Genomic DNA, 72,089 nt, shown 5'->3' on the forward strand with positions numbered 1-72,089 from the left:
CATATTTAATGAGAGTATTGACAAAACTGATTGTCTCTTGAAACTCCTCATGATTGAGAAAAAGAAAACAAACGGAAAAGCTCTGTCTTCTTACCTAAATATGATGATTTACATAACCAAATAAAATGGGCCTTAACAGGTTTCAGGGTAAGGAATGTGTGTGTGTGTGTGTGTGTGTGTGTGTGTGTGTAGAAAAAGGGAGAAAGAGGGGGTGATAACCCATCTAAACAGTTCAAAACTAACTGTAAGAAATAACAGCAGTAATCATACATGTACAGAGTCTCTCCGTGTTGATCATACTTTTTATTTATCTCTCCAGATCCCCTAATTTTAACTTCTTGAATGTCTCATGAATCAGATATGAATCAGAAAATTATATGTTAATTCAATGAAAGACAATTGTTTGAAGTGTAGACAAATAACTAGCTTGCTAGATGAAAACTAGTTGATCTTCCTTGATCCATGACTGCATATTATAGATGTCATCCTATTTTATTAGTGAATTTGACAATGATTATGATTTCCAAGAGCCTCACTTTTCCATCTGCATATTTCAAAGTTTAATTTTAATTTTTAAGGTAAGGATTTTAAAAAAATTCAATCTTTTCTAGGGTTTCAAAGATCTTCATTCAAAGTATTTTAACATGATCATTCTTATACATAAGATTTGCATATTTCTTTATTAGATATAAAATAATTTAAATTTAACTTGGCTTAAAATAAAGACTTAGGTTACTTAGGCTTTGGGTTAGTTCTCTTTTATACATGAAGCTACTTTTATAACCAAAATGACAGGTCAGGGAGGTGCTTAGAAGGCTGCCTTTTGGCTGACAAGTAATAAATAACCTTCTCCTAAAGCCAGTGAACTAACTCCTCTGAGCTTCCCCAATCACGTGCTCTTGAATATACTGTTTCTACTTGATCAGTTTGCTTTCCTGATCTTTTCCCTCTCTAATTTGAATGTTTCACTGAAATTATCCAAAGCTAATCATTTTTTCTGGTCTCAGAAATATCTGATGTCCTTTACTAGTGAGAGTTCTATAAGCACCAAGTAAAGAAAATTACCAGGTGTCCTTCAAGTGGGCAATAAGGAAGAGGAGTTGAATCCAAATCTCAGGGAGTCTCTTTTGGTTAGTAGTACTTAATTTCCTGTAGCACTAATTATATTGCATTTTAGTGAAGACACTATAATGTCTTGTCAACAGTCCCAACAGGGCAGCCACACCCTTTGTAAATCTTTTAATGCTTGTCACTGCATTATTTGTGAATAGGGACCAGAAGTGTTTTTTAAATGGGAAATGTGATTTTGCCAACACTGAGAAGATCCATCAGTCTTGACTTCCTGTCTTGTAGAGGTAAAACTAAGGGATAATAATTGATTTCATACTATGGGAAATGTCCCTGGTTTCTCTAGACCATGTAATTCCCCAAAATTTTATAAACCAGGCTAGGGTTTGAATTTTACCTGTGTTTTTCAGTCAACCTCTATTTGTCTTATAGTCACTGAGATCCTCACCTACTTCTGTGCTTCTTCCTTGTGGAGGCAGTTACCATGGTATCATTAATGTAGTGCACTACCTTGCACTTAATGATATTACAAACACATGGCATCTATTCCAATTAAGTAACAACAGTGTAAGCACTGACTATTGTCTTGGCACCATAGCAGCACTACAATCTCCAAGCATCTATACTACATTTTCTTCATACTCTAGCCGAAAAAGAACTTTGATCATGCATCAATCCATAATGATCTTACTCTTTACTAAATTCCCATCTCCTCTGCCTCTACCAGCCATTTCAGCAGATACATTTTGAGGATCAGAATTCTGTCTCCCCAGTTAGATGCAGGCTCATCGAGGAAGGAAGCCTTTTCCTACTCTTCTTTTATGGTTGAAGCACTGACTGATATATGAGGAATTTTACCCATCAGATATAACCATTTATTTAGAAATTCTGTCAGGCTCCTTCCGAAGAGTGGTGCAAGCATAAGTCAGAGAAAAAAGGATCAGACAAGAAAACAGAATCACTAATGGACTCTACATATCAAAAATATGACAAATCTTCCATCTAGAAAAATAAATACATATTTATAATTATTATGCTGGCTATTTTATAATCTTCAAAATAGCTAATGATTGGTCACTGGAAGAGAGACTGCCAGCTCATCATCAAACCTATTTCCTCTTTTTCCTTGGGATACAGCTAAATGATGTTTCCCAACATCCCTTGTAATAGCGTGGAGGCAAACGACTAGTTTCTAGCCAATGGAATTTTGTAGGAAGTGACGAAAGCTACTTTCAAGTCTGGCCTATAAAGAAATCTTCCTTATAATTTATAATCCATATTCCTTCCCTCTTCACTATATTGATGCAAATATGCATGGTGATCTTTGAAACCATGTGGTAAAGATATAAGATTCACAAAATGGAAGTAATATAAATTCTCTCACTTGAAGAAGAGCCACTCTGATTAGAAACATCCACCTACCCTTCACATGAAAAGGAAATTAACAATTATGATAAGCTATGTGTCTGAGCCTACTTAACTGTAAGTAGAGTTAAAAATATAAAGTCAGTCATCCTTCCTTTTTGCAAAAGGTATCATATTGAAAGAAGAGGAGGAAGAAATGTCACTACCCAGCCTCTAACCTCACCTCACCCGTGACACCAGATTGGTGGACCACAGAAGTTATAGGGCTCTCTCATGTCATTACGTAAGGTGTATCTCAGAAATAAGACTCCATGCCATTATACATGCACATCAAATTAGATATAGAGACTAAATTCCAAACTGATAAAGCAGTCACTTCCACAAATTATATATACACACACACACACATACATATATACACACATATACATATATACTATCATATATTACATAACATATCTCTATATAGGTACATAATATATTTAACTATATTTTCTATAATGTATATCTATACATTTAACTATCATTAATAATATAGTTTATAAATTAAAATTACATCTCATACATTAAATTTTGTCAAGTAGTTAATAAGAAAAAAATGGTTTAGTACTCATTCTGTATTAATTGACACTTTCTTTACTATAGAAGGTTTATGGCTTCTTAAATATTTCTTTTGCTAGAACAATCTATCACTAATTCCTATGCTTTATATTATGGATATTATAATAGAAGTTCTAGTAGAAATTGTCAATATTATTGATCAATTATATAGGCTTGATATTTTGCTCATTTCTACATAATTCCAAAATATGGTTTAAAAAGTAAGAAGTGAGCCAATATGCTCATTACACACATACTTAACTATTTCAGAAGCACTTGGAGTATAATGGCTATACTACCCCGTTGTTTTCAGAACGTCAGTCTTGTTTCAGCCCCTGGCACACAGCAGATGCTAAATACGAGGATATAGTCATGATGATACCATAAAGATATGTTTAAAAGTTGTAAAATAATGGAAACTTTATCTTTTACAAATATTATAGTGCAGCCATAATCTTTGGAAATGAGCACAATAATTTTAACTACACAACAAATGCACTACTTAATTCACTCTCAAAACAAGTATTTTTGATTATTTTGACTTTCAACACCTAACACACATGTATTTAAAAATTTCTTATGGGGAACTCTTACAAGGTCATTTGTACAAGCAGAATAGAAATCATCAGTAAAAGAAACAGTTTAAATGCTTTAATCTTAACTTAGAAAGAGAGAATTTCACTAAACAGAAATTAAATTATTGTTAATTGGCCCTACACCAGTATTTGCAATATTGTGTTGAATTTAGAAAACTCAGTGAAGAAATTAATGGCACATTTTATCAGAAACTACATTGTTTGAGATGTCGACTTGAAATATTCTGCCCTAAAATAGCAATGTTATGTTTGACTGAATCTCTACTCAGTGACACAAAAACACAGCCCTAACATTATTCTTCTTTGCTTTCACAGAGTTTAAGCTTCTCCATGAGGCAAAAACACATGACTGGCCTAACAGATGACTTTGAGTTGCCTTAATGCCTTTGGAATTCTAGCTATTAATCTAAGCTTGCTATAACTAACCATATAATTTAATAAAATGTAATTCAACTGGACAATGAATATATTCAATATCATTTGCCACAAGTGATCACTAAATAATATTAATATTCATCAACAATTTTTCTGGAAAAATAAAGATGCTCCTGAAACTCTTATTCTCCTCAATTTAACCTGAACTCCTGGTCTTTATCATTTAGCTTTTTGACTACATCTTTTATAAATGACTATCATAGGACTTCAAAGGAAAAACGAGAATGAGATATGAGCTTCACATCAGCTTTGGATATATAACATGCACATTAATGGTGATTACTAATAAGTCTTAATATGCTGCCCATGTGTGTATTTCTGAACAGCCCAATTCTTTTTTTTTCTTTTCCATTATGGTTTATTACAGGATACTGAATATAGTTCTGTGTGCTATACAGTAGGACCTTGCTGTTTATCCCTTCTATATATAATAGTTTGCATCTGCTAACCCCGTAAGGCAAAATTACTGTGTAAAATTTAATTTCCATCAAAGAAATCCTAGAAATAATTTCTGTAGGGGGCCAAGGAGTGTTGCACATGTATTTTGACACTGATTCCTGACTTATGCTGTGAACAACTTTGTTAGAGTATGGCATTTTAACCATTCCACAATGTTTGATCAAAGAGCAAAGACAAATATGTTTTTCTTTTTACACTTTGCACCCGACTCCTACATTAGAAAACACCTACAAGCTGAGGAATGATGCCAATATGTGCGGTAGAATATACTACTGGTGGTCTATTGCTAGGCTTTCACAACAAGAGATTGCCATTTCAGCTTTTCCTCTTTCTTCAGTGCTTGGAATCCTTGTTTCACAGGATTACTCATAAAACTGATTGGACACTTGGTAATAATGAAGGCATGGTGTAAATTGTGTCCCAGTCTACTAAGATAGATTATGAATAAGATATTAATTTCAGTATTTTTCATCTACTTTAAGATTTCTATCTTTGATTCATTTATTTATTAAACTAGCATTGATAGTCTGGACTCTCCTGGTTATATATGTTTGTTATACATATTTTATAGATGAGGGATTGAGACTCAGACAAATAAAGGCACCTGCTCACTGAGGCAAAGCTGGTATATTTTATGACTCAAAATACAACACTCTCTCCATTCTCCAGCCTTCTTTTTTAGAATGTGAGCAGTACTTAAAAAATACATACATTCTGGAACCAAATTAATTTGACTTCAAAACCTGAAATTGCCACCTACAAGCTACATAATTTTTTAAAGTTTTGAATCTCCATAAGCCTGTGTTTCCTCATCCTGAAGAAGAGGAATAAAAGTAATACTCTAATAATATTTTTCAAGAATGAGAGCAAATATATGCATGGCACTAAGGGAAATAACAGGTGCTCACGAATAGTAGCTAATGAAAATACTGGAGGTAGGTTATATTTATTCACTTTAGTGGCAATACTGACGAATTACTAGACTGAGAGTAAATAAGTCAGATGTCCAGTCCTACTTCATTTAAAAAACAGCTAAATGGCTCTCCAGAAATCTCTCAGGTCAGTATTGGAAGAAAGACAAAAACTTGTCTTCTGATAAGTGAGACAAACAATAAACAAGTAAAAAATGAGTAAGTAATAAAAATTTCAGGCAATGTTTAGTACTATGAAGAAGATTTAGTCTTAAAAAAGAGAGTAATGAATGATGGGTTTACGGATAGAAAGGTCTATTTTAGGTGGGGTTTTTAGGCAAGCCCTCTCCGAAGTGGCAACATCGGAACAGAGACCTGAAAGACATGGCACAGCAAGTCACACAAACACCTGGGGAAATGGCAGAGGGAATAGTAAGTGTAAGAAACAAAGTAGTGAATAAAAGAGTGTACCAGGGAGGGCAGTGAGAGTGAAGGTTGTCAGAGATTGGAGGGGCCAGATCATGAAGGTTTCTGTATGCACTTGGGTTTTATTCTAGGCATGTTTGGAAATCACTGACAGATTTTGTTTTCATCAGGTTATCAGTAATAAAAAGCTCTCTCAGGCTGCTGAGTGAAAAATAAATTCTCGTGTGGAAAATAAACTCCTGTGACGTTAAGTATGGCGGGTGAGGGGATAAATTAGGTTTTTGCCACAGGGCAGGTTAAATTTTTCCCTTTGCCTATAAATTGTAACCTGGATAAAATACGTGCTTCCTAAACTTATAGGAAAGTAGAAAAATCCCATCGTATTTTTCCAAAATCTAATGATTCATACCTTAAAGCGATCTAGTATGGCCAACTGGCAGTTAAGACATCATTAGCTCAGTCCAGTATACTCAGCATTGGCTGTAACCAGTTCTCTGCCTGCTGGTCTATTAAAATGTGATGAAAATTATGTACTGTAAGGCACCAGGACTTTTCAGTTCCGACATTCTAGGTATAATAGGTTATTTTCTTAATAACTCTTCCTTTCCCGAAGGACCTCTTCCTTTTCCCATTTACCTGTTGCACAACTTCTTACTTACTTATTTGATAAAGTGATAAAAAGCAAAAATTGGTGCTATCTGTTAATCTGGCTCAACTGCCAAACATAGTTTTGGATATTTACCTGGTGACTTTTGAGGTAACTTGACTTATTCTTTTATTTTTGTTCCTACAACTGTGCAGTAACAGAAAAACAACACAAATTATTAATATAAACATTGAGCCTGGTGATTTAAGATCAAATTTTATGGTGAGAGAACTGCCTGTTAAATATATTGGTATGTTCTTAGTCTATAACCTCCTGGAGTAGAGTCATTTTATAATATAATAATAAAATCCCCAGCTTGTGTTTTGTGATTCTAACACATTCAGGCTTTGGTTGCTGACTCAAAGAGTATGGGAATTATTTTCTTTATGTATTTTAATATAATTTTAATGATAAAACCAATTTCCACGTGATTTTAGATAGTTCCAACTGATATGACAATATTTAAAATTACGCAACAACTTATGGGTATCTTCTAATAGAAACCATTAACTCTGCCAATTTATACAAAATAAAAAGATAGGTTAAGAGATATGAAGTACAGAATGAGAACATATGCCTAATCATAGGCCCAGAAGAAGTAAACAGAGTACGGAGATGAGGCAAAATTGGAAGAGAAAAATTACTAAAATATTTCCAGAACGGACAAATTCATGAATCTACAAATATGTAAAGCAAAATGTAGACTAAGTAGAATAAATAAAAATAGATCCATTTCTATACACAACCTATGAAAGCAGAGACAAAAAGAAGATCTTAAAAGAAGTCAGAGAAAGAGAAGACAGATAACTTACAAAGAAACACCGTAAGAATGATAGCAGACTTCTGAGGAACCTCAGTGTCAATGAGAAAACAGCACAGGAACATCTTCAAAATTATCACTCAGGAACTAAAGTGAAATAAGCCATTTGGAGATAGACAACAAGGTCCTACTGTATAGCAAAGGAACTATATTCAATATCCTATAATAAACCATAATGGAAAAGAATATGAAAGAGAATATGTATATATATGTATAACTGAATCACTTTGCTGTACACCAGAAATTAACACAACATTGTAAATCAACTATACTTCAATTAAAAAAAAGATTTTTAAAAAAGAATACATAACATTGACACAGGGATAGTCCAATTCACCAGCAGAACAGAAGAGCAATGCCAGAAATAAATCCATTCATACGTGAAAACCTGAAAGGGTGATACCGCAGATGACTAGAGAAAGGATGCCTCCAGCTATAAATGGTGCTCAGAAAAATTGGGTTTTGATGTGGAACAAAAAGTTGAACTGAGGTTCCTATTCACATCAAGCACAAGACCTAATTCCACATGCATTTAAAGAGTGAAATGTGAAAGGCAATATTTAAAGCTTTTTATGTTGGAGACAACATGAAAAAATAGCTCATTACTTGTGGAATGGTAAGGATTTCTTAAACAAGACATGGAAGCTACTAACAATAAAATAAAAGATTGATACCATGACATTAAAATTAAGAACTACTAATCCTCAGAAAACTGTGTCAAGAATGTAAAACTTAAGCCATAAATTAGAATAAGAGATTTTCAATATATTTATCTAACAGAAGATTAGAAGACAGAATACATAAAGAAGTCCTATGTAGCAAAAAGACAAAAAACCTAATTAAAAAAATTGGCAATATGCATGAAAAAACGTACAATAAAAGAAACAGATGGGATAAAAGCACAAGAACAGTACTAAAACATATTAGTTATTAACATGAATGAAATATCTATCTCTATAATGTTAATTAAGTCTATTATTACCAAGTGTTACCAAGTTTGTGAACCAGTAAGAAATCTTAAGCACTACTGGTGGGAATATAAATTGATACAACCACTTTGGAAAACAATTTAAAACTAACTTATAAATATTCACAAATCCTATGACTAGCAATCCATTTCCTAGGTATTTACCACAAGAAATTCTTATATATGTTTAAAAAGAAACATTTACAATCCTCTTTACAGCAGTATTGTTCATAAGACAAAAAATTAAATTAAAAATCCTGGAAAATAACCCAAATGTTCACTAACAGGAGAATGGATAGAGTATATTCTTACGATGATATATCAAACTGACATTAAAAAAATAAAATAGAATACTGTTACGTACAACAACTTGAATACATAGTATTAGTGGGGGAAAAAGTTTGGTCACTGAAGCCTACTTAAATAGTAATGATGAGAGATAGCATTTCTGTGATTCTAGTACCCGAGATCCAAGGCAAAAAAGAAAAAGGGACTTTTGGCCTCTATGCATGCGACAGATCATAACCAGGATTGCTATGTTTCTTAAAACATTTTAGGAAATATCCTAACATGTATTCACATTAGTAGATTGTTTTATACACAACAGACCAAAATATAAAACTAAATTTAAAAAGAATAACACTAGATTTATAGACACAAATCTTAGTAACCATGGCTTGATATGGTTGTAATAAATCATGTTGATGGCCTGGACACGGGGCCGTGTATAGGAAATGCTTCTTATTCTTTTTATCTTAATTTGTAGACATAGCCTTGGTTGGCTTTTTGTTGGTAACCATATACCCAAGGCCTTTATATAGGTTTCTGGACAATTTTATGGCTGAGAGTCAAATAGGACAGCTAACCCTGATCGCAAATTCTGATCACTTTTGCACAGCAATTATGTACTCCAAACTAAAGATTAACTTGGAAAATTGATTTCATATGTATGGGTCTCAACTCCAGAGGAAAACTCCTTTTGAAATTCAGGAATCTATTACCCTTAGTGCCATTAACTTAAGACTGCTTGCAGAGAAGGTAGGAAAGAATAAACTATTTAGTGGTCATTTTCTAAACAGTAGACATAGCAGTGACCCTGAGATCCTTTGCCACAGAGACGAACACCACCCCAATGAAGGTAAGGGAGTTGGAGTACCCAACTGTCAATACCAGCAGGCACCTTGATAGCCAATGTCATATGAGTTGGTGTAATTATATCTGATGCCTTTTCTACTACAATTATTCTCTCTGGAAATTTTAAGAATGGCAGCATCTGTTTTCAAGACGGAACACAATCAAAAGCTACCATCAGGTGCAGGCACTAGCCCAGCCCTTTATCACTAAGAAAAGGTAAGTAATCTCATTTATCCTCTAAAGATATATTTTCAAAGGAAAAAATAAAATTCTCTGCAATGAAAACAAAAGCTCTCCAGTTTCTCTGACTTGTTGTATTCCAAATTCGTGGCTCTGACCTTTTCTTAAAACTTTAAACATCACAAGGAAATCAGTGGGAAGGCAATCATGTGCTAACCAAATACTTAAAGGGCAGAAAAATTCACTGAAGTGAAAAGAGATTAGTAAAGGGTGGAAAAGAGGACCAGCCCCTCCCAGTTTGGGCGAACAGATTTGGGATGAGTTACCAGGCAGAAACCCACAAGCAATTAACAGCTCTGACATCAGGGCACAAGCAAATATAAAACACTCAGTTCTAAGAAAAGCGCAGCAGAGGATCCCCTCAGGAGTTCAAGGTACTGGAGAGAAACTCTATGGGGAGTGGGTGGATTCCCGCCAAAACTCCATTAGGATAAAGGGGACTTTAAATCCTGGATATTAACTTGCTAGAAATCTGCCCCCCATTTCTTCCTTCAGCTCCATGGATAAATGTAATTAACGACAGTGACCCGATAATGAGTGCTTTTGATAAATGACATCCAGGATAAGTATTTTTTTATATAAATAGAAATTTAAAATGAAGAAAATTAAATGACGAGGACAGGGGATTTAATTATGTAGGTATTATACATGTCAAATTTTTAAAGGTAAATTACTATTTTGATTAGTTTTTGAAATGTCATTTTACAGATATGAAAAGCATTTTGAAGGTGGGTTGGGAAGGGTCTCATGCCATTTATAACAGTACAAAACAACTTGCATAATTTCATCTTGCTTTTTCCTTTTCAGCTTGATTTTTATCTATGTGCCTCGGGCTCTACACAAAGGGCTGAAAACCAGAGCCTGTACTGCATTCTTGCTTCAAGCAGAAATGAAAGCTCCCAAACTCCTCTCTCTGGGCTATACCTTCTTGGCCCTGCTTTTTTTCCAGCAGGCCTGGGCTCAATTCCCAAGACAGTGTGTCACCATCGAGGCTTTGAGAAATGGCGTGTGTTGCCCAGACCTGTTCCCACTGTCTGGGCCTGGGACTGACCGCTGTGGTTCCTCATCGGGAAGGGGCAGGTGTGAAGTGGTGACAGCTGACTCCCGACCCCACGGCCCCCAGTACCCACATGATGGCAGAGATGACCGAGAGGGCTGGCCCACGCGCTTCTTCAACAGGACATGCCACTGCATTGGCAATTTCTCAGGATACAACTGTGGAACCTGCCGTCCTGGATGGAGAGGAGCTGCCTGTGACCAGAGGGTTCTCATAGGTAAGTGGGGTGTGAATGGATGCACAGTTCTGCGTGGAACTCAACACACTTACAGAATCCTGAACCAGTTGAACTTTCAGAACTCCTAGAAATCATAAAGCTCAAGACTTACTTTTCACAGCTGAGGAAACTGAGGCTTAGAGAGGCTGAGAAATGTATTTGATTTAAGGAGTTGAAGGTGAACCTCAAGTCTTCTAATAACATTTCCTTTCAAAAGATTTGTTGAGCAACTCCTTTATACTAGGAACTGTGCTAGGTGTTTATGACTGGACCTTTCAGTAACTTTGCAAGATAGTTATGTTAATTGTGAGGTTCTGAAAGGTCAAGTCCATGTAGCTGGTATGTGGTAAACGTGGAATTCACACTGAGATGTGTCCAGCTCTAATCGATGAGCTTCTTCCACTACCCTTGCTGACCACAAGGATGGTTCCTGCTCTGATGATCAAGTTCAGCCATTTTACAAGATGAGCCTGGCCTGCAGCCTAAATGACAATAAATGAGAAAGCTTTAAATAGTAACAGTTGGCAATACTGCATTGTTTTCCTTGTGCCAAACATGGGACCAAGAGTTTCAGGGGACGTTTACTGAGCCTTCTTTTTTTTTTTTTTTTTTTTTTTTTTTTGCGGTACGCAGGCCTCTCACTGTTGTGGCCTCTCCCGTTGCGGAGCACAGGCTCCGGACGCGCAGGCTCAGCGGCCATGGCTCACGGGCCCAGCCGCTCCGCGGCATGTGGAATCCTCCCGGACCGGGGCACGAGCCCGTGTCCCCTGCATCGGCAGGCGGACTCTCAAACACTGCGCCACCAGGGAAGCCCCTTTTTTTTTTTAATTGAAGTATAGCTGATTTACAATGTTGTGGCTACAGCAAAGTGATTCAGTTATACATATGTATCTATTTTTTCAGATTTTTTTCCCTTATGGGTTATCACAAAATATTGAGTATGGTTCCCTGTGCTACAGAGTACATCTTTGTTTGTTATTTATTTTATATACAGTTGTATGTACATGTTAATCCCAAACTCCTAATTTATCCCTCCCCCCCTTTCCCTTTGGTAGCCATAAGTTTGTTCTCTATGTCTGTGGGTGAGTCTTTATTCTGAGCCAGGCTCTGGTCTAAGTGCTTTTTATGTGTGTCCTCTTAGTCTTTACAGCTTTATAAAGCGGATATTTTTACACACACTTTACAGATGAAAAACTGATGCTTAGAGAAATGTGTGCAGTCATAGAATGAGGCCCTGGTCTTAACCACTATACTATACCACATACCGTGTTTTTGCAAAATTTATGATATTAAAAAGGTAGAAAATTCCAAGAAATATGCCAATAGTGAGCAGAAATCAATATAACAGGATCAGAGAATCATAAAGTCCATGGTAAGATTAAGGAAAGCTCATAGGAATCCTAGAGTAAGTTGGAGAGAGAAAGAGAGGGAGGGGAAGAGAGAGACAAAAAGCAGGCCTGAAGAAGGGATTTTAGCAAGGGGTATTTTTAAAAGTATAAAATGATGTGAGCACACATGTAAATTATCATTCACGGGTAAATGGGACGTGGTGTCACAAGATGATTGTGTGCATTGTCTACCCATGCCCACACTGCAGATGTTTTCACGTTTGAATTTTGTACCCTTAAAGTCAGGAGAAACCTACTGGACTTAAGTACAGAAGAAAAGAACCGCTTTGTCCGGGCCCTGGATATGGCAAAGCGTACAATTCACCCTCAGTTTGTCATTGCCACCAGGAGATCAGAAGAAATATTGGGGCCAGATGGCAACACCCCACAATTTGAGAACATTTCCATTTATAACTACTTTGTTTGGACGCACTACTACTCAGTCAAAAAGACTTTTCTGGGGGCAGGACAGGAAAGCTTTGGTGAAGTGGATTTCTCTCATGAGGGACCAGCGTTTCTCACATGGCATAGGTACCACCTGCTGCAGCTGGAGAGAGACATGCAGGTATGCACGAGGCATGGCCATGTTCATATCCTTTACAGAGGAGGTGACTTGTTTTTAAGTTGTTGATCCACTGTGTTCTGAATGATCAAAACAGGCAATGACAAAGCGATTGCACATTATTACTCTGCCTTCGGCATTCTGTTAAGTTTCTCCCTATGCTAATTACTTCCTTATTAATTAATCTTTACCCTTTGTGAAGTGAAAAGAAAGTCATATCAGTGATGAGGAAGCCAATTGAGATATTTGTAGGTGTGAATTAAAGCACTGGACATATTCTACAGCTCTGTCATTGAAAAAATAACCCTCATATAGTTTGCAATGAAGGACTCTCACTTGATATGTCTCCCTTTTCAAATGTAAACCAATACCTCCTCCTGGTTTGGATGAGGCAGGTGTGTATAACTTCTCAGTCTTCCAAGTCCCAAATGTATGGCTCACTTTATAAGTTGATGATTCGTTCTGATATGATACAGGGTTTAAATTATGAAAAAAATTACTTTTCATTTATATTGTCATATTTTAACTGAACTCCATTTTTTCCATGCCCCCTACCACTTTGAGGCTTATAGAAGACACCTACTAACAACATCCCATAGGTCAGACATCATTTTAATTTAAAAGGCATTGACTTTTTTGGCATACAGTGAAGCTCAAAACAAAGTTATTTCCTGCTTATTTTTAATCAGATAAGCTAAAGCCACATTAAAGTATCTGTTAACATAAATACTTTCATATTGTTTATTTTACTAATTGCTCTATATTTTAAGAAAAGTATTATTTTTAAATGAAGTTTTTAAAAAGAAATTTTGTTATTGACGTACAGTTGATTTACAATGTTGTGTTAATTTCTGCTGTACAGCAAAGTGATTCAGTTATACATATCTATACATTCTTTTTTTATATTCTGTTCCATGATGGTATTCATAGGATATGCAATATAGTTCTCTGTGCTATACAGTAGCACCCTGTTGTTTATCAATTCTGTATATAACAGCTTACATCTGCTAACCCCAACCTAACCCCTAACCCCTTTAAAATTCTTAGATCTCAATTAGGAAATCCACAAACTGAACCTGTTTTCTAGATGAAATAACAGCAATGAATCCCTCCCCACAAATTAAAATCTAAAAATTAATCTAAAAATATCCGAGGGCAGATTCCCATATTGATTCGCAGTATGCTTGCGCCCAGCATTATCCAAGAAAATAAATGGTTAGAAGGGAGAGATTTAATGCACTAAAATACAGAACAAAATATTCACATGTAAGTAGTCCATCCATATGCAATTTGAGAGTGATTAAATGAATTCATCTGATACTCTGAACTTCATAGTTTATAGCTCTGATTTCAAGGCATTTTTCAGATTATGAGTAGATAAATCTGTCATTTGTAATCGACTCGAGCTCTTCTTGCCTTCAAGTCATTTTCCCACAGGTACACCAAAATGAAAGGGCAGGTGGAAAGTATCTAAAAGCTTCAATTTTGCCTGCGTAAGCTTCAACCTCTATGACTTACGTTTTTAAAACCCAACAGCACAAGGGATCCAACAAATCACAATCTAAATGTAACGCACAGTTGAAATGCCACATGAATCTGCTCCAGCTCCCAGATGCCAGTTGCTGAACCACAAACTGACTCTTAATGATCCCTTAGAAGCTGTCACTAATTTTTGTGAACCAGAACAATGGCTTCTAAATAAGGACTCTAAAGCTCTGGAGATCAATAACTGGGGAATACCTTGGAAAGTTCTGACCCTCTAAGATACCCCGAGGACAAGGAAATGCTTCCTAGAAAGGGTTTAAAAGTAAAAAAGTACATATGTACTAAATACTTGTGAGATAAAACAATGGCAATCCCTACATTTATATCCCACACTCTAAATAGAGCTCACTAAAGGCTTAAAGGAATGAGAAATAACAAGTACAATAAATACATGTTTAAAGGAACCCAGTAAAATAAGCATGTGATCTTGAGTCCAGCATTTTTAAAATTGTTGAGATCAGCTTTAAATGGAAACTAGGTCTCTGGTCTAAATAACAGTGTGCACAGAGAAATAGTCTGCTTAAGTTTAGCATTTCCTGTCTGTATTAGTTTCTAGCAGAAGCCTGAGTCTTCATAGTTTAGATTCTGAAGCAGGGGTCTCTAAGTAAAACACCTTCAGTGCCCCGGCAGATAAGGCAAGTGTGAAAGAGCCTCTGTAGTCTGTGGCCAAACCAGAATCTAAACGCCTGAAGTCGTTCTGGTTAAATTACAAAACAGAAACAAAATAAAAGGCACTGCTTCACATAATATATCTCAAGGCTGAGTCTGGCGCCAGACCAGGAGTTAGTCATGCTTGAACTAAAGATAAGAAAATGGAAGGAAGTGGAAATGTCAAAGTGTAGAAGTGATTATTGATAATTTTTAGTAAAACCAACAGAAATGTAACTACTTGCCTAAAAAAGAAAAGGGAGACACCTCCCCAAAGCATTTGCAGAAACTTCTGTATAACAAGTTGAGTTTCATTCCCTCTAGTGCCCAAGTGACTTCTTGTAGTAAATTTGAGGCTTTGTTAAATAAGGTATTTAAGTCCTCTAGCCCTTCAGACACCACTGACACACTAACTGGTTCCTAAGTGGCTGAAGAGAACTAATAGAAACAGAATGCCGGGGAGTAAACCAAGCAAAGGGAGAATTTTAAACAAAAGCAGAGAATGCTAACAGAGTTTCTGTGATCTAGGAAATGTTGCAGGATACTTCTTTCTCCCTTCCTTACTGGAATTTTGCCACTGGGAAGAACACCTGTGACATTTGCACCGATGACTTGATGGGATCAAGAAGCAACTTTGATTCCACTCTTATAAGCCCGAACTCCGTCTTTTCTCAATGGCGAGTGGTCTGCGAATCCTTGGAAGATTATGATACCCTGGGAACCCTTTGTAACAGTAAGTTCCAAATGACAACTAGGATTCAGAATTGCCTGTTATGTAAAGTGATTAAATGTGCTGCCTGAAGGCTCTTCATTCTACTAAGGACTTCAGACTAAAATCCACGTTTATTATGGAGAGTTGATGTACAAATATTCACTAAGTACCTAGGACAGTCAAGGCAATCTGGGGTGCTCCAGGGGAAAAATAAAGTGCCTATACATTTTTCCATTGCTTTCCTTGAACAACTTGGTCAGTGCATTGCTCACTTTCTTATTTTGGAAATGTCTATTTTGTATTAATTAATCCTCTTAGTAAGCTCAGCACTGCTTAGTAGTCATGTGTCTTGTGTTGGAATTTCACAGAAAATGTTTCCCTAGGAAATGTGAAATATGCAGAAAGAGTTGGAAGTGCCCTGGGAGTAAAAAATACATATAATAATAATTACTATTATTATTGTATAATGATTATTACTATTATTTTATGTTATTATAATATATTATTTTTACTATTATGTTAATCTGGTCAGAAGGTTAAAAAACCGAAAGGTGACATGGAGGATGCCTTTAATAAAAGAAAGATACTGTACAGAAGATGTCTGCCAACTAGCTCTTTCCAGCTCTCCCAAAGTGAATACAAAAAGAGAATGATTAACCAGTTTTCCTAGCATCCTTTCTCCAGTGGTCTGAATGCCATCTCTGCCACACGTCACGTTTCTGTCCTATGTGGATCAGCTTCTGTGAAGCTTTCTGTTCTCTTCCTTAGATCCTATTTTTTACCGTCTCTCTTGCTGCTAACAGAAGGTCTTAATTATCAGAGTCTTTTTATCCCATCTTATTTTTCTTATTCAGGCATGTCTGGCTATTTTGAACTTTTGTTCTTCCATATAAAAACTAGAATTATTGGAATTTATTTTTTATTTTATTATTATACTAATAACATTTATTCTGCACATATTCCTTTAGGCACTAAATATTAAATTACTTTGTAACTTAAATAGAGGATATTTTAAATAGAGCAAAGAAATTAAGTAGATTTTTCACCATTAGAAAATTATTTAGCCATATATAGGAATAAGAGAAGTAAATGTATATAAAATTTTATTCTGTAGAAGTTTAAAAATTAAAATAAAACTTTGTTTGGCATGCTGAATGAGATAAAATTGAGGAGCAGTATGTCTTTAGATACCAAAACATTCACCTCTCTCTGACTGTGATTTTTTTTTTAATTTGTTTGCACATGGACAACTTCTGCCATTGCACCTATTAACATCCTATGGATTGGAGTCCTGTGGGATTTCCATGCAGGAATGAATGAAAAGTTCAGAGTGTCTGAAGTAGAAAGCAAATTTAAGAAGTATAGTGAAGAAAGAGCATGTTTTTCATGTGATGAATTAAAGGTGATATTTTAGTGGCTGGAAGAATGTTAGATGTCAATAATTAACTCTTTCAGTATACCGAATTTGGTGCATTTATGGAATACTGCAAAGATACTGTCCAGAAAGCATATGAGGACATAAGCATGCAATGTCTAAGGAAGGTTTGATCTAAAGCTGTACAGGTATGGGTGTCTTGTAAAAGATGACCAGTGAAACCACAGGAATGGATAATTTCATCCAAGAAGAAAAGTAGAGAGAGGCAAGAATTACCGTGAGGATTAAATCAGATATCTTATTAAAGTATGTGATACCATATCAGACACATTAATATGTGTTCAATAAAATGTTATTTTCCTTTTTTCTTTCACTGGCCTAATAAATAAAACAGTTCTTGTCTAGCTTCCTATCCTTCCCGCCATCCACTACACCCTTACATTGCCACATACCCTAGGCAAACTGTTCACCTAACAGGCCCTCTTGTACAATCAACCTGATCTTTTCATAAACCAACATACACCAAACAACTGTTTAGCTTTAATTATATGCCAGTGCTGGATCAAGACTGGAGGACACACTGGTGATCAAGAAAAGAGTTTGTGCTCCGATGGGGCTTATATGATGCATAGAAGAAAGCTTATCTCTTTTATTATTACCTCTGCTTAAAACGTTTGACTTGAAAAATCTGTCTTATTTCACCTCTGGCAATTTTCCTCAGTCCTTCAGGGCTCTTTGCAAATCTCTCTACCTAATGAAGGCTTCCTGAAGCCACCCAATTGGGAAGAATTGATCCTCTCACTTACGCTCTCCCCCCTTCCCACCCCCACCTTCCCTCCCTTCCCTATTTCTCCTTCTCTCCCTCCCTGTCTCCCCAAAGGCATCTCTGTATCTCTAGGGGTACCTATTATCCCTAGTACAGCAGCTCTTTGTTTACCTGTTTATCTTACTGACCTTAAAATGTTTCAATTATTTTCCACGTTAATTGCTGAAAAATATGTGGTGATTGCAATACAGACCGCTTCCCAAAGAGATTTAAGGTTGTTTTAACTTTATTTCTCTGAAGGCTTGAAAGAGCATTCAAGTACAAAATTTCATATGTGTATGAAATATGGATTTCAGTGTAGAGTTCTGATTTATGAGATTATGTTGGTAGGGTTTAATTTTCCATGGAATTTTCATTTTAATGTGTTCTCTTGAAAAAAGCATATGTTGATTTAACAAATACAAGGACCTCTATCTGTTATTGTGATCATCTTTTTTCTCAGGTGATTTTGTGTATCACATATTTTCCCTATTCACAGAAGTTGGACATGATAACTTATTTCCTCACTTTAATGCCACTAAATATGCACTTTAAAAATTTCCTCTTCTACCAAGGAAACCCTGTTTTTCAGTGTTCGTGCTATGTATACAAATTTGAAAAGCAAAGCTAAGATCTCTAAATGTTCTATACATGTTCACCGTTTCCCATCTTTTCCCCAGGCACTGAGGGTAGGCCAATTAGGAGAAATCCAGCTGGAAATGTGGCTAGACCAATGGTGCAACGTCTTCCTGAACCACAGGATGTCACTCAGTGCTTGGAAGTTGGTTTATTTGACACACCTCCTTTTTATTCCACTTCTACAAACAGTTTCCGAAACACAGTGGAAGGCAAGTAAAAATCGGTGCTCTGAATTGACCTAGTTGTTACACGGAAAACTATTCAAATTCAAATCTCTTTGAAAAAACCCTTTGAATGCCATATGGATCCTGTAAGTTTATGTGAATAGGGCCACCTATTATGATATAATCACAATTCTCTGCTCAAAAAAAGAACTTTCTTAAAGAAAAGTGTGAGACCCTGAAACTTTTTATCATAGGAGAAGCCCTTGGAAATGATTCTGTTAAAATACCTAAAAGGTATTAAACTCAAATTTCTGTTAGGTAGCTGGCCAATATGTGTATAACTATATCAAATTCTAGTATAGGTAAATAATATTCAAGACTTGGAGAGATTATTAATTTTTTTCTTAAAAAATATAATTAAAAATCCTGAACATAAGTTGCCATCTACTAAAGCCTGGTTTGGACACCTGTTTTATTTAGGTATCATCCTGCAACTTTTATTAAGATCTATAAAAATTAGAACTTGCATCTAGAGATATTTAATTTGGTTTTCCTTGCTTAATTCAAAGTATTTTAAAGCTGAGAAACTGAGGTCCAAAGAAGTGAAATTAATTTCCAAAGATATCCAGCTAGTTAGTAACAGAGCACAGATTCAAATCCAAATTTTCTAAGTCCTCTAAAATAAATTATATTTCATTTATAATTATTTTATAAAATAATTTACTTTATAAAATAAATTTTGATACCTCTAAATTATTCATGATACATATTTAAAGTTTTAAAAGAGTAGAATCACATTTAACTTTATTATAAACTTGTTATTGTCAAATTTTACCTTAAATACAGCATTGCACATGTTAGACCGCCCTCCCCCCAACCAATAAAAGGGAATAGATCTCTCTTTCCCATAATCTGAGATCCCTGATGTATAGATCCGATAATTATTTTCAATTATCTCCCCCTTTATCATCAAAATTATCTGCCATTCTTTCCTATCTTTATGTTAATTTTCATAACTACAATGATACACTGACTTGGAGATGACTCAATAAATAATAACCGTATTTTGACTAAGCTGGTATTTATAAACTAAGACTATAAGTAGTGATTTCATAAAGAATTTGCAGATTGTGCCTTACTGATGCTCAATCAAAAGACAAATTGTACTGATTTCCTGACAGAATGCATGAAAAGATTAGTGCTTAACCACCTGCTGTGTACATTACAGACAATCTTTAAACGTTTTATGAGTCAAAAAATAATGGAATAAACATATAAAAATGAGTAAATGAATAACTATAATTATATAACTGAGTTAATGTATTTCAAATTCTAATTTTGCTTTATAATATACAGCCCTTCCCTGCTATCCACGCTCTGGTCCTTCAAGCTAACTACACACACTTGTAACTCCATCCCACATCAGAGACCATCTATTTTTGTTTGTGATCTATCCTTGTCTTCTCTCTAATATGTATTCATGAACAATATATATATATGTGAGTATATATGGGAAATAGATATGTTATATATAATATGGGAAATGTATATATTATATATAATAGATATATAATATGTGGATTATATATAAAATGGGAATATATATATGATCCACATGTGAAATCCATATAATATGGAAATGTATTTGGAGAAGATATATATATAGAATACAGATCATTCTCAAAAGTTCTATAAACGTTTTGACAGCAGTCTTTTCAGATATTTAAAACTAGCACAGAGATGGTAAGAAAGCTCTGAGAAACTGTAACTTCTCCACAAAAATAATTTTCTAAAAATAAACATGCTGACAGTCATTCAAAAGGAATAAGGTAGGAGACTAAAGTAAAATCTGGCAATTTAAGCTCCAGGACAATCAGAGTGGTGTTCTCCCAATTGTATCAGCAGTTTTTGTAGAAGCTAGAGCTTTCCACTATCTTTATTTCCATGTAGACCAATGTTACCCTTGTCAAAATAGAGTGTTCTATATATTTTGACTGGTAGTCTTTGCAGGTCATTATTTTTAACCTAGAGGCTACATTTAGAATGCCATGCCACTAGCTTCAAACTAACCCAGCTCTCGGTACAGCAAACACATGTCACCAACCATAGGTACAGAGAAGCAGTGCTATTACACTAAGGTAAAAATTGGCCTGACAAGCTTAGGAAAAATTGTTTCCCAATATAATCACTGCTTTGGACTTGAAAAGTTAGATATGTGTAATGGTTTTTACTATTCTCATCCTTGTTTTTGTATCTAGGTTACAGTGATCCCACAGGAAGGTATGACCCTACTGTGCGAAGCCTTCACAATTTGGCTCATCTATTCCTGAATGGAACCGGGGGGCAAACTCATTTATCTCCCAATGATCCTATTTTTGTCCTCCTACATACTTTCACTGATGCAGTCTTTGATGAATGGCTGAGGAGATATACTGCTGGTAAAACTCTTTCATATGCTTTTTGCAGGCTCAGCAAAGGAGATTGTTCAGATGGCATAGTTACCACTTTAGGCTAAGCATCTGGCACATTTAAACTACACTTAACAATAGGATAAAATAGCTCTAATATCTAGCCATTTCCAACTATTCTAAACCACTTGGAAAAGGCAGATGAGAAGTCTCTCAGAATAGTAATTGTAAGATGATACTTATTAACATTCAATAGGACTAAAAAGGTCATCCCTTCTCCTTTTTACCATGTAAAGATGACTACCATGTTTCCCCAATTTTTCTTTCTCATATCTTCCAATGAACATCCTCATTGTTTTTTAATATGAATGCAAAAACCTTAAAGAGCTCTTCTTTGATACCCCAAAAGACAGAAAAAATACACTCATAATCCACAGTTCTGATTCTTATTACTTTACGGCCTCTCACAAATGGAAATTTTATTCAACTTGAAAAGTTAATGTTAGTTTTTATATCACATTGTAGAAAATCTCTTTTAAGTTCATTGTAATGCATTTTTAAAATATTATTTAAAGGCTACTTTCTCTTCACTCAGCTGAGAGGGTTGTATTACTATTCAAACAATGAATGTGCTTTTACTGGTTAAAACATTATAAATTTTCACATTTTAAAAGTGTTCTAAGTTTTGTCTTATGTGCCTTTACTTCATCATGCACATAAACATAATATTGGAGATTAACTATCTACTGATTCATTTATTCATTCAGCCATCTCTTACTTCTGTGCTGTGTGTGTATGTGTGTGTGTGTGTATGTGTGTGTGTGTGTGTGTGAGAGAGAGAGAGAGAGAGAGAGAGAATACAATAGAAACCGCTAATCTAACCTGATTTGGACCATTAATTGATGAGTTGGTCAAAATAGTTTGTTTCATCTGAAAACAATTTAAGAAATAAATAGCTTAAATACAAATATTTATTCACTTATCAATCTTCTATGAATTCACTGATTGGAGTTCCATCTGATTTTTCATGTGTATTTATATACATACATACAACCATAATGAATTGTCTATAATTTACAGTGTCTGTTTCTTTAAAGTGAAACAAGAAATTAACAACCCTTGTGATGCAATCTGAGTACAGTATTACTCTAAATTTTCATAATGCTCCCCTAACCCTTAAAAATCATAGTTGCTCATTCCTAATTCTATAGCAACGTTGCAGCCACTTATTCTTAATAAATCTTTCCAAAGCATTCCATTTATTTATTATAAAAACAACATCCTCCTCTTTTTACAATCATAATTATCGATTTACGTGTGTTTTGTTATATTACTTTTATTTCAATAACAAATAACTAGAATTAGTAGGTTTAGAAATGAACATAACAAACTTTTGTTAAACATACACTGCTGGAAACTAGACAGCAATGTATAAACTGACAATAAGCATATGTAAATAAATATAGAGTATGTTATATGGGGGAAAGTCTTTGTAGACAAGTAAAATCAGGAAAGGGGATAGGCAGCACTGCGTAAGTATATGGAGAAAAATGCTCCCAAGACAAAGGAACAAAGGAGCCACTGTGGCTGGAGCAGAGTGGGGAGTGGGGAGAAAACGGAGGGAGATGACAAGGTCAGAGAGAAAACAGGGGGCAGATCCTTAAAGACATTGGGTTTAACTCTAAGACAGAAGGGGAGCCATTGAAGGGTCTGACACAGGGAAGCAACATTGCAATCCAATTGCTATTGTTATTTTTATTCTTCTTCTTTTCCTCCACTTATTTTAATGGACACAACTTTTTTATGCAGCTGTAACTGGACTAGGTTGAGGCCAATTCAGTAAAGATGAAGTGGGAAGTTTAAAAATGATCTAAGTTATTAGCTTTAACATCTAACTTTAACAAATAATTAACAGGAGTAGTGCCTTGAGGCCAGGAACCTTGTCTTTTGTTTAATGCTATACCCCATGCGCCTAGATAAGTGCCTGGCATTAGCAGGAGCTCAATAGATTTCAGTGGATAAATATTTAATTAGCATTAATTCATAGTACATTTAAAATCACTAGATTTTAAATTTAAAGTTACAAAAATATAAACACTACCTGCCATTTCTATGATCAATTTTTCTTCAGAGTAGATGCTAAAATACTCTCCTGTGCTTCACAGGATCACAGTGACTGTCCAGGTAATATACTTCTTGCGAACAGAAAACCTAATATTTCACTAGCCTTCTCACATATTCCAGCTCTTTTAAATGTATTTCCACTAATGTCCTACCCAAACCCACTTCCAACTCTGGTTTTGTGACATTCCATTTGGCATTTCATTGTACCAATATAAATATAAACAACAACAACAACAAAAAGGAATGATCTTTTGTCACAAAGAGTATATCACTCCTTTTATCTGTGATAACAGAAACTTACTAATAATATAAATGCCTATGATTTTTATTTAAGTAGAAAGATGAAAGGCGGCAGGAAGCAAATAGGATTCTAGGACCTTGATTCAAAGTGTTAAGTGCTTTTTGTTAACAGAGTAAAACCCAGGGAATAAGTTAATATTTATTTCTCTAATTAAACAGAAAAATGAAAAATACTAAACAGAAATAGTCATAGTCAAGGACAAACCTCACTAGCTACAGTGTCTCTCATATTTAAATCATAGATGATACTACAGCAAATTACAAGTCCAATCTTTTCTTTAGCTTTGAAAAGTAAGTTTAATGAATTTTATTCAAATTAGTTTCTGTAATATAAAAGTAAAACAACTAATGATCATCACAGATAAGAAAAGACTAAAATTTCCTTATTTTTAAACTCTCTTTTTGTATTGGATGACATGTTAGTGCTGTACTCAAAGCATCTGAGCTCTGTTTTATGCAATTCCCTGTTCTGCTGTAGTGAAACATTTTTATGTCTTTACTCAGTGTAAAATATGAAAGAATTTTTAAAGTTACCCTTGAATACTTTGGGTCACCTTCAGAACATAATAATAATGTATTAATATTAGCTTGAGTTTGTCTATTAACAAGGTGTCTTTGACATATTTTAGATATATCCACATATCCATTGGAAAATGCCCCTATTGGACATAACAGACAATACAATATGGTACCATTTTGGCCTCCAATTACCAACATAGAAATGTTTGTTACTGCTCCAGACAACCTGGGATACACTTATGAAGTTCAATGGTCAAGTGAGTACTGAAAGTGTATTTTTACTGTGGAAATTTCCGAAAGCAAATTTGTCACCCTTAAAGTAATCACATTTTTCTGAGATAAAGTAATCCACAGTTTTCCACTTGGATTTAGAAGCTTTCATTTGAATTTTTATTTGTGGATAAAGAGACTGAATTTAACATTTGTTGAGAGCCCACTCTGACCTGGTATTGAGCTGATTACATACCACACTATTTCATTTAATCCTTACAACCCTCTGAGGCAAGCATTAAAATCCTCATTTTACAAATAAGGAAGACGAGGCTTAGAGGGAGTAATTGTCAAGGATCACCTTTCTAGTGAGCATAGAGAATGAGTCTTGAGCTTAGCCCTGTGTAATATGCCCTTATTTTTCTACTACATAATGTTGCTTCTGTTTATTTAGCCTAAAAAAAAAAAAGAGATGGAGATATTCTGAGCTGTTTTTTCTGAGGTTTTGAAATTCAAAACTTTCTGATTTAATTTTAAATACCTTTCTTAACAAAGGCAGTGGGGTACAGTGGAAGAGCACAGGATCTGGATCCTGAAAGACCTGGGCTCCAAAACCAACTCTACTGCATACTAACCAAACGACCTTGGGCAAGTGACTCAAACTCGGAGCCATCATTTCCTTTAGAATGAATATAATAACTATCCCGGTAGGGCTCACTATGAGAAATCGGAAAGTGCTTTGAAGATGCCAGGTGCTATAACAGGCGATGTAGCCAATAAAAATTAAATATGAGGACTTTGTAAAGTGCCTGGAACAGTGCCTCTGTTAGGGTATCCAATTTTGGGTGGCGACTGTTTTATTATTTATTTTTTGCTCTCGTTTTCTTTTTCACATAGGTCGGAATTTTAGTATTTCTGAGATTGTTACCATAGCGGTAATTGCTGCTTTATTACTGGTTGCAGTCATTTTTGTGGGTGCTTCTTGTCTGATTCGTGCCAGAAGAAAAATGGATGAAGCAAATCAGTCTCTCCTTACTGATCAGTATCAACACTATGTTGAAGAATATGAAAAAATCCAGAATCCTAATCAGTCTGTGGTGTAATTACAAGTGGTATATTCTCTTATGCATTACTATCATAAAACCATATGGTTGAAAAATAACAGGTTGAGTTAGTAACTGTATTTTCTTTCATTCTGTTACTTCCGTCCTTGTGCATGCACATGCTGGAATTCAAAGCACCAGATACTATTGTCCAGAACTGGGGAAAGTCACAATATTTTCAATGTTTTCTATTTTTCAGTTCTATTTATAATGGTAGGTTGCACCCATTCTATGGTATTTAAGTAGATAGTATGAAGATTTGGGGCATGTTTTGAAGGTCAACTACAGGACAATATAAATAAGTTGTTGTACTTTGTTCATATCGTAAAGAAAAATCATGATTGATCGTAAACCCCTGATTAAAATACATGAGTAGGATGCAAATGAACTTATTTACGAAGCAGAAACAGACTCACAGACATAGAAAACAAACTTTCAGTTACCAGCTGGGAAAGGGGGTGGGGGAGGGATACAGAAGGAGTTGTGATTAGCAGATACAAACTACTATATATAAAATAGATAAACAACAAGGTCCTACTGTATAGCACAGGGAACTATATTCAATATCCTATAATAAACCATAATGGAAAAGAATATGTATATACATGTATAACTGAACCACTTTGCTGTACACCAGAAACTAACACAACATTGTAAATCAACTACACTTCAATAAAAAATTAAAAAAAAAAAAAAGAGTAGACATTTCTACAATGTCAAGATGTAAATACATTTCCATTCATTGACACTGGCCAACAGATATAAAGGAGCTACATTTGTAGTTTAAATTAATTATATGACATTATAAATGGGATCCCAATTAACTTTTTCAAACTGATCTTCCCCTTTGATCATCAGCCTATATTATTTAGTTTAAGGTTCAAGGCCACAACAAAATCACAATCTTTGTCACACTTTGGAGAGGTAAAAGCTTTACTTTGTTTAAAAGACTGTCAATAGTGCCTATGCTTGCAGCGGTGTTTTCCAACCTCAATTCACTGAAAAAAGAACTACCCATCCATGCATTTCACCTCCCACTTCCTCTTCTAGTTTCTTAGAGGTCCACAAGGAAGGCATAAATGTAGAGAATATGTGTCAGAGTGCTCTACAAATAGCATCAGTTCATGGTGTTTAATTCAAACACCATTTTCTTGTCATTTATCAACCTTTTATATATTTTCAAAATAAAATATTAAAATATTATTTCATCAGTCCCCCTTTTCTGTACAATTCTGCGAGAACGTCATTCTTTAATTTCTTCCTATCTTTTAACAAAATATTTTTTCTCTTTTTGATCTTGTATTACAGAAACAATATTCCCAATGAAGAACTCTTATAGGCTGGTTATATGAACAAACATTTTAATGAAAATTGGTTAAAAAGAAATAATATCAGTAATAATTATACACTATAGAAAATGGGTAGTCTCATATTCCCAACTCAATAAACAGAAACAAGATTAAAGTTATATACACCTGATTGGTTACTGGGTTTCCTGCTATTAAGCAATCTTCAGGCTATGTACACAAGATAAACAGACGAAACGTGTTAGTGAAAGAGAATGTATATAACAACAATATTGTTTTAACTTTCAAAGAGGATTACTCAGTTGGTTCTCTCGAATACATTTTGATTTATTAAAATCTTATGTACTCAAAGCTTTTCAGATAAATTATTGTATAATGTAAGGTTTATTTTTATATAAACATCAATGAAACTGAGTTCCTTACTTCATATTTTTGGAGATTTACTAAGTACTCATTTCATAAACATGTATCAAGCACACACTATGGATTTGGGGAGGGGAAAGTCAGGAACATAAAATTAAGGTGACATTTGACTTGGGCCTTAAGGAATACCATTGAATTTACCAAATATAAGAGTAGAGAATGAGATTCCATGCAGAAGTGACAGCATGAGCAAAGTCACAGAAGTTTGAAAGAGCATGGAACATTCAAAACTATAAAGCAGGTCAGCGTGGTTAGAGCACAGTTTTCATGGAGGGGAGAAGAAATATAAATTGGGAATAAAATCAGTGTCCTATGCGCAATCCTCAGAAATTTGGAATTCATTCTATTTGAATTCCAAATTTGGAATGAGAGAACAGGGGACAGTCACAAAGTATGTCTGAGAAAGATAACGGTGGAGGTAATATTTTTAAATAATGATGATTAAGAATGATTTGGGGGCTTCCCTGGTGGCGCAGTGGTTGAGAGTCCGCCTCCGCCTGCCGATGCGGGGCACACGGGTTCGTGCCCCGGTCCGGGAAGATCCCACATGCCACGGAGTGGCTGGGCCTGTGAGCCATGGCCGCTAAGCCTGCGCATCCGGAGCCTGTGCTCCGCAACGGGAGAGGCCACAACAGTGAGAGGCCCGCGTACCGCAAAAAAAAAAAAAAAAAAAAAAAAAAAGAATGATTTGGAATGGCCAGAGTACAAACGAAGAGACTAGTAAATATCAAATAGTTCATGGGAGAGAGGAGGAGAGCCTGTCCCGAAACATGAGCATTAATTCTAAGAAATCCTAACTCTAATAGAGAGCTACACCCATTACCTTATAAATATAGCTTTGATAATTTCTCCCTAAATGTGCTGCTTTATTTTTCTTTTACTCAAGGACTTCTTTCTATTTATTTTACAGCTCTGTAAGATCTTAAGACTTATCTTGATCAGGTAACCATTCCTCCCCCTATAATATGCTACATTATTCATTGTAAATAATACTCTTCTGCAATCTTGGAGATTTTTCACTGGTTCTCAGTCCTCCAGCCCTCTTATAAAACACAGTAAATGAAATTATTATGTACTCACTGGAAAGCACACTGCATACCACTTAAACCCACTCTTTCCTGTTGCATAAGTATACATTGCATGCCAATACCACAAACTGAGCTGAGCTTTATAGTCTAAACAGAGGTAAAAATGCCTGATTGGACCTTCCTACATAATCAAGAATGAAAAGCTATTACTTTTGTATCCCTCTGAAGTTATATCCTGTCTTCTTTCCTATAAGCAGATTTCAGAGATGGTGCTCACTTACAGCTCCATGTAATCTTTAAAACTGGATGCAGGGAGAAAGAAGATTTGTCTATTAAAATAACTGTTCCAAGATTTGTTATGAGACACTTGTTCTGAGCTCAGTCCATGAAGGCCCAGTAACATCATGCATTTTGTTCTTCGCCATTTCCTAGTCAAAATCATTACACAAGCAACCAATCAATGGAAGATCAAGTTGGGCACAGAGAGCTAATATGAAACAGAAAAAAGAAAAAAAATTTAAATATGTTAACAAACCAAAAACAGAGCTTGATATGAAAGAACTGAAATGTAAAAGGAAAAATGCAAAATCTCCCACTTTGAAAGCACAATTGAAAAATTAAAGGGTATGGGCTTCCCTGGTGGCGCAGTGGTTGAGAGTCTGCCTGCCAATGCAGGGGACACGGGTTCGAGCCCTGGTCTGGGAAGGTCCCACATGCCGCGGAGCGACTAGGCCCGTGAGCCGCAACTACTGAGCCTGCGTGTCTGGAGCTTGTGCTCCGCAACAAGAGAGGCCGTGACAGTGAGAGGCCCGCGCACCGCGATGAAGAGTGGCCCCCGCTCGCCGCAACTAGAGAAAGCCCACGCACAGAAAAGACCCAGCACAGCCAAAAATAAATAAATAAATGAAATTTAAAAAAAAAAAAAAATTAAAGGGTAGAACAAGACAGAAGCTAGCAAGAGATTTTAGTGAATTACAAGGCCAGTATAAGGCAATAGTGCAATGCAACCAATAAAGTGGGGGGAGGAATGCTATGTGATTGATAAAGAGGAAAGAAATACTATGGAAGTGCTAAGGTATTATGCGTCACTAACACAGGAACAGAAATCTGTGGTGTCTGAGTCACACCTGGAGTATTTATTTGACTTAAAGGTCACGGTTTAAGAGAAACATTAACAAACTGGAACATGCCTCTCCATCTTTTAAGTGATACAATTACTAGCCCAAGAGAGAAACTTGGAAGTCACCCTTGAATTCTACCATTTCTCTCAATCCTCACATCCAATTAATTAATCATCTTGATAATACTATTGGTCAGTATCTCCTGGGCACTGAACCCATCATCTAAGACAATGCTTCTCAGTTGGAGAGCAATTTACCCCCAGGAGACATCTGGGGGTGGGGCATTCTATGGGCATCTAATGGGCACAGGCCAGGGGTGCTACTGAACATCCAACAATGCACAAAACAGCCCTCCAGATCAAAAAATAATCCAGCCCAAAATGTCAATAGTGCTGAGGTTAAGAAAACCTGATCTAAGGCCACAAGTATAAACAAGGTTCATAGTGCTTGTGGCCTCACAGAGCTTGAAAGAGAATGAAAAGAGATGAAAGAGAATGGCAAAGCCAATGCACTGTATTAGGAATGCATTATTTTCTCACAAACTAGGAAGTCTGAAAGGCAGAGCCCAAGGGAAGTAAGACAGCACAATGATGCCTTCAAGAGTACAGGCTCTTTATAACTTTTCTCCAGCACCTTTAGTGCGTGGTTTTTACCTTTTTATTTATACTCTCAGTGCTGTGAAATGGCTGCCACATCTCTAGACTTTATATCTATCCCACATAGAAATTTTCTTTTTATTTGGAAATAGATATCCTCCCAAATTCTGCCTATATTGCATTAGAAGTCTATCCCATGGCAGGAGAGTATAAAAAATTGAGGGAGTTTTTTGTTGGTGGTGGTTTGTTGTTTGGCTGGTTACTATCCTGAATAAAATCAGAATCCTAATCGTAAGGGATAAGAAAGAAAGAATCTGGAATTGTGGCAGCTGGGAGTGCTGCCACAGCAATAAACAAGCAAAAACAATCAAGATATGTAATAATTATAGCAGAATGAAAGAAACACACAGTGTGCTTTTCTTTAAAAGAAAAAACAATCTGGTGGTGGAGGGTGGCATCTAATTGATAGATAGATGATTAAGGAAAATCAGCTAAAGAACTGAAAATTAAGCTGAAACCTAGAGGATGAGAAAATTGCTGGAAAAGTACACTGAACAGGTCTATGATAAAAGCTGAATCCCCACTGTCCTCAATAGAATGTTAAAACATGCTACCACTAATTTTTTTTAAGGTAATAAATATACTGTTTCTGTTTAGAAATAAAGAGGTAAAATCCAAACAATCAACTTGAAGTGTGAATTGTATGTGGGGAAGATTGGAGCAGAGGCCATTTGTAGTTGTTCATGAACCCTGACTTTTTGAAAGGAAGTTTTAAAGAAAAGAGTGACTTTTTTTGAAATCTCAGTAAAGAATGATTGATTTCAAAATTTATGTCACTAAGCAGAAGTTTATTCTTAATTTTTCCACCTATGAAATAGGAAACTTTAGACTTTGAATTGGGGGACGAAGGAAAGAAAGGACAATGAATAAAATCTGTCGTGGCTCTCAAATAGAAATGAGTAAAACTGGTCATCAATCAGTTAGATTAAGTAAATCCCATGTAGAAATACACTCTTGTATTTTTTTATGTAGGCTTCAAAACAGACCTTCTGACATGCTGTAAAATGTATTTCTGCAATGTTCTTCTAATCTTTGGATTTAGTCAGCCTTTTATTAATATATCTGCTAAAAGGTGAATAGAATCTGACCACGAGATGGCAGCTTTGAACACATTTCAAAATGTTGATTATGAACATCAAATGTCTCCAACTGAAACGAACAGTGAAGACATCTGCTCTTCCTCTTCTGGTTTAAAAAAATGTTCATGTGATCCTTGAAAGCAGAAGAAATGCAGTTTTTCATTTTGTTAGAAAAATGGTCTGTGAGATTAATAATCTCCACACGGCTGAAATTCCCAACTGAATAATAATGACAAAAATGTGTCTTCTTATTGACTAGAACTCTCTTGTATACATTATCCTCCTTTATCACGATCACTTATCATCAGGCCACAAAATGAAGAGTGAGGGGCAGATCACCCAGATGGGTTTCACATACAATAGATGATTACGTCAGCACCAAAGACACTGATAACTTGTGACAAGGGTGAAAGGGCTAGTCAGCTGTGGGAATCAGCTCTACTCAGCCCCTGAGACTACACATAATGAAAGTCATGGCTAACTTTGCAAATGTATGCCTAAAGCTGTCAAAGAAAAACTGGCCTAATAGAAGGCTAAAGAGAATATCAATTCATTTTAACTTACTTTGAAAAAATCCAACCTAGGCAATAGATGCAAGAATACAACCAACTCCTGCACAGTCTCCTAAATTTACCAATTGTCAACATTTTGCACATTTCCTTTGTCACTCTATTTTCACATTACCTGTGTACATATCATGATTAATATTTTTCCTGAACAAGACTGAAAGTAAGTAGCAGGTATTGTGACTTTTTAATCCCTATTTCTGTGTGTCCCCTGAGAAGAATGGTAATGGCATCCTCTTACACAATCCAATTGTCAAATTCAGGAAATTTAACATGGTTACAATATTATTTTCTAATATACAGTCCATATGAAATTGTTCCAATTGTTGAGTCTTTTACAGTATTTTTTTTAAATAACCAATTTAATACTTTAAAGAAGAAATAAACAAATAGCATGATATAAAAATGTCAAAGACGTAAGAAAAACTTATTTAACTCAAGTTGAGTAAACCCAAAGAGTAGAAAAAGGGGGGACCTTCTATTAAATTCCTTTTTAAAAAAGTACTCAACATCTGATTGAAATAGGCAAATTATAGGACAACTCTAAACCCAGACAGCCCTAGTTTGGCTTCATGTCTATTCTACTTATTAGCAATGTGTCACTGAGCAAGTTGCATTACTTCTCTATGCCTCAGTTTTCTTATCTGTAACAGAAAGGCAGTTCTTTCAAAACAGAAATTTTTAGAACATTAAAAATGACTTTATATGGTAAGTACATCTCCCAATGCCTGGAATGCAGTAGGTGCTTACTAAATTCTATCTTTCATTCCTAGAATCTTGAAAACTTAACTCTTCCCGACAACTTCCTTAAAAACTAGTTTGGCAAAAAAGAATTCATGCTCCAAAGTTAAATCTCGTGGTTCATGAAGCCACGTTGCACACTGGTTTCCAACTGAACGCTCTCATCCCACTGCCATCGAGGGCATGTCACAGCTAATTATCTGTCATCACGCCCTGTTGCATAGGCAGTACCTTGCCTGCTGCTGCTGGGACCTCGCTGCTGTCTGTTGATTCATTTGCATTGCCTCCTGAGTGTCTCTGCTGTGTATGGATCACACAGAATGAAGCCCAGGGGCCAACTGGCAGGCCCATCTGAATTGTGGAACATATCTAAAGCCCCTCCTCATTACTTAGTGAGTAATGCGGGGGATGTTCGCTGGTTCACACACCCTGGCAACGTAAACGGTCATCTGCTGCCTCATCTGCTTTTCCGCGTCTGGGGTGCAGGACCAGATCGGCTGAGGAACTTTGCTAGCACTTATGCAAATAGCTATGGGAGTTCCTGGGTTTGGCAACGTTTCCTTTCAGTAGCCTCATTTGTGGCTGCACCGTCTGCCTCTTTTGTGCTTCCACAGCTTTGTAAGGCGACCTCAAAATAGATCTCTCCCATACTCATGTTGCGTTTATGTCCCTTTACCACAGAAAGACTATAAAACTCTTCTCAATACGTTTAATACACCCTGTTTAGTGACTGATGTTTCTGTTTAAGCCCTAAAAGAACATATATTTAAGAATGAATCACACTACGTATATCTAGTTTTCCAAATTAAGGGGGAATGCATTCCCCAATTTAAAGTACATAAATAAAATTTTAATGTATGCATAGACATGGAACAATGAGGCCTAAATTGTTAGACATACACATGTAATATCATAATTTTGTACCAACACTATTCTTCCAAATACATTACATAATACATCTTCTTAAAAAAACAAATTTGCTTCGAATTTTTAAAATTATTTTCAAATTACCAGCTTCGTAGACCAACTATGGAATCTGCAACAGCACATTAATAAATGACAAGGATACAATATAATCTTGATATAAATTCTTATTCCATTAATGGATGAAGTTTCTTAATTTTTTTCTCTTTTTTTCACGTGCTATAATTTTTACTATGAGATACTCCTATAGAAACTAAATTCAAAGTTTGCTTAGAAAAGAAGGAAAAAATAAAGCATTATAGTAAGCCACAACTGTGGGAACTAGATCTACAAGGGACTGGGAAAAGCACTGCAAATAAGTGATACTTAAAACTGATTTCCTCTAGGTGGCAGTAGAGTCCCAGAACGTAAACCTTAACGTTAATGAAAAACTAAGAGCACGGCAAAATAATTGTTTATGCCAGTCCATACTATTTATACATTTGAAAGATTTTTCTTTTGAAAACTGAGCTAAATTTACAACTGTGAATGTTCATCTGCAGATGACATAGTGGATTTTGCACAAGAAAGAACAAAATGTGGCTATGATATATTTCAGCAAACACACATTGTTTTCCATGTCTTTTTTGGCACTGTAAGACCCTATCATTCATTATTGGATATTGTGATTTACCTTCTCCTTTATAGAGACATTAATGTTTTAAAAACTCAATAAACTTTATCTTAGATAATTACTGATATCCATTACAATAACTGGACTCAATTCAGCAATGCCCATTGGCATGGAGGCTTGAATTATATATTTTTCACCAACAGTGTAGATTTGTTTAATTAGGATAACACAGAATTTTAAAAGTAACATAACAAAGATTCTAATGAGTGTGTAGTTGATGTGTATCACAAAATGTACTCAGTTGAAACACTAGACTCCCCATTCCCTCAGCCATAGAAAATTCTTCTCTTTCTTCTCTCCAGTTTCCTGAGTCGTCTATATATCATCCTGATGTCTCCCAGTGATAAGACCAGAAGTAATAGTGACATATCTTCACCCACAGATTTAATGCATTTCAGAAATTCATTACACCCTACCTCTTAATTTTTCTCCAAACTTTACTTGGAAAATGTCAAACCCTCAGAAAACTGAAAAAGCAAAACAATGAACACTGACATACACATACATACATCTATTTCATCAGTTATTAACATTTTATGGCATGTTTTACCACTCTAAGCAAATACCTTGACATATAATTTTAAGTAGAACATATTTCTGAGTAATAGAAAATTGTTATTAATCAAAAACTTTGGTAGTGTAAATAAGCCTGACAGTTACTCATGAAGTCTTCAGTCTAATTACTATACTATATTACACATACAGGGTTCCTGTTTGTATGCACGTGTCTAGTTGCCTACTGGGATGATTTGTAGTCCCCAGAAAGGGCTGGAGATCTGAACACAGAGCAATCAGGGAACACTAAGATGATAGGATATTTGCAAACACTTTCAGAGCTCACATTACAGAGCCAGCACATTATTCTGTAATCTGAGGAGGGAGAAGGCTAGATGACCTGGGTTACCAACCTATAAGGGTCTGGAAGACATCACTGGAAAATTCAGAAAAAAAATCGTTCTGATGACCCCATAGACAACTCCTTCTATTTATGGCAAAATGCAAAGTGGTCCCTCTCTGATCAAATGAGATCAGAAATTTTTTTCTTTTAAATGAAACTAATCTAAACTCTATAATGGAAGTGACCCTGCCTATTAAATAAATGAATATACTGTATATTTATTCATTAACAGTTTGAAATGGCTGACAAATTATTAGCCTGTCCTGGGCACCAAATCTTAGTCCTATTCAATTTTCTTCCATAGCTCTATGGCCAACTATACTGACCATGTCTCTCTCACAGTTGTTAAAGTTCACGTATCAAAGTTCTCCAGAGAATAAGACTGAAACTCTGCCCACTTTTTTTGAGGCTTTATTTTGTACTTTGTCCAAACATAAAAAGAAAAATTTCTCTCTTTGCTTAAGTAAAAGGTGTCCGGTTTTTTGTTTCTTTTTAATAACTCAGGAGATCTCTACAGTAATTATTTTATGAGTTTAAAATACTGTTTTACCAGAACGGACATCATCACAAAATCTACAAACAATAAACGCTGGAGAGGGTGTGGAGAAAAGGGAACCCTCTTGCACTGTTGGTGGGAATGTAAATTGATACAGCCACTATGGAGAACAGTATGGAGGTTCCTTAAAAATCTAAAAACAGAACTACCATACAACCCAGCAATCCCACTACTGGGCATGTACCCTGAGAAAACCATAATTCAAAATGACTCATGTACCAAAATGTTCATTGCACCACTATTTATAACAGCCAGGACATGGAAGCAACCTAAGTGTCCATCAACAGATGAATGGATAAAGAAGATGTGGCACATATACACAATGGAATATTACTCAGCCATAAAAAGAACAAAACTGAGTTATTTGTAGTGAGGTGGATGGACCTAGAGTCTGTCATACAGAGTGAAGTAAGTCAGAAAGAAAAAACAAATACCGTATGCTAACACATATATATGGAATCTAAAAAAAAAAAATGGTTCTGATGAACCTAGGGGCAGGACAGGAATAAAGACGCAGACGTAGAGAATGGACTTGAGGACACGGGGTGGGGGAAGGGTAAGCTGGGATGAAGTGAGAGAGTAGCATTGACATATATACACTACCAAATGTAAACTAGATAGCTAGTGGGAAGCAGCTGCATAGCACAGGGAGATCAGCTTGGTGCTTTGTGACCACCTAGAAGGGTGGGATAGGGAGTGTGGGAAGGAGGCGCAAGAGGGAGGGCATATGGGGATATATGTATATACATAGCTGATTCACTTTGTTATAAAGCAGAAACTAACACACCATTGTAAAGCAATTATACTCCAATAAAGACGTTTAAAAAAATGCACACAATTTAAGTGTTAAAAAAAAAGAAAAATGGCTCCCAAAGATATCCAGGTCCTAATTGCTGGAACCTGTGAATGTTACCTTTTATGACAAAATGGATTTTGCATTTTGTCAAATCTATCCGCCAGCAGACTGATTTACTAAATCTCAACTATCTCCCCGCTCCACTTATAACAATCAGTAACCTGCAATCTTCTCAGCATGGCATCCTCAGCCAGTCTTCTGGGACCAGTCTCGGATTGCTTTGCAGACCCATCTTCTGTCTCTGCTGCTTCCCAAATTTTAAGTTCTAGGATTACAAATTACTTGCTTTTCTGAAAAACCAATGCTTTTTCTTAGTTCTGTGCTATCGTTCATGATGTCCCTCCGGTCCACCATCTCTGCCCCTGACTGCTTCTCAGGCGAGAATCCTCCACTGAGAGCATCACCTCCTCTAAGGCTCAGTGCCCCTCTGCACCTCAATTTGCCCAAGGTATATCCTTGGCAATTTCCATGCTAGCAGCCTGGCAATATTGTGTGTTCTTTGAGGGAAGAAATCATATCTTACTTATTTTTGTGACCAGATACCCTGCAGGTCACCTAGCCCAGTGTAGAAACATGTAGAATATCAAACTGAACAAAACTGAGTCGAGTGAACTTGAAGGTGAGGCTTCCACATCTTCTAACCTCCACCAGATGGCACTATTTTATTTTCAGTGGAGACCAAATCACAAAACGAGGAAGAAGTACAGTGTTCAGAGCATTTGTATATACCCATGCACACGTATGTACGTTATGTAGTGTGGAACTCTTTTCACTGCTACCCATTTATACTAATGCAAAATACGGACAGTCAATTTAGGTACTTCCTTTTTGATCTTTACAAAAGCATAGTTGAAAAAAATATTATTAAATTACCGGGCAGTTAATTATCGTCAATCTTCCTGAACAAACGGGACCTGGTGTCCTTTTCATTTATAGTGTTATCACCCAAAGGTTTTCAAGAGTAGAACTGACAGTGAATTTCCACTCTTGAGATGATTCGAGTTATTCCCAACTAGAGAGACAGGAGGATGGAAAGATTGGGGGGCTTATAAGCAAAGAGCCCTTGCTTTGTACGATTTTAAAGATTCATGATCTCAAGTATAGAAGCTGGATAATGATGCTTACCTTTAAATGGATATTAAAAGATTAAACGTTATGTAACCTATAATACATTTAAAATACTCAGCACAGTGAAGAAACTGAAGACATGGATGATGATTATTATTAGAGAAATAAGATGGAGCAAGAAACTTAGGAATTTCATCTGGTCTTAAAGTTTGTTAAAAGGTCAACTGAGGCATATTAAAAATTTAAAGAGTTCATCTGAGCAAAAACCAGTGGGAATAGGGCCAAACTACCAAACAGGAAGGAGTTAGGAGCACTCTGCAGAGAGGAGCACTCTGCGGAGTAGGAAGACTTATAGAGAGAAAGGGGGGAAGGAAAGCAAGGAAATGGTTTGATTGGCTAGAGCTTGAAGCCTACTTGGCTGTGTGTGATTGGTTGTCCTTAGCATTTGAATTTCATAACCTTGAGGCATTTACAGGCTGAGATTTTGGTTTGCTTTTATGCAGACTGCCATGGCATTAGAGCCACCTTTGTCTAAAGGCGTCCTGGTTTGATTAATTTAGCAAGTTTTAAAAATTCAAACTGCTTTTGCTTTCAAAAGACTGCCTGGGCTAGAATCTGTTTCAACCACTGTTTTGATGTGTAACACGTCACCCAAGCCTATTATTCTCAGCTGTAAAATGAACCTTGTAGCAATCTCTGCCACCTGACTGCTAGAGGGACTGACTTAGAAATTAGCTATTAGTTTAACGGTAATGGTGCAGCAAGAGTGGTAGAAGTCTAGGATGTAGCAAATTATTTGCCCAAAGCTCTATCCATTAATCCCAAACCATGGTCTAAACCTGAAATTTCAGTTCAGAATGCTGAGCCCACCAGTGGTGCTGCGTTCAGATAAATGGTGTTTAGCCGTTTCAACTGGGTTCAAAAATTGAACTTAATGTATGTTTTCTGCCCTCTGTCTCCTACAAGAAGGTGATCTTTCTCTTTAAGGAAGCAAAACCCTTTTGCCTCATCTGGATATTTACACGGCAAATGCAAACATACAGGTACTGCCTTAATTCCTATGCCGGTGCTTCCCCTAGTTGAGTGGAAAAAATGTTTAATGACAATGTCATTGATAGCAATAATATTCTGTTTGGGAGTTCTGCCCTTCCTACTTAGAGATTAGGCACTTCTCTCTTAAATAAGAAACAGAAGAAACCTGGCACCTTTTTAAACAAAAACTTAACTACCAAGAAAACTATCCATCTTACTTATTAGTCACCACTTCCCACTTGGGTGTTGACTACTAAGTATGCAGACTGCCTACCACTTCTAGGGGTGGAACAGAAAGCATGGGGAAGTGACTATCTGAGCAACGAATTTCTCCTTCAATAATTAGTTAATTCCTAAAATTCCACAGTTAAAGATTCATTCTTCGAGCTTAAAACCTTTGGCCCCTGGTAAACATATACAAGGGCAGGTACACTTGAAGTCTTATCAGTTATTTGCATCTAAATATGAGTAATCTGATCAGATCCCTTCCCCCTTTAAGGTTTTGAAAAGGTAGGAATGGAGAAAGCATAAAGTCTCCAAAAGCTGGAGGGCAAGGGGGAGGCTGTTGTGGGTACACTAGTTACTTGATTTTAAATACTCTCAACCATGCCCTGAAGGTCATATTTTTAAGACAGTTACTCACATTTTATAGATAAAATGAAGCTCAGATAGGCCATGTAAAATCTAGTGACAGAGCTTACACAGGCATACCTCGGATATAATGCAGGTTCTGTTCCAGACCATGGAAAGAATGCAAGCCACATGAATTTTTTAGTTCCTTAGTGCATATGAAAGTTAAGTTTATACTGTACTGCAGTCTAGTAGGTGTGCAATAGCATTATGTCTAAAAGGAAAACAATGTACATACCCTAATTTAAAAATACTTTATTGCTGAAAAATGTTAACCGTCATCTGAGCTTCAGCGGGTCATCTTTTTGCTGATGGAGGCTGGTGCCGCAATGTCGACAACTGATCAAGGTGGTGACGGCTGAAGGGTGGGTGGCTGTGGAAATTTCTTAAAATAAGACAACAATGAAGTTTGCTGCATGGATTGACTCTTCCTTTCATGAACCATTTCTCTGTAGCATGCAATGCTGTTTGACAGCATTTTACCCACAGTAGAACTTGCTTCAAAACCGGAGTCGACCCACTCCAACCCTGCTGCTGGTTTATTAACTAAGCTTATGTAATATTTTAAATCATTTGTTGGAATTTCATCAATCTTCACAGCATCTTTGCAGGGAGATTCTATCTCAAGAAACCACTTTCTTGGCTCATCCATAAGAAGCAACTCTTCATCCATCCAAGTTTTATCACGAGCTTGCAGCAGTTCAGCCACATCTTCAGGCTTCACTTCTAATTCTAGTTCTTTGGCTGTTTCCACCACATCTGCAGTTACTCCCTCCACTGAAGTCCTGAACCCCTCAAAGTCATCTGTGAGGGTTGGAGTCAACTTATTCCAAACTCTTGTTAATTGTGATATTTTGACTTCTTCCCATAAATCAATAATGTTCTTAATGGCATCTAGAATGGTGAATGCTTTCCAGAAGGTTTTCAACTTACTTTGCCCAGATCCATCAGAGGAATCACTATTTATGGCAGCTATAGCCTTACAAAATGTATTTCTTAAATAATAAGACTTCAAAATCGAAATTCCTCCTTAACCGTGGGCTGAGAATGGATGTTATGTTAGTAGACATGAAAACAATATTAATCTCCTTATACATCTTTATCAGAGCTCTTGGGTGACCAGGTACACTGTCAGTAAGCAGTAATAGTTTGAAAGGAATCTTTTTTTTCTGAGCAGTAGGTCTCACCAGTGGGCTTAAAATATTTAGTAAACCATGTTGTCAGCAGAGATGCTGTCATTCAGGCTTTGTTAGTCCATTTATAGAGCACAGGCAGAGTAGGTCCAGCCAAATTCTTAAGGGCCCTAGGATTTTCAGACTGGTACATGAGCACTGGCTTCAACTTCAAGTCACCAGTTATATGAGCCCCGAGCAAGAGAGTCAGCCTGTCCTTTGAAGCGTTCAAGCCAGGAGCTGACTTCTGCTCTCTTGCTATGAAAGTCCTAGATGGCGTCTTCTTCTAATATGGCAGTTTAGTCTACATTGAAAACCTGTTGTTTAGTGAGGCCACCTTCATTAGTGACCTTAGCTAGATCTTCTGGATAACTTGCTACGGCTTTTACATCAGCACTTGCTTTATTCACCTTGCACTTTTACTTTATGGAAACCCTTGGGCTTTTTCCCTTAAACCTCATGAACCAACCTCTGCTAGCTTCAGACTTTTCTTCTGCAGTTTTCTCACCTCTTTTGGCTTTTGTAGAATTGGAGAGTTAGGGCCTCGCTCTGGATTTGGTTTTGGCTTAAGGGAATCTTGTGGCTGGTTTGATCTTCTATCCAGATGGCTAAAATTTTCTCCATAACAGTAGTAAGGCTTGGTTCACTTTCTTATTCATGTATTCACTGGAGTTGCACTTCTAATTTTCTTCCAGAATGTTTCCTTTGCATTCACAACTTGTCTAACTGGCACAAGAGGCCTAGCTTTCGGCCTGTCTCAACTTTCAACATGCCTAATCACTTCTCAACATTTTCACTAAGAGTAATCATTTCTAACTTTCGATTTAAAGTGAGAGACTCGCGACCCTTCTTTTACTTGAACACTCAGGGTTATTAATTGGTCTAGTTTCAACATTGTTTTGTTTCAGGGAATAGGCAAGCCCAAGGAGATGGAGAAAGATGGGGGGAAAACTAGTCCATTAGATTAAGTTTGCCATCTTATATGGGCATGGTTCACAGTGCCCCAAAACAATTACAATAGTAACATCAAAGATCACTGGTCACAGGTCACCATAACAAATATAACAACAATGAAAAAGTTTGAAATATTGCGAGAAGTACCAAAATGTGACAGACACAAACTGAGCAAATGGTGTTGGAAAAATGGCGCGAATAGACTTGTCTGACGCAGGGTTGCCACAAACCTTCAACTTGTAAAAAACACAGTATCTGCAAAGCGCAAAAAAGTGAGGTGCAATAAAATGAGGTGTATCTGTATTCAGATGAAATTTGTATCTCTAAATTATACATATTCAAAGTGCAGACTGTGAAACCAAGGGAAGACTGACTTTATCAATGCCACAGTTCTGTGCTGAATGCTCTGTCTCACCCTTTTTATACTTATACAAGGCTGCCAGATTATGGACAGTTAAAGGAAACGGAACTCTCTAAATAAAAAGCCCATGTTAAAATGGCAACCACAACTTTACAGCTCTTTTCCATACATCTAGATCTTTCTCCCTTGTCATTCCATACATGTTATTAAGTTTAATTTAATATATGTAAGAAACTCGAAGGATGTGTTTCAAATTCTAGTCTATCTTCCTGCAGCTATGAGGGTTCACAGAAAATATCAAAACTAGGAGTTAATTACTTTAGGAACTTTTCTCCACAACCAGAAACTATTTCATTTGCTATCCAGCTTTTTCTCCCCCAACTCAAAGCAACTACAACGTACAAGAGATGTCATAAGGGAATCTAAAATGATACTATACTGCTTTCTTTCACAAAACTGAATATAGAAGTTGAAAGTGACCTCTGTTACGACTCTTGAAGAAATTTCACCATCAGAGCTTGACATATCTAATAGCATTTTGCACAAGTGATGGCTCTATCATGAAATTTTCAGCATTTCTGTCATTGTGTTTGACAGGTGGTAAAACACATTTCTACGAGTAAAAGGACAAGAGTGAATTTATCAAAATCTTTTCTAAGCCAGTAACGTTTGTTAGTGCAATGCCAGGCCAGATCTCATACATCACCTTCAAAAGTCAACCATTTTGTTAAAATTCAACAATAATACAGGACCTGTTCAGTACTCATGATCCACGGTGCAATTTTCTTATTTGTCTACTAACGTGGTTTTCTAAAGTGCTTTCTTCAGTTGACTAACCGAAGCAATGAAAAAAATCTTTTTCGAGTAAAGAACTTATAGAATGTGGCAAGGTTTATTTATTTGTTCACTGGTTTAATTCACTCAATAAGTAATATGTTACCAGCCTACTGTGCATAAGGCAGTATGAGTTGACAAATATGTGTAAGATATGTGTAAGTACAGGCTTTGGTCCCAAGAAACTTACAGAAAATGTACATACGAAAACAACCGCGAAAAGCAGTGTATAATAAGGGAGTAGCCAAATAACCTTGCCTTGCTGAGCCTTCCACTAAACTATGGTAGGAGTCAAATGTCTACAGGAGGCACAAGTTGCTATCAATGAGTGAAATACTTAAAAAAAAAAAAAATACACACTTGAAAAGGGAAGCTGCCATTCAATCTAAGCCTATTGTTATCATGCAACTATGCAAGTGCAAGATTGTCGGGTCTTATTATTTTTCAAAAGAAAATCCAGGGCTTCCCTGGTGGCACAGTGGTTGAGAGTCCACCCGCCGATGCGGGGGACACGGGTTCGCGCCCCGGTCCGGGGAGATCCCACCTGCCGCGGAGCGGCTGGGCCCGTGAGCCATGGCCGCTGGGCCTGTGCGTCCGGAGCCTGTGCTCCACAGTGGGAGAGGCCACAGCAGTGAGAGGCCCGCGTACCGCAAAAAAAAAAGAAAAAGAAAATCCAGATTTTTATGTGGAAATCTACCGTTATTTAATTAGTGTCATCTATAAGTTTTTTAAAATACTGTGTAAATTAAACACACACACAGGACAAAATAAAAATCAGTTTGCAAATTCTGTAGTTTTCAAGAGAGCAAGGAACCACATCTGACCAGCGTGTCCTAGAAAGACTGTGCCAAAGGCAATATTTTAGTTGTGTCTTAAAGAGGAAATAAAATTGTCAAAAGATGGTAGGAAAAATAAGCAATCCAAATGGAGACAAAGGTTTCAAGAATGGGAAGGCACCTGGAAAATATATTTAGGAAGCAGATAAGTAGGTTTCTTTTTCTAATATCTTCAGAATTCTTTATGATGTGATCATAGTGAACTATTCATCTCTTAAAAATTGATGATGACAATATAGTAGAACCTTAAAATGTAAACCATTTTGAAAGAGCTGTTTTTTCTTATTGTTACAAAATGAAATGTGTTCAAGTTAAGAAAATAATGTCATCCTTATGCTATCACCTAAATATGACAACTGTTAACATTTTGTTAAATTAAAATAATAATAACATTTACTATATTTTGAGCACTGTACCAAGCACTCTGCGAGGCTTCACCTCATTTTATGTAAATATAGATTTTAAGCCCAAACTGATTATCATATGTATACTGTTTTTAACTCATTTATACACAAAAATATTATGAATATCATTCTATGTCATTATATCTTCTTCCACAGTGTCATCTTTTAATTCCTGCTCATTATTCCATCGTATTAGTGATTTTCTATTTAACCCGTTCTCTATTGGTTGATATTTAAGATGTTTGCAGTTTTTCTCTCTACAAAGTATCGATTTTGATGAATCCAACCAAAAGAAAAGATCTAATTCAAACTGCTAAAACCACATTAAATGGCTTATTAAGGCTCGCGTAACTGGTTAAAATCCAGATGTAGGGCACTGGTCAGCTACGTTTAAATCAGAGCTAAGACTCCATTTCTCTGAGATCCTTTTGGCCCTGCTTTTGCCAAAGGTCCACTCAGTCCTTTGGTGGTGAAGAAAAATGATAGCAGCAGTTCTGGGCTTTACATTCAAATACATCCAGAAGAACAGAAACCACCTCTTCCAGTGCCCCTGGCAAATGTCCTCTTATGTCTCATATACCCACTTATGAACCGTTTCCTGAGATGCGCAGAAAGCCATCAATAGGTTGGCATAGGGCAGTGTTTCCAAATAATCATTGGAAACAGAAAGCAGATTTACCCAGTGAGGCTCAACTTCAGGACTGGAATAGAAAAACGTCAGCCCTAAAATAATAGGGGTGTGATGGATAATTGAATGCAAGTTTAAAATTCTTGAGAAGGGGAAAATAGATTGGATAAGCAACCAGTGATGTTCACGACAATAAATAATGCAACAGACACCTTTAGGAAAGGAAAGGTGGAGAGACCATGTGATTGTACACAACAATTATTTCCTGAGGAGTCATTCCAAGAAGAGGAATTGCTAAAGCAAAGGAGATTGTTTTTAATGTGGGTTTGGGGGTTTTGTTTTTGTTTCTTTATGTAATGTTAAACTGCCAACCAGAATTGGTACACCAGTTTATGTCCCCTCCAACAGTGTCTGAATTCCAGGAAAGAAGTGTCTATTAGTCTGGCACAAAAGTGAATGCAACTGTTACTTGATAAGACTAGAAACATTGGTTGGGCTGAACTGTGGACATCCGTAAATGCCGGAATCAGGAATTTGAACACTACTAAGTATTTAAATATTTTAACTCCTTTTTAAAATTTGACATGCTACTTTTTCTTAAAAGGGTTTTGAAAGGGCTTAAAATAAAGGATAAATATACAACAATATCAATTAAATATAAATTTGGGAGAGTGAGAAGACAAGCCACAAACTGGGAGAAAATATTTCCAAAAGACACATCTAATAAAGGACTGTGATCCAAAATATATGAAGATCTCTTAAAACAACAGTAAGAAAACAGGCAACTCTACTAAAAAAAAAAAAGGGGGCAAAAGACCTTAACAGATGTCTCACCAAAGAAGATATATAGATGGCAAGTAAGTATATGAAAAGATGTTCAACACCATATGTTATTAGGGAATTAAAAATTAAAATAACAATGAGATAGCACTACATACCTATTAGAATTACCAAATCCAAAACACTCATGACAACAAATGCTGACGAGGACGTAGAGAAACAGGAACTCACATTTACTGCAGATGGGAATGCAAAATGGTACCACCACTTTTGGAACACAGTCTGGTAGTTTCTTACAAAACTAAACACCAATCCATTAGTCATGCTCCTTGGTATCTACCCAAATGACCCTCACATGGATGTTTATATCAAGTTTATTCATAAATGCCAAAATTTGGAAGCAACCGAGATGTCCTTCAGTAAATGAATTAATAAACTGCAGTACATCCAGACAAAGGAATATATTCAAGCCATGAAAAGGCATGGAGGAAACTTAAATGCATATTAACACTAAGTGAAAAAAAGCCAATCTGAAAAGGCTAATATGATTCTGTTGGACAGTCTGAAAAAGGCAGTAAAGAGATTAGTGGTTGCCAGGGGTTTGGGAGAAGTGAGGGATGACAGAGGATTTTTAGAGCAGTGAAAATACTCTGTATGATACTATAATGGTGGATATATTTCACTATACTTTGTTAAAACCCAGAGACAGTACACCACCAAGAGTGAACCATAAATTCTGAACTTCGGATGGTAATGATGTGTCAGTGTAGCTTTATCAATTGTAGCAAATGTACTACTCTAGTGGGTGGATAATGGGGAAGGCTGCACATGTGTGGTGATGGGGGTATATGGGTAATCCCTGTATTTTCTGCTCAATTTTACTATGAACTTAAAACTGCTCTAAAAATAAAGTGTGTGTGTGTATATACACACACGGCTTTTTTTTTTTTCTTTTGCAAAAGAGACTGGCACATACTTTAGAAGATTAAACCTGCATTATTGCTGAGGAAGAACTGAAAGTCAATGAAGCTGGTGGAAAGAGACATGTACAAAGCTGCTGAAATTGTCCACATAGAAGTCATAACATATTAAATTAGGAGGGTACCAGTAGACTACAATAGGCTACACATGGGAAGTAGAAGAAACACTAAGATTTGCCGGTTGATTGCATGCTGATATGTAGGGGGCAATGTGTAATTTCTCATCTATATTTTTACTCAGACATACTAAATTATTTAGCATTCTCTAAATAATACCATGTTCTTTCATGCCTCGTATCTTGTACCATCTATTCTCGAAGATTAACATATATCTTATCTTGACAGAGTAAGGCTAAGATATCAGATCTGCCACTGACTGGCTGTGTGACCTTGGGCAAGTTAATTCCCATTTTGAATCTCAGTTTCTTCACCCATAAAACTCAGGCAATAAAATAAAAATATACATTTCATAGGACTGTTGAGCTAATTAACTGAGATAATATAAAATATCAAGCAAAGTGCCAGGAACATACTCAATGTACAATTTTTTTTTCCCCTTTTCCAGTGATCCTTCAAAACACACATACACGCACACACAGAGGCTGACTCTGGTGACCTTGTTTACTCTCTACCCAGCTCTTTTTAAAAACTTGCTCTTGGTGTAAAGACCTGATACAGTGATTCCTATAAAAGTGTAAATAACTGGTAACTCGTGGAGTGTTCCTTGAGGTATTTCCCAGGTAATCTAGGCTGTAAGCCAACAAAGAAAAAAAAATTTCAATCTATAACTGAAATTTAAGTATAAGGTGATGACTGCAAAAGGTATTCTCCTAGGCAGGAATCTTTTCCATTATTCCATAAATGCTTTCTACCTGCTGCTACTCCCCTCCGCCCCAAATCACCCAAACATCACAGCTTTACATTGCTATACTTTCCTGAGGTCATTTTATTAGACCGAACAAGCAACAAACCTATCTGGGTCAGGACAGAATAAGAGGAACTAAGGATTCTTCCTTTCCTGAGATATCCTAAGTAAACTTGCACTCAGGAGGCAGGAAGTTACACAAATACTTTTGGGGGATTTCCTAAAGGTGGTTATTGAGAACCAATGATAATTTTCAAAGCAGCAGCATTGGGCATGAGAGTGCAGCAGCAACAAGAGATAATGCTATACACAAAAGTACACGCACATTCAGTAGCTCTAAATATGGGCAACAGGACAAAGACCATTGTTCCACCTTCCCAATACCATCTGCTTGCACTCAAAAAGGTAATTTAAAATGCTTTATATATGATACCTACAGGCATCAAGGACAATGAAACAGGGATAAAACTTTTAAGAATATTTATAGTTTAACTGCCCCAATATTTTGCTCATATTCCCAAAGTTGCACATCTAATCACCAGTTTTTTAATGTTTAATCATATATTTTCCCTGTGCATTTCATGTATTGTTATTTAAATTTTTAATTAATAAATTGTGTTTAATAAATTAGTTTTTTTAAGTCTGTTAGTATAAGAATGAATGATCAGAAATTCCATAGAACGATCAGGTTATTTTGATGAAATATTAATAAACTGCTTTCAGAAAAATATATTTACTCTGCTGAACTAAAGTGACATAATTCAAGTGCTTTTTTTTTTTTTTCTAATGTAGGCATGAGTTTACTGTGGATCTGTGTTAAATTTAAGTAACTGGTCTGATTACAAAGTTGAATATTCGGTTTGGTCTAAGCTCCAAGTGTACAGACAAGCTCTGTGCAACCCTGGAGCTTCAGAATCACAGCAGCTGATCCAGCCTCCTCATTAAGGGAATCAAATTAGACACTCAACGTGTTGGCACCTCCAAGCCTCGGAGATTTCCCTAGAACTCTCACTAGAGTTTTCCACCTCACTTCTGTTTTTCCATTTGAATGAACCATTCCCACCAGGTGACTGGCCCAGCAATGACCTCATTTTGAAGGTGAGCCCTCAACACGTTCATGTAGAAGCATTGCACTGTGACTCAGGTACATCCTTGTCATTACACCTTAAATCAGCACACCTGTGGTTTTCCTCAGTCGGGTGGCAGGGCACCGGAAAGTGATGGATATTTTAGTAATATTCCACATAATATTTATACATGCTTAAAAGAAACAAATACCTTGTTTTAGTCTAAATGAGTTGCAAACTAATACTGGATGAGTGGTGGCAGACATCAAAGATTTCAAAAAACTTATAGAAGGAAAAGCCAAAGTTAGAAAAATCTTTAAATTAATTTACAATAGTATTTTCCTGAGTATTAGAAGATTCATGCTGTGGAATTTTATTTCATTGTGGAAAACAAGCATGGCACCAGAGAATAGTTTGTGAATGACTACGACCCAACAAACATAGTGTAAAACAACTGTAACACTGCCCATAGTGTACCGTGGACAAACAGTGTAGCATCTGTGAAATTTACTGAGAACTTATAGTAGGGAAAGTGGTCCTGTGTCTGTAAGGACACTGACTTGAGGGATATGATCTCTCTTACAAAATATTTGCTTCTTAGTCTCAAAGTTAGGCCAAAAGTCCACCAATAGAGTCTAGTTCTTCTGTTTAGCTTTAGTAAAATGAGGTTCTATCACTCTATTTACAGCCATTAAACAATGGTATCAATGCAGAAAATGTGTGGTAATTTAGGCTACTGGGAACTTTTAAGTCTAAAGACACAAAGCCTCTTTGGTTGAACTCATCTTAAGCCATATAATTTGACTAGATTTTGAAGGAAATTTGGGTCCAGGGTGAATCAATTTGATAATTCTGATAATGTGTGCTTGGAACTCATTTATTATTATTATTATTAGAATGAAGCTCATTACTCCCCAATACTCTTAATGAGCTCAGTTTTAAATGAACCTAGTCTCTCTTTCCCTCAGAGATCCTTTAGGAATCTTAACCAGATGGTGAAGCAGTAACATCTGCTGCTCATTTTAGATCTTCTTAATGGGACTTTTGCAGTTCTCAACAATAGAATCATTTCATATGGAGCCTCAGTCTTCAATAGCACCCTTTAAAAAGAATGTTTAATAGTCCTCTTGACCTATGTAATTTGTTATGAAAAGACAGTAGCTCTACCTCATGTTTAGGTGTGGGCTGAATAAGAAATGTCATGAACCAAATTTGGGATCATGTTAACCTCTTGCCAGCTTTGTGGTCATCTTCTCACAAAATCTGTGAAGACTAGAGCCCTATTACTTCAAGACTGGCATAAGGCTGGCTTTAATTATTTCTATCCCAGGGAGGATTTCCTCAACCAAGCCTGCCTTGGAAAGCTGTACTTCTCTCAGGTCACTGCCCTGTCTCTGGTCACTCTAGCCTTACACATGCCTGGATGACAAAAGGCTGTGCACCATGTTGTTGCCACCACTGGGCTCACCTGTTTCCTCCAAGTGTGGTCTATGGACACCTCATCAGAATCACTTGAGGGTGCTTGCTAAAAATACAGAGTATTGGATCTCAGCATACATCTACTGAATCACAGTCTCTGAGGGTGGTGCCCAGGAATCTACTTACAAGCTGCCCAAGGGAATATTATAAGCATTCACTTGAGAACAAGAGAGAAAGTAGGATGATAATATGCCAGTCCAGAGATAACAGTAGTTATCTCAATGTGGTGTCTAGTTATCCTTAGGAGATTAATTTGGTCTGAAAATAAATTTAAATGTAGAGGGTTTTATATTTCTTTCTGTGGATTTAGAAACTCTCTAACTCAATGAAATCCATGTCTTTAAAGCTGACTTAAATCTAGCAGACTGAGTACTGGTCCATCTAGATTTTAGGATTTTTATGTTCCTACTTAAAATTGCCTTCAACTTGACTTTGCAGCAGAAAAATATGAAAGCATTTCATGTCCAGCTATATCATTAAATCTGCTGTGTAACTTTATAGCCAATAGGAACATCTGGGAACCAAGCTGTATTACAAGTCAAGTTTTGAGTTTGTTGCCATGGGCATCCAGGAACCAGTTTTATGCTGCTCTAGGAGGAAATGAGAAAAATGTTAGTAGAAGGGATGCTTTAGTGGTGACATATGCTTCTGTGCATGTTTTATAGCTCTCAGTACAATTACGGGAGTTACACTACCTTTGCTTAGCAACCATGTTTCTTGTGTGGTCATTTTCATGTTAATGTGCAGCTGGTTAAATATTTCTTTAACTACCAGTAAAAAAAACACTTCAGGCTGTGAGATTACAGCCTGGATAAATTAGAGGGAGAGGGCAGGAGGGAGTGAGGAAGAGAAGGAACGGACTAGACAGCTCAACTGACACTCAGCTCAGGAATCTGGTCTCTGACTCCATTTCGGAGAGGGCAGTGTCCAAAGGACGCTGAGGGCAATGGAAGGAGCTGGACTACAAGATAGGATGCCAGTCTGCTCATTCTACCCTCCTACTATTTGTGGGATCAGATAAATATTTTAAATCTCCAACCTATGTCCTTTTCTATAATGTAAAGGAACTGAACTGTCTCAAGAATTCCTTTCATTTCTAACATTCTAGAACTAAATATAGAAAACTTGATCCAACTTAGTAGAAAAGTAAACTACATCACAGGAATGAACTTATTTGATTTAAATTCATTCTCAACAACATGGATCAGTAGTTCAGCAATTTTTATGGATGGGAAGCTCTTTTCTTAAAGAAAATACAATAAATCCCACGTGAAAGTATTTCTATTTTGGTTATAGATGGATTAAAAAACAAAATCTAATTCTATCAGAAATCCACAAATACACTTAAGTAAAATTGTATTAATCATAACAGCATCCACGAACTCTTGAAAAATAGCATCTAAAAAGTAAACCTGATTCAGTGTAAAAGCAGTTCTTAGTTTTTATATAAAGATTCTGATTCCTTGAAATAACTCCAAAAATATGTGGGAAATTACCAAAATAGACTATGAGAAATAAACCTGAGCATCCCTAAATAGAAGCTAGATCTTTTCATCTCAAGGAGATATCAAAAAGTAGGGAACCATTCAAACATAATGGCCAGGGCAGTCTTTCTGAGGAGGTGATATTTGAGGCTGAAACCTAAAGGAACAGAAAGATCTAGGCACACAGAGCTGGAGGAAGAGCATTCCAGAAAGTACCACCTGTGAAAGGCTCAGAAGGTAGAACCTACTGGGCTTGCAGTGCTAAGAGTGGGGTGGCGTGACTTTGGAGAGATAGATGAGTGCTATAAAGCAGAGTTTTCTGGTTCACTGTAAAGAGCGTGGATTTAAGACTAAGCACAAGTATGGAGTGGGACATGTAAGCAGATGTAAGCTTTTATATATAGAATGTATGAACAACAGGGTCCTACTATACAGCACAGAGAACTATATTCAATGTCCTAGGATAAACTATAATGGAAAAGAATATATAAAAAAGAATGCATATATATGTATAACTGAATCCCTTTGCTGTACAGCAGAAATTAACACATTGTAAATCAAGTATACTTCAATAGAAAAAAAATTGAAAAAACAGACTAAGCACAAGGAGAAAACAGCGAAAGATTTTAAGCAAGATAGTGACACAATGCAGCTACATTCTGAGAAAAATACATTCCATTGCTATGTGGGTAATGGATTGGGATGGGGAAAGAGACCAAATGAAAAGGCCAGCAGAGACTTGTGGTGTAGTCCAAGTAAAAGATGATGTTCATCGAGAATAAAGGTGAAGACAGGAAAGATAGAAATGGAAGAATGTGAGATCATGTGGAGTTAACAAGACGTGATGATAGGTTGAGTACTAGGGATAAAGGAAATTGGGCAAGCAGAAATGACTTCTAGTTTTCTGGCTGGGTGATAATTCTTCTGAGATGTGAGTGAGGAAATAAGCAGAGTGGGGGAAAATACAAATGATACTTGATAATTTTCTAATAAATTGCCTATGCAATTATTATTTGGAAAATAAAGAAGAGAATGAACAGGAAACACTAGATGCTAAAGGAGAATATGTTCATTGACTGCAATTTTTTTTTTCAGATTAAAAGCATTCTTATAGATCTGCAAGGTTTCTCTTAATTTGGACGTCAGTCTTTTAATGAAAATCCCCTTCCTACAGTTTGGTAGCAGAACCTTCAACCTTCACTGTCTATAGTGGCCTGACTCTTGTCCCACTTGTAGCCTAGGTTCCCAGTGGGGCCTTGTGTTTTGGTTACTGGCAGCCTTGAGCTGAAGGCAGCATGATGGAATGGGGAGTGGTAAGAGGCTGCTTATTAACTAATCATGACAATATCCACCCACCCTCTGACTTCATTTCTGCTTTAATGGAAGGGGGATAAGTAGGTGGATATGGCTCTAGGGTTGTCTAACTAAGAAATGTGAGACTAAATTATTATCTTAAACCTAGCAGATGCTGGAAAATGCAAGAAAGAACACTTTCCACATTTTAATTCAGAAAAATTTCAGTACAGAAGAAATTTTAAAAAATTGTACACTGAACACATACATACCCACCACCTAGATTCTATCAGTAATATTTTAGCAAAGGTGCTTTATATAGATAAAGGTATCTATCCATTTATCCATCCCTCTATCCATTTATTAATTTATCTTAATTTTTGATGCATTTCAAAGTAAATTGTGAATAATAGTATACTTCCCACCATGCATATTCCAGTATGCATATCATTAAATACAATCAATGTTTGTTTTTCTTTCAATGAAAAATTATACATGTAATGCACAATTCTTAACTGTACATTCACTGAATTTTGACAAATCTATATATCTGTGTAATCCAAACCCCTTTCAAAATATAGAAAATTAACATGATTCCAGAAATATTTCTCACACTCCTTCATATTCAATCTCTACTTCCACCTCCACAGAGGCAACCACTTTTCTCATTTTTTTCCATTCTAGGATTAATAGAAAGGAATTCATAGAGAATATACTCCTTTGTGTCTGTTTTTGTTGTTGTTGTTGTTGTTGTTGTTTTGCGGTACGCAGGCCTTTCACTGCTGTGGCCTCTCCCGTTGCAGAGCACAGGCTCCGGACGCACAGGCTCAGCGGCCATGGCTCAGGGGCCCAGCCACTCCGCGCGTGTGGGATCTTCCCGGACCGGGGCACGAACCCGTGTCCCCTGCATCGGCAGGCAGTCTCTCAACCACTGTGCCACCAGGGAAGCCCTGTATTTTTTTTTTTTTTTTAACTCAGCATACTGTTTTTGAAATTCATCCATGTTGTTGTGTATATCAGTATTTCATTCCTTTTTATTGATGAGTAGTATTCCAATGTATGAATATACCATAGTTTGTTTATCCATTCTCCTATTTGATGGATATCTGAAATATTCCAGGTTTTGCTATTATGGATAGAACTGCTATGAATATTCTTAAACAAGTCTTTTTGTGTACGTATATTTTTAGTCTCTTGGATAAATAACTAAGATTAGAATTGCAGAGTCATAATGTAGTTGCATGTTTAGATTTTTAAGTAATGTCCAGAACTCTTCCCAAATTAGTTGTACCATTTTACATTCCAACCAGTAAGAGTTCCAGTTGCTCCACACTCTTACCAACATTTGGATTATCTTTTTTTAAAATTCTAGACACCTCAGTGAGTTTATAATGGTATTTCATTGTGGTTTGAATTTCCCTCATGACTAATGGTGCTGACCATTTTTTGTTATGTTTATTACCATTTGTGTAACTTCTTTTTATGAAATAACTGTTCAAATCTTTTGCCTGTTTTTTAATTGGGTTGTCTGTGTTTTTATTATTAAGTTGTAAGAGTTCTTTATCCATCTAACACCAGTTCTTTGTCAGATATATGTCTTGCAAATATTTTTCCTGGCCTGTGACTATTTATTTTCCTAATGATGTCTGCTAATAATCAGACGTCTTAAATTTCAATGAAGTCTAATTTATCATTTTTTTCTTTTATGGTTATTGCTTTCTATGACACAAATAACCTTTGTTTACCACTGAATCAAAAAGATTCCTCCATGTTTTTTCCCAAAGCTCTGTAGTTTTAGCTCTAAGATCATAGGTATATGATTCATTTTTAATTTATTTTGGGGTATGGAGTAAGACAAAGATCAAGTTTCTTTTCTTTTTTTTTTTTTTTAAATGAATATCGAGTTACTTGGTACCATTTGCTGAAAACACTTCCTTCCCCGGGCAAGCAATTACATTCCCACCACGCATTGCTTATCCTGAATTGTACTTCTTTGAAATACCTTTTTTTTGGCCAATTTTATGCGCTTATTTACTTTAAAGAGAAATGTAAAACAAGTGAGCAGTTTTCACTTTGTGTAAATATTATAGAACTTGCCTCATCCTCCCCCAGCAAAGCCAGTCATAAAAGACCAGTTGAAACTGACCCATGTTGTCATCTTCCTCTCATAGACAAATGCTGTTTATTACACTGAATAGAACAGCTCTGTACACTCGGATGATTCAGAGATCCTGGAAAATGAGGAGTTAGCTTTGATTCATGGGGCACTTCTTTCAGTGCTACTTACTAGTTGTGGTTTGTGGCTCATCTCCTACCACTCCCTGACAAACACCCTGCCCTCAACAATTCTGAAATACTTATTCCCAGAAAAGCCCAGGCTTTTCTCACTTCTAGGGATTTGCACGTGCTATTATCATTGCCCATAACGCCCTTGTCCTAATGCCTAAGGAACTCTATTCATATCACACGGAGCTTTCCTCAACCTCCTCATCAATGTGAAATATTCCCTCCTAGATGCTCCCATGCACATAGGTCATAACGTATTATATCACTTATCCATATTCCTCTGATTATTCGTTCTATATTTCTCTCTCCTCCCCACACATGGCCTTCTCATCATGAACCTCTGGAAAGTATAAATCTAATCTATCTTTCTCTGTACCCCAGTAAGTTAAAATAATAAACACAACAATAGTAGATTTGCTGGATGAAAAAATTTTAATTTTCTGATATAGTTTAAATTTCAAATCTCTTCCACCTTACACTTAAGTATATTTATATTTATATTTATATTTACTAGATCTCACAGCCTGACCATTTGGTTTGGAAACTGTAATCATCTTCCTATATCCTAGAACAGACCAAAAAAACTTCCTTGAAAGAATAACAAACACCTAGTGTTTGAAGTTCCCTTATATATGGAGATTGGAAGAATAACTGTAGTAGGATATTTGAGGTACATCTCAAATAAGTGTCTTACGTATAGCCTACTGTTTTCCTAATTAAATTTCTTCTAATACACTGTTTGAGATTCTGTAAAGAAAGTACACTAATAAGTAGATGGAGTCCCAACTCTGCTATTTACTAGCTATGTGTAAATATCAGTGAGGACAGGCTGGGTTTTGCTGCAGTAATAGCAGTCTTGAACATCGTAGTTGTCTCACTCACATTACAAGACTCATCATGGATCAGCACAATGCTTTTTCATGTTGCCATCACTCTAAAAATGAGAAATACTGCCCATGATCGATACAAAGGGAAAAAGAGACATGGCAATCGGTACCCTGACTCCTGGAGCTTCTTCCTGGGAATGTCACTCACATTATTAATGGCCACTCCTGAATTCATCAGAGCATAGTCTTCAATTAGGGGGGAAATTTGGAATGCATTATTTGGCAAAATTAAATCTACTAAATAAATAACTTTAGGGAAAACACATTCTATCTGAATCTCAGTTTCCTCACACATAAAACGATAACTATGCAATGATAATAAAACTACTTCATAGGGTTATATGGATTAACAGAGATAATGATTTAAAAAAAAACCACTTAGCACAATACCTAGCATGTAATTGCTACTCAGTAAATGTTTGTTTAAAACATTAAGAAGAAAGAACCTCAGTTTCTGTATCTTTCAAATAAGTAATAGACTGATAGAGCTCCATGGTATCTGGGGTTTTAGCTGGGTGGTTAAAAGAGCTAGAGATGATTAGGATGGCTCAATTGTGGACATGTGCCTAGGGTCTTCATGCTTTTACATGTGGAGTCTGTTGGGCTGAAATATGCAAGATGTTCACATGCCCAGTGCCTGGGCCAGGACAGGTATAACTTCCGGGGGCTGGTCTGCATTACTCTCTGGCCACACATGGGGGACTCAAGGTAGCCTCAAACTTACATGGCCACCAGCTTCTCCCAGAACAAACATTACGACAATAAGTGTTCCAAAAGGCCCAGAAAGAAGATGTAAGGCTTCCTCTGATATAGCTTCAGAGGTCTGGAATATCACTTTTAATGTATTTTATTAGTCAAGCAAATCACTAAGGCCAGCAGTGTTCTTATATCTTCACTAAAATATGCTGAAAAACTAGGGTTTGCTACAGGAAAAAACATTATAACATTATAATATAAAAAACATTATAATAGTGTTTTATTTATTTTGTATTTCCCTAATGGCTAATGAGGTTGAACATCTTTTCATGTGCTTATTTGATATCCATGTGTGTTCTGTAGTAAAGTGTTCAGATTGTTGACCAATTTTTAAATTGGGTTGTTTGTTTTCTTATTAAGTTTTGAGAGGTCTTTAAAGATATATCCTAAATATGTATGTCTTTTGTCAAATATGTGATTTATAATTATTTTCCCAGTCTATAGTTATCTTGTTATTCTCTTTATAGGGCTTTTGTAAAACAAAGTTTTTAAAGATTGATGAAGTTTAATTTACTGAGATTTTCTTTTCTTTTACGGATCATGCTTTTGGTGTCAGATCTAAGAAAACTTTGCTTAATTCAAAGTCACAGATTTTCTCCTATACTTTCTTCTAAAAGTTTTGAAGTTCTACATTTTAAAGTCAAATCTATAAACCATCTTGGGTTAATTTTGTGTATTGTGAGGCATAGGTCACGGTTCATTTTTGTTGCAGACGGATGCCCAGTTTTTCCAACACAATCTACTAAAAGGAGTATCTTTTTCCATTGAATTGCCTTTGCACCTTTGTCAAAAATAAATTTACCACACTGAGTATATTTTTGGACTCTAGTCTGTTTCATTAATCTATCTGCCTATCCCTTTCCTAATATCACACTATCTTGATTAGTGTGAATAACATTGCATTATCTTGATAGCTGAATAACATGTTTTAAAATAAGGTAATTTGAACCCTCTTTGTTCTTCTTTTAAAAATTAATTGTTCTAGTTCTTTCCACCTCTCCATATAAATTTTAGAATCAACTATCTAAATATGTACAAAATCATGCTAGTATTTTGATTTGTATAGCATTAAACCTATAAATCTGTCGGGATAGAATTGGTACTTAACTACGTTGAGTATTCCAATCCATGAGCCCTGTATTATCTCTCTATTTACTTAGGCTTTTGGGGTTTTTTTTTCAATTCTTTCTTAAACCTGCATTTTGTAATTTTTGACATACAGATCCTGCACATTTTGCTAGATTTATACTTAAGTATTTCCTTTATTTGGAGGTACATAAAAGGTATTTTTATTGTAATTATTATTGATAGTATAAAGAAATAATGATTTTGTACGATGACATTGTACAATGAGAACCTGTTCAACTCAGTTACTAGCTCCAGGAGCTTTATTATGGATTCTGCAGGATTTTCTTAAGAAGACCATCACATTATCTGAAAATAGGGATAATTTCAATTTTTCTTTCCTGTGGGTATATGTGCTTTTTTTTTTTTTCTTGCCCTCATGTACTGACTAAATAGGCATGCAGAGAGTGGACATCCTGCCTTATTCAAAATCTTAGAAATAAATAATTTGGCCTTTCATCATTAAGTATGATGTTAGTGAAGGGGTTTTTTTGGTAAATGTCCTTTATCAGCTTAAGGAAGTTCCCTTCTTTTCCTAGTTTCCTCAGAGATTTTTTCATGAATACATGTTAAGTTTCGTCAAATGTTGTTTCTGCATGAATAACTATGAACCTGTGGTTTAACTTTTTAGTCTATGAATATGGTGGATTACACAAATTGTTTTTCAAATGTTGAACTAGCCTTGCATCCCAGGATAAATCTCACTCGTTGTTATATATTCTTTTTATATGTGACTAGATTTTGAATTGCTAATATTTTGTTGAGGATTTTTGTGGCTATGTTCATGAGGGAAATTGGTCTCTAGTTTTCTTGTACTGTCTTTTGGCATCCGGGAAATTCTGCCCTCATAAAATGAGTTTGGAAGTATTCTCTCTTCTTTAATTTCTTGGAAGATATTGTGTAGAGCTGGTGTTATTCCTTCACATGTTTGGCAGAATTCACCATTGAAACCATCTGGAACTGGAGATCTCTTCTTTGGAAAACTTTAAGCTGCAAATTCAATTTCTCTAATAGACATAGCTCTATTCATGTTATCTACTTTTTTAAAAAAATCATTTTAGTTATTTTTTTAGGCTGCATTGGGTCTTCTTTGCTGCGCACGCGCTTTCTCTAGTTGCGGCGAGTGGGGGCTAGCTACTCTTCATTGCGGTGCGCAGGCTTCTCACCGTGGTGCCTTCTCTTGTTGCGTAGCACAGGCTCTGGCGTGTGGGCTTCAGTAGTTGTGGCTCACGGGCTCAGTAGTTGTGGCTCACGGGCTCTAGAGAGCAGGCTCAGTAGTTGTGGTGAGTGGGCTTAGCTGCTCCACACCATGTGGGATCTTCCTGGACCAGGGCTCAAACCCATGTCCCCTGCATTGGCAGGCGGATTCTTAACCACTGCGCCACCAGGGAAGCCCCCATGTTATCTACTCTTTTGGTGAGTTTTAGTATTTTGCAGCTTTCAAGGAATTGACCCACTTTATCTACATTATTAAATGTATGTACATAGAATTGTCCTTGGTATTTTCTTATTAACATTTTAATGTCTGTAATGATATATTCTCTTTCATTGCTAGTAATGATAATTATGTCTTTCTTGATAATTTCAGTTAGAGATTTATCAACTTTATTGATTCTAAGAAACAGCTTTTGATTCCACTGATTTTTTTCTCTATTTTGTTCTGTTTTCTATTTATTTCTGACCTAACCTTTATTTAATTCTTTCTGACTTCTTTAGGTTAATATTGCTCTGCATTTTCCAGTTTCTTAAGGTGGAAACTTAAATTGTTGATTTGGGACTTTTCTTCTTTTCCAATACAAGCATTCAATGCTATAAATTTCCTTCAGAGCACTGTTATAGCTTCATTCCTTACATTTTTATATATTGTACTTACATTTTAGTTCAGGTCAAAATAGTATATTTTCTAATTTCCCTTGAGGTTTCATCTTTGACCTCATGGATTATATAGAAGAATGTTTTTATTTGAGGATTTTCCAGATATCTTTCTGTTACTGATTTCTAATTTAATTAAATTGTTTTCAGAGAATGTACTTTGTATGAATTCACTTCTTTCACATTTGTTAAGTTTTATTTTATGATGTAAGATTTGGTCTACATTGATGAATGTTTCTTGGACACCCAAAAAGAATGTATATTCTACTGTAGTTAGGTGGAGTGTCCTATGAATATCAGAGAGACCCAACTGGCTGATGGTGATGTTCAGTTCTTTATACTTCTTGACTTAATATTAACTTGTTTTATCAAATACTAAGAGAGAAGTCATCACAGCCATAATTGTGGATCTATTTCTTGTTTCAGATCTATCCATTCTTGCTTCATGTATTTGATGTTTTGTTAAGACTGTACATATTTAGAATCATTAGGTCTTATTAATGAACTTTTACCATTATGTAATAACCTTTTTTTTTTTTTTTTTTGCGGTACGCGGGCCTCTCAGTGTTGTGGCCTCTCCTGTTGCGGAGCACAGGCTCCGGACGCGCAGGCTCAGTGGCCATGGCTCACGGGCCCAGCCGCTCCGCGGCATGTGGGATCTTCCCGGACCGGGCACGAACCAGTGTCCCCCGCATCGGCAGGCGGCCTCTCAACCACTGCACCACCAGGGAAGCCCTGTAATAACCTTTTTTATTCTTGGCAGTTTTCCTTGCTCTGAAGCCTATTTTGTCTGATATAAATATAGACTCTCCAGCTGTCTTTTGATTGGTGCTTGAATTGTATCTTTCTTCATCCTTTTATTTTTAACCTATGTAGCTTACTTAAATCCAACGGATAATGTTGAATTGGTGTAGTTGCTTTTGCTGTTGTTGTTTCTGTAGGCTGGTCACGTATTTTGACTCACATTCTGTGGACTGTGGTTCCAGTGTCAATTCACTATCCAAAGCCTTTGCTAGGCCATTTACAGCTGTCCTGTGTGTCCCTCACCCAGCAGCCAGTCTAGGACTTGCGCTGTAGTCTACCCCACAGTTCTGTTCTCAAAGCATTTAACATGCTTTTTAGCTTCAGATCCACCCCTGGCTCAGGAGTGAGCACAAGAATTCATATACATTTTATGGGATCATTTTCTCAGGCTGTCTCCTCCCAACTAATTTGCTCATTTAAAAAAATTTAATCTTACCAAATTAGCAAAACATCAACTAACCATTCTTGTTCTTCACTCAAGTTGAGTTCTACTGAAGTTGTCAGATAAAGACACCCAAACTTTTATATCACTGCTTCAGGGTCTTCTACTCAACTCCACCCTAAATGACTCTTAGGGATTTATTCAATATTTCCTTAGTCAACTTTCTTTTTTCTCTCTCTCTCTCTCTCTCTCAGTGGAAATGTCCACCAGAACACACTCTCTCCTGGCCCAGTGACTACCATGTATCTATTATCTACCTCCTGGCAATAGTGAGTTTTGCCTGACTATGTCTTCATCTTACTTTCTCAGATCCAGTTCATGTGAGGAAAAGCACACCAATACCCTGTTGGACAGCCTCCCTCCTTTTCACGAGCAGTGAACTATGTTGATCTTTGTGCACACTGTCACTGGAGAGCCCACCATCTGAACACCAGAACTGGTCCTAAACCAAAGTGCTTAAGTGGGAGATGTGTCTCGAATTGCCTGCTGCACTCTGTCTCTGCTTGCAGTTCCTTTCTTGTCCTCTCAGCACTTAGCTCAAGCTATTTAACTGGCCAGAATTCCCAGGCTTGCCTGCTCTCTGGTATAAGAGAGAAAATTATTAGGATAAATGAAATCATACTGAACTGTTCAAGTCATACTCCTTCAGGGAGCATTTGCATTTTAAATAAGCTTGTGAAGACAGGTTACTCCCTTCATTCCGGATTTTCTAGCAGGCTGACACTTGGAACAAGGGGTTAGTATGAGGCAGAGGTGCCCCTAATTTTTTTAAAAACCCTTCTGTTAATATAAAGGATTGAAAATGAGAAGAGTATTTTGTTTCGTTTACTTGGAGGGAGGAGGTGTCTGTATGAGTATATGAGAAAGATAATTTGTACAATTTGTTGCCCACAATATTCTAAATTTCAAAATACCTATAAAATCAGATGGAGAAATGAGGGACAGAAATGTATTACCTTCCCTTAAAATGTATCTCTTGATTCTCCTACTCAAACTGAGTGCATAAAAACTCTTCACAAGCTGTGCGTGGTGATAATGTATAATAATCTGCAATGATATGTAAAATACTTCATATTCCTCAGTCATATTAATAGGCTCACAAGTATAGAGAAAAGACCTGGTTCACCCACAAATAGCTACTATAGCTGACTACATATGTGTGTTACATATTTCTACTGAAACTTTAGAAAAGTATTTCATGAAGCGTTTTATGTAGAACAATTGCCTAACAAATGTTTCTAAGAGAAAGGGAACCCATGTAGCTATAAACCATATCCCCTCTTGGAGATTTAAAATGTATTTGACCATATGAAAGGCTCTAAGTGGCTCTGCAGTAAAGAAATCTAATTTTTTTGGCAAAACTTTTCCTAAATTGATTAGACTACTAACTCTTCTCTTACCATGACACCCATTAACATCGTGAGCCAGTGTATTGCATAGCACATTGTGGGAAACATTCCAGTACATTCTTATCATTTGGGAGAGATATATTCTGCTGCTTTTATAAATCCCCAAATTCATGAACACCACTGCAGCATATAATTTCTATCATAAATTATATGAATGTTGATCTTTATTGAAACAGTTTGTTGAACTGTCTTTCCGGTTCCTATGAGGAATACATGGTAGATTCAATAATGTCATAAATCCCACTACCTTCCACTGAATTAGGCATTTATCTCTGGACTTATCCAAAAATACTCTGGTTAGAAATACCACTTCTTTTTTAACTTCTTTACTTTTTCTCCATTTCCATCATAAGGATTAGCAGAGGATAATTTGGAAAACAATTTCTGTCTCTGCCTCTGCCCCCCCCCCCCACATATACACACACAATTTTCACGCTTTTGTTTTGCTTTGTATTTTGTGGAGTAATAAAAAGTAAATTATGGGGCTTCCCTGGTGGCGCAGTGGTTGAGAGTCCGCCTGCCGATGCAGAGGACACGGGTTCGTGCCCCAGTTCGGGAAGATCCCACATGCTGCAGAGCGGCTGGGCCCATGAGCCATGGCTGCTGAGCCTGCGCGTCCAGAGCCTGTGCTCCACAATGGGAGAGGCCACAACAGTGAGAGGCCCGCACAGCGCAAAAAAAAAAAAAAAAAAAAGTAAACTGTGGCCCAAGTTCTCAAGGCACTACATGCACGTAATCAGAAAAAAATACATAAGCAAATATGTATAATCAGCCTATCCCTTAACCCATAATGACCTACCCACAAAACAGGAATTTGGGGGGAATGTTGGTATATCTGAGATGGTTTTGGAGTCAAACAGAACTGGGTGGATTCTAGGTGACACTGAGTAGGTTCCTTTATCTCTCTGGGATGCGCTATCCTCATTTGTTAAATGGGATTATAATAGTTATTTGAAGACTAATTGAGATAAGGTGTAAATGCCTGGCACCTAGTAACTCATCCAAAGGCAGGAGTAATCATGTAAGGAACAGCCTCATGGCCGAAGCGTCATTAAAATCTAAGTCTTTAAAAATTACATGTGTGGGCTTCCCTGGTGGCGCAGTGGTTGGGAGTCCGCCTGCCAATGCAGGGGACGCGGGTTTATGCCCCGGTCCGGGAAGATCCCACATGCCGCGGAGCGGCTGGGCCCATGAGCCATGGCCGCTGAGCCTGCGCGTCCGGAGCCTGTGCTCTGCAACCGGAGAGGCCACAGCAGTGAGAGGCCCGCGTACCGCAAAAAAAAAAAAAAAGAAATTACATGTGTGCCCATGTGTACAGCAATCAAGGCTAAGAGTGTATTTGATTTTCTCAACAACTTTTGCAAGCTAGTTCAGACTTATGCCACATTACAATTCAATAAACATCTATTGGGACACTCTTTTCCAGCCCTACATAGAAAGAACAATATTCTTTGACCCAAATTCTATAAGCAGATAACCTTCCTGCACCAGTCTTCTTTTCTGAGTAGAGGCAAATAGGACACTAGTTTTACATACATCTCCATATCTTATATTTCTTCAGGAATTAATAATCTTTTTCTTTGCAAAGATGCCTGGACACCAACTTTCTACCTACTTCTATTTAGGTCAACACTCAGCAATTTTTTTTTTTTTTTAGTAAAAAAATGAGTATTAGATGAAATTATGAAGAGTAGGTATTTATAGCAATGACTGACATGGAAAGAAAAATAAAATCACACCCATATACCCATTTTCCTAAATACAAGTTATTTTTTTTTACTTTTCATATCTTCTATTTGACCTCTCAAATACTCTCTATATGACCTGAAACAAAACAATGTGTGAATAAAACATAATAGTAGAAAACCTTCGTGTTGAATCTTCTTTTGTTCAACTTCCCTTCATGGCAGTGAAATAGGACAAAAATCTCTCAGATGTAATGTCACAGTGGCAGAAATACAATGCACTGTCATTTCTCTATGTCATACACACACACACACACACACACACACAAATGGAAACCCATAGCACAAGTAGATGGTGTTTTATACAAGGAAAATTAAACAAAACACAAACAATGGCTGGATTACTATGACAACTGAGTATATGCCATGGTTTCTGGAAACACTTGACAGCTGTTTTCAATTTTAACTGTTTGCTCTGGTACCTTATATCATGTTAGCAGCTCCATGGGGCTTAAACTGTGTGCCTTGGCCATTTTTTAAAGAGTTTCACTCGTTCTGTGTGCTTCTAAGCATACAGAAATAAGGCCACAAGTGAGTCATGCTCAAGGCTGAGCCACTTCACAAGACTCACTCATAGAGAACCCAGAAGGTCTTCTCATTGTCCTGTAGGCTATGGAGAAACTGCAGTAGTGAGACTGCGCTGGTCAAACTTTTTAAAATTACCACAGAATTCTTAATTTCAGGCCACGTGAGTTTTAAGTGCTATCATCTTTTCTCCCATGGAGAAAAAATTCTGATATGAAATGAGAAGTCACCTTTCTTAAACAAGATTGTTAGGTAAAATTAATTTAACCCTCTGAACAATCCTGTGATGTAAGTACCATCGGCTTTATTTTATGCATGATGCAAGTTGAATTCAGAGAAGTAAAGCAATGCGTACCAAACCCACATTTTGAAAATAGGAAATCCTGGATTAAAACAGTTACTCTGAAATCCTATTCAATTCTTCCCAATTTGCACCTTCCTATGTCTTTTACTGCATTCATGAGCATGGTTCGGGAAATAATGTTTTGGGAACATCTTTGTCTAAGAAATATTTAATGAGGGCAAACAGTACAACTAAGAATAGTGCTATTGTTGTTAGTCTCCACTAGGTCTGTGTGTATATATGAGAAGGTTAAAAAAAAGAAGAAGAAGAAGAAGAAAAGAAAAGAAATTCAGTGAACACTTTTGAAAGTTGATAGATGCATCTGAAAAGCAAATAATCATCTTCTCTCACAGATACCTCCAAAGAATCTTAACGGAAAATGGGAAGATGTGAGTGTTTTAATCCCAGATCACATTGAGGATCTTTCTAACTTTACTGAAAGATATTGGATAGATTATTTAATCCCCTTACGCATGGGTTTTACCAACTATAAAATCAAAATTATACAACTTGGGTGAGTTGTAGAAAGAATAAGTAACTTGATGGTGATAAACTTAAATTCACAGTATTATTGCCTGTATAGTTTAATGCTTATTTACAATCAAGAGACAATCCTTTATTGCCCAGATCAGGTCTAGATGCTCTGGGAGATAAAAATAAACATACGAAAACACATGTCCTCCTGGAGGAGCTCACCAGGAAGTTGGTGAGACAGAATTCACAGACATAAAAGCATTAGAATATGCTAGAAGACAATGTAGAATCAAATGGTATAAAGTACGTTGCCCCCATCTAGCAATTACTGTTACTCACATTTATTTTTTTCCGCCCAAACCAACTAAAGACCCATTTACCCTGTAAAGTCTTCCCCGAATTTTCTGGCTCATAGCTTCCTTCCTTGATTACTTTTTATTTGAGCCACTTTTTAATCATCTTTTGTCAATTATTATATGTATCTTTGAATTTTAAAATTTGTTAATATGCAATCTGCTTTCTCTAATAGATCATAAATCTCTTGATCAAAAGCCACATATGCTTCTTTATTATATCTTCAAAGCCAGGTGCTTTGTTTTGCACAATGGACGTATTGCTGATTATTTTTCTGATTATCATGAAAATGATGACAATTACTAGTCAAGTATGAATTCACAGGATGGAGCCACCACAGGAACAACACTTACATGAATGTGGTTACATTTCAGACACACTAGATTCACCTGACCTTGAGTTCCTTAAGCACGAGGATTGTCTTTTTCACGTGTATCCTTTGTTTTTGTCCTAGCGTGATGCCTGACATAATATCAATAGAAATGGAAGTGTCTGACAAAGGAAGGAAAGTAGGAAGGGAAGAAGAGTTGGAGGGAGAGAAGAAAGAGTCTGTTTACTGAAGAATGGACTTAAATATGAAAAAAAGTAGGAAATCCTAGACAAGAAGGACATTATCGGCAAAGGCAGAGTGGTTGAAATTGGCAGTGTGTGAGCGTGTACACATGTGTGAAACTATGTGGAAGGCATTCCAGCTGGAACAAGCAATTTTCTTTGTGAGGGCATGGGACATTGTGTTGAATAGGTAAGATGTTTTTCATGCATGGAGGTCATACTGTGAAAGTCAGAATGAATAATTTAGAACCGGGGCCAGAGGCAATGGAGCCATTACAGGTTCTTAAGATGATGAAAAGCATTTTTAGGAAAAGTACTTAGGAACAGCAGCATACGAAGTAGACAAGAGAGGAAACATTAAAGGAAGAAAATCCGCTTAGACCCAATTGTGCTAATGTAATCATGGGGTGATGAACCTGAACTATAGCAGAGTCACCAAAACAGAAAATCTTTTTATTGAAAAATATCAGTAGGATTTGATGATTAACTGAATGTAAGAGTAAAAGAGATAAAGACATAGTAAATATTGCCAAACTGCTAAACGATGAAAGAGGCTGAGCTCACAAACTGTGGCACCATAAATTAAAATAAGGAAGCACAGAAATAGCTGGTTTAAGGAAGATGACAAATTTAATTTTAGACATGATGATTCTATGTAGCATGAGGTAGTAGGAAGAACACTGTATTAGAGATAAATTTGCAAAGCCTCTGGCTCTGTGAAGAGCGTAAAGAAGTTACTTATGCTGTTGGGTTAATATTTTCATTAAGTCACTTAACATCTCTGGGTATTTACGTTTCCTAAGATATTAAAAGGGCACATACATTCCTGCTATAATTACCACACTGTGAGGATAAAATAAGATGGTGATGGTTAGATTTCTTGGTTATTGTCAAATCTTATGTAAGTTAAAAATCAGAGATCCGAGGCAGAGGTACAAGTTGTTGCCTGATCCATATAGAGGCGGTTTATTTGCTCTTTCTAGGATCTTACAGAGGAATGAAACTCTCCCATATCTACTGTCAAAGGGATGGAAGATAAAACTGCAGAGAACACAGGATTTATTTTCTAAGAAAACAAATCCTAGGATTGGCCAAGCTTTCTCCTGTCAACCAAGTACCTCTATTTTCCTAACTATAGAACAAGACATCCCCAACCTATTTAACTGATTTGTTCTACAAGCTTCAGCAAACACAAGAACAGGGACATTGGATGGGTGGAAGAGGGAGAAAGTGGTGCTGGGTGACAGGGATATATGGCTCTCTGAGTTACAGCAGATCTACAGAAAGCTAGAACCAAGTAGAAGGAAGGGACCTTTTGATGAAAAGGGGAGAAAGCATTCAATAATGATTAAGCTAAGTGCATGGACTCTGGAATCAGACAGAAGAGTGTTTATCTTGAGATAAAACACAGCTCCTAGCTGTGTGGCCACACACAGCTTGCTGAAGTTAGCTAAGCCACACATTTTAACATGGGCACAGTAAGAGCACCCACCTCCCAGAGTTGCGAAGCTTAGATGAAATACGAGTAAGTACCCCATAAATGCTAACATTATTAAAAGGAAACAGTGTTAGATCAACCTGAATCAGCATGAGGACACCACTAATTATTTCTAGTCTTTAAATATAAGGATAAAAAGAGACAGAGAGAAAATGGAAGAAATGAGAGCAAAAGAGAGAGAGAGGAGATAGCAGCCAGGATAGGTAAAGGAAAAATGGGATAAAAATGAGGGAAAATGGGGAGAGAAGTTGACAGGGAAGAGCTGAAAAGAGCAATGGCAAAAGGGGACAGGGGAAAGATTCTTAAAGTTAACACTTAACAGTTTGAAATTTCCACATTTTGCTCCTTGGTCATTGAAATAGAAGAACACAATAAAATATGATTATGAATGAAACTGGAAAAAAATGTTAATGAAAGACTCATAGGAAAGCTTAGTGGGAAAGCCAAAGTATAAAGGAGGAAAAAGCCTCCATGTTGTACTTGTGAGAACTGATTAAAAGACAGAGAAAAATAATTTCATCTAATTATTTTCTGTTCTTCTGTTTTACATATTTCTATAGCTACATAAAAATGCTATTTAAGTAACGTGCACTGCAAGCCTTCTGAGTCAAATACGGTTTGGCCTTTATACACTATTTTAAACAAAGTGCACATATAATTAGGAAGGGTACCATAATACAAAGCAAAGATATTATATTAGACGAGGAAACTTAAGTTCTATAAAACAGAGCGTACATTCCAGCAAACTAGCAAATCCTTCTTATAATCCCTATTCATACACAACTCAGAATGATGTAATGCCAGGTTATATATCAACTAAACCATTCTTTCAATGAATCTCTGATCCAAATGCCTAAGGAGTCTGTCTGGAGTTGATGGCCTGTTGAAAAAATGAATAAACCCTGTGGTATGACTATCTATTATGGATTACTCCAGTTCTCACACAAGAACCAAAAATAATTCAATTCACGACACTCACATTATGCTTAGGAAATGAAGATTAATGTGATGAAAATTCATTGAGTTAGGACGTTTTGCAATTTTCTTGTGAGTTGAGAAATCCTTCATATAGACTGAGATTTACAGATTTAGTGACCAAGAGAGTTTGAATGTGTAAGACATGTACATTCAGGGGTGGCCATGGGAAAACTGTGTAGCACCTAGCTTCTATTTGATGACCCATCACCTCTCAACCCTCCTTCCCTCCCACACATCCAGATACACGTACCGAGAGACTCATCTATCTCTCCGGACACAGGACACCCAACCAAGTGTCTACACTCTAGTTATGGCTTTGGCCCCTTCCCATAATGTTATCCCATCTCTCAAACCTTCCTACCTAGTTATTTGCTACCCTACATGGCACAAACAAACCAGGAAAGGGTTACTGAACATTCATAGATTGAACTCCTTTCTAGTTAACATATTTGAATGATAATGTTAAAAAAAAAAAAGTTCAGTGGGAGTGCTGTGGGATGATAATTTTGCTAGATCATTTATTAAAAATATAGAGCACCCGTTATTTTATGTCACATATAGTCTGCTTTTGACTATGATATTCCACGTTGTATCAGGTAATAATCCTACTGAATTTCTAGAGTTATTCTTTGCTCCCTACTTAAAAGTGTTATTCCAAAATCATATGCTATTCCAGAGTAAGCAGCCTCCTTCACTAGGGAAAGGTGTAACACAAGTTTGCCATGAGGTAGCCAGAGAGTGATCATATTATTGCCATTGTATAGAGTTAGGGTTTTAATATTCAGTATTAACAAAGGCTATTTAGAAAATCCCCCCGGATTCCCCTTCAAAATTATTCCACTTAATTTCTTTCTTTAGGGTTAAAAAAACCCCACTTGTTTTCAAATGTATGCATAAATATTTAAGAATAAAATAGAAGGCACTAAAAAGAAATTTTAAAAACAATGTTCTGAGGGTTTTTTAATAATTAATTATAGTTAATAAAAATAGAAAAGCACAGAGATTAAATTAAAACTCCCATCATCTCACCACACAGTGATACTTTTGATAAATTTGCATACACATTTTATATGACTTTTACATACATCTAATATGTGAATGTATGTATGTGTATATACATATATGCATGGCAGCTTTTGCTTGCTTGGTTGTTTTTCTTTGGGATTTTGTATTGAACATATTTATAAATAAATCTCTCCACATATTGCTGATTACCGTTTTAGAAATAAATTCCTAGAAAATGAACTGCTGAGTCCAATGGTTTGCCTGATTTAAAACCTTGAACACCGGCTCACTCAAAATGTTATCAATTTACATGTACATCAACAGTATATTTAATTCATCCCAGATATAGTCACAACTCAAGTGTTTTGAAATCTGAGATGGTAAGTAAACAAACAAACAAATACTTTGCCTTCTGTTTTTCTTGTAAAGCAGTTGTAACAACTTGCTTAGGAGAAATCAAAACCTGTCTTTTCAGTATCCCGTTATCCCCCTAAATCATCTCTAGCACAAAACCAAATCTGAGAATGAGAATGAGAGGTGTTTCTGCTCCCAATTTGTACATGGCTGTCTGATGAAAGCGGCTGCTGTTGCAGCAGAGTGACCTTCACCGTCTGCAGGAAACTGTTAGGTTTGCGCTTGTCAGAAGCGCTCTCTGGCTCCCTCTATCTCTCCCCCCACCCCCGACACCCATCCTTTTTTCCTCCTCCTCTCCCTCCCTCTCTCTCTTTCTGAGACCATATCTTGTCCTATGGCACCTCAGATGTTTATGATCACATTTTTCCACTGACCCCTAAGGATCAGCATTGACGCAAACTCAACTCAGATATGAAGTGTTTCTGGTACAGCATACTGAAATTTACCTATCGATAGAATTGAGCAATGTTCTTAAATCAAACCTTGACGTGTTTGAACTACCAAAGTATAGCCTAAGGTAACACGTCAAAGGTTATGGAACGGAGGGTCAGCTACTGCAAAACCAGCTACAACATGTGGGCTGGGTATAGGAAGAGTACAACAAGAGGAGATGGAGCAATGGCAGTCTCAGCTGCCTTTTATCTTCTGGAATGGCAGTGTGCCTTGGGCTTTTTCTTTCCCCTGTGAAGTTGCCTTGCCCTTGGCATTCGCCACATCAGACTGGAAAAGAGCAGTCGCCCTGGTCAAGAGGTCATGAAACCTTCCGCACAGTGCTGATTATTGCCCAAGCTTTCCTACAGCACCCTTTCACGATTGCTCTGCTCCTCCATTTCCATTATTTCTTGCAGAGCTATCTCCCTTTGAATGAAAGGACTAATTCCCACATCTATTCAGATCTGGGCTCCACCGAGTGCCAGATTCGGTCTCAAATACTGGCCCCTTGCGGGAGGAGGGAGTGATAATTCACATGAAACCAAAGGTGGAGAACAGGAACCTCCTCCTGTCCCTTAATGATTCACTGTAAATGAATCTCCCATGAAGGCACTTATTTTTTTCTAATCTATTTCACTTTTTAACTCTACCTCATTTGGAATTCGAGTTTCCCCAATAACATAGGAAGCAACTCAGTGTTGACTTCTTAAAAATATATGTGTAGCAGTGGAACCCCTGAACAGTTGTGAAGGAGGGCTAATGCCCATCTTTCAAAGAAATGGAAACAATAGGAGTTTGGGAGTAAACTCTAACTTAGGGCAAATCCCAGCTCTTCCACTTATGCTAATGAAGCATTAGGTGAGTAGTTTCACCACTTGGAGCTTCAAATTAATCTTAGGAGAGCAGGGTTAATAAAATTTGTTTCTCTGGGTTGTTATGAGGATTAAATGATACAAAATATGTAAAGAATCTGTCATAAAATGATGTTTAATATATAACACCGACCCCTTTAGCCAGTGCTTTTTCAGAGTTTCCTCCACTTTGTCACTGTGATTTGTGTTGCTCTGTTAAAAGTGCTTTTCTACTTCAAAAAATGTTCTTGCTGATTCATCAGATGGGCATTATAACCAGTAACTATCTGCCTGAATATTCTGAGGACATAATTACAGTATTTATCTTTTATATAAGGTGCATATACTCAGTATGTCTCATTATGGTCACAAAAGTATTCTCATTGAATCATACATACTGAAAGAAAATCACATTCTCTGACTCTCCAGGCAGCAAGCTTACTTAATAGCTTAAGAAGGCTAACTTTCAACTGTTGAGTAATGCTCTTAAGTCCTAAGACTAAGATCTGCAATTCTGCTATGGGGAGTTCTTGAGTTTTCACTTCCAAATAATACTAACTAATTTATGTGTGTCTTTACATATAATCCTTATGATCTTTTCAAAATTAAAAAATGCATAAAACGTTTATTTCTCTTCCTCCCAAGACTTTTGAAAGGCACTTCTGCTTTCCCTTCTGTACCTATGATGCTAAGCATAAGGAGAAAGTGGAAGTCTCAAATACGGACAGGAATTGAGATATTCATAGGACATTACCAGAAGTGGGCATTGATCCTGAAGCCATGCCATTCAGGTGGGAATTCTATGTCGTGTGCCAAACCTCCAGGTCAAAGCTCTTGTGGAAAATCACAGTTCTCTGTAAACTTCTTGGACACCATCCTCTCTGTGAGCATTCGCCATTGCTTTTTTCTACCCTGATTGGTGTTCTAGTTCAATATGCTTAGTTTCTGTGTTCCATAAAATCAATACTTCAAATAAAATCTGTCAAATAATTTTCAAATCAGTTCATAAGTTTGCCTCTAAGCTAGGACATAGAAATAGGGTATTTCTTTAGGCCTTTTATTTTTATTTGTAATGTTTACACTATATAATGTTAGAGCCAACCTCAAATTCAATTTTAGAAATTGTCAAGGTATTTGGTGAAAGATATCAAAAGTGGATTTATGAATTATGTCCAAGATCATGTAACTGGATTTCAAGA

At 36.5% G+C, this 72,089-nt stretch overlaps 1 protein-coding gene across 1 annotated transcript; it reads left to right on the plus strand.

Moving 5' to 3' along the window:
• Window positions 1-10,033: 10,033 nt before the first annotated feature.
• On the plus strand, window positions 10,034-26,646 carry TYRP1 (tyrosinase related protein 1). The gene is made up of 8 exons (XM_060013460.1): window positions 10,034-10,041; window positions 10,475-10,941; window positions 12,572-12,894; window positions 15,613-15,817; window positions 18,657-18,824; window positions 21,038-21,217; window positions 24,241-24,387; window positions 25,238-26,646. The coding sequence occupies exons 2-8, from the start codon at window positions 10,557-10,559 to the stop codon at window positions 25,441-25,443; spliced, it is 1,614 nt and encodes a 537-aa protein (XP_059869443.1). The 5' UTR covers window positions 10,034-10,041; window positions 10,475-10,556; the 3' UTR covers window positions 25,444-26,646.
• Window positions 26,647-72,089: the final 45,443 nt, after the last annotated feature.

This window comes from Delphinus delphis, chromosome 6 (assembly GCF_949987515.2).
Source record: "Delphinus delphis chromosome 6, mDelDel1.2, whole genome shotgun sequence".
Classification (NCBI taxonomy): Eukaryota; Metazoa; Chordata; class Mammalia; order Artiodactyla; family Delphinidae; genus Delphinus; species Delphinus delphis.

What these genes read in the sequence shown, in the direction of transcription:
- TYRP1 (XM_060013460.1), top strand. Translation starts at nt 10,557, where the DNA reads ATGAAAGCTCCCAAACTCCTCTCTCTGGGCTATACCTTCTTGGCCCTG. An exon ending in GCTGAGGAGATATACTGCTG is followed by an intron (nt 21,218 to 24,240) that starts GTAAAACTCTTT and finishes GACATATTTTAG; the next exon opens with ATATATCCACATATCCATTG. An exon ending in TTATGAAGTTCAATGGTCAA is followed by an intron (nt 24,388 to 25,237) that starts GTGAGTACTGAA and finishes TTTTTCACATAG; the next exon opens with GTCGGAATTTTAGTATTTCT.